Source organism: Lucilia sericata, unplaced genomic scaffold, assembly GCF_015586225.1.
Source record: "Lucilia sericata isolate MDLA Ls3-8-SP2 unplaced genomic scaffold, ASM1558622v1 Contig000336F_arrow, whole genome shotgun sequence".
Classification (NCBI taxonomy): Eukaryota; Metazoa; Arthropoda; class Insecta; order Diptera; family Calliphoridae; genus Lucilia; species Lucilia sericata.
The window spans coordinates 47,571-119,659 of NW_023994356.1; the positions used below are offsets into that span (position 1 = coordinate 47,571).

Below are 72,089 nucleotides of genomic sequence, written 5' to 3' on the forward strand. Positions count from 1 at the left end.
TCCAATTTAGTGGGTTTGGTTGTATAAGGACGAGATGAAATAATAGCTAGATTTCAATAATATTCAATACTCGTGCGAAAGGTAAAACCATAATGCCCTTCCAACTATAGTGGTGTAGGGTAGAATCATATGCCTTTCTATTACATAATTACATATGTTTTTAGACTCCAATCTTTATAAATTTCCCTACAAGTTGGGCACCTTATTTTTGTGTAAATTTAATGACACTAACATACCTACACATGTATATAACCAGCAGGTAAAAATGGAACAACAGAATGAAAAACAAACACACATAAATCACTGCAGCTTTTCGAAATCATAGTAGTAATCATATATTGACACTGCAGCACAAATAACGCACAAATGCATGTATAAATTTTATGAATTTTTTATTAACAAAATAGCATGATATGGTTTTTGAATTAGAATTTTGTGAATAACCGATAGAACATATAAAATAATATCTAGTGACAAATAAAACTTTTCAGAGTAGACCTACGAATAAATCTTAAAATTATTGTAAATATATTTTAAGATGAATTTTTAGTTACAGAAGTTGAATACTCACCACTGTGCATACATACCTTTTGAATAATGCAAGTTAATGTCATATTAAATGCTACACTAGCATGAAGAATTCGATAGCGAAACCATCTGGGAATTTCAAGAAAATCAATGTGATATATTACTGCATTTTCATGAACATATAACAAATATTCCTGGCTCAAGGGGGCTGGTGAGAATAACACATACAAAAAATTAAAATTTCTTAATGTTTGTGTTCATATGACTTTTTCTTTAACTCAATACTAGTTGTAGTATAGATTTACATAACTTGGATAAAATCTATTTATTTTCTTCTAATATCCTCCCCTACCCTCAATATTGATGGAGGGTATATATAAGGTTGTAATTCCCTATGACAATTGTACTAAACATGATTTACGTTTTCCTCTTCATCGTCATTTTATCCACTTCTACAGAAGTAATTATAACCAAGGCTTATGTGCATTACATGGTTTCCAAATTTGCAATGACTCTTGATAACTGACTGATATAATAACATCTGACTGCAATACATGAATACCTAGAAGTTAGGCTATACATCCATAAAAGGCCGAAAAGTTCTAGTGATCGAGCAAATATACTCTTGTGACAAAATAGTTGCTAACGATATAATTTGGTGATATAAGTTCCTTTTAAAAAATGGCAAGTTCATAAATCTTCTCGGCTACAAAACCACATTGAATATTTATTTAATTATTTTCACAACATCTAAGTGTTTTGAGCATTTAATATCATCATCATTTCCGTCAGATTTCTCATGTTGAAAACAATAACACTGTAAATATTTGAAAATAACACAAAATCTAGTAGAGTACCGTGTTATGAAAGATTGGGTCAAAATAAGAAGATATCAAAAGTATTAAAATTAGTCTAATTATTTCAAAAACCTTTAACATTTACTTAAATTTTATCATATACATACATATGTATGTGTACATATAAGTGTGTCATCAACACCAGAAGGAGGTCTCATTTTGCTGCATATGTAGATTTATTTTATCTAATTTAAAAGAAGATAATGAGTAAAGAAGAGTAAAGTAGAACTCCAAAGGATAATTATTTACTTCTAGTAATACATATTTGCATACATGTGTATGTACTTCTATATATGTATTTATATCCTTTAATAGTAGTCTACTTTTTTCTCATATTAATTAAAATATTCCTCTTTAGAAGACAAATATACAGGTCTTGTTTATCTAGACACAAAATGTTAGATATAGTATGTGCTGCCTGCAATTAGCAAGGATTTTGTTTTTGCTTAAAAATAAGTCTTTAATCTGCAAAGTACATCACATTTTTCACTTTTATATTTTATCTGATTTTTTTATCACTTTGGATTTATATATGTGTTTTTTTCATATCTTATATACTAATAACTGGTACTGGTAACTTAGTTCGTCTTAAAATATATTTTTACCTTAATATTTAAAAAAAATATATATAAAAATAATATACTATAAACATTTCTAGTCTTTCTAAAAAGTTGGGAAAGGTTTCCTGGCGAGCTGGCTTAAGCAACCGGCGAAATGCGCATAGAAACTAGCTTATTCCCAATAATATATTTAATTTTATTCAAAATTTAATTAAATATTTAGCACGTTAAAAACTAAATTTACTCCAATTTATTTATATTGAAGAATTAATTAACTAAATTAAGTATTCTGTAAGAATTTTCTATAAATAAAAGAAATAAATAAATTTTATTTAATAATTCAAATAAATAATAAGTATTACATCTTCAATTTTAAGGTTTTGTATTTAGAATCTATTTTGTCTATTAAAAACTAAAACCGAATATTAATTTTTCCATCGTGATTCATTTTGAATTTATACAAAAAATGGTTATTCATATACCAAGTATGCAAATGTTTTATAGTCTACGGGTCGTATGAGTAATTTACACACACAATTTCAATGAGTATACGCTCCGTTGAAAGTAAATAAGAAAACAAAAACACACAATTAAAACAAATTTATAAAAATCGTAAAAAATACAAAATTACAACCTTTTCGAACAGTTGTTGATTATACTCATACAATGAATATGATAAAACTGAATATTGGCAATATGACTTTAGTTACATAACTATCTTGTAAACAAGTCAAAGGTGTACATACATATATATGTATGAATATATTTTCATTCATAAAATCACAAAATATTTGATTATGCGCAATAAACGAAAATCTCCAACTACAATGAGTGAAATTGAATTCATGTAAATTGTGTCTTCAAATGAAATATTAAGAAACAGTTGATGTAGGTGCATCAATAGCAACAGATCATGAAGCTTTGCACCAAACGAAATAATTAGATGAGACACACGTCTTGGATAAAAAATCCAAACATAAAATATAACAATATATTTTTTTACAATGACAAGGGATGCAAAATTTCAATAGCAACTTTCACATCAAAGTAATAAATTAAATTATAAGTTTAAAAATTTCAATTGTTGCCGTCTAGTTATTGGCGCAGTGACAATTTACAAGACAAATACTAGACAAAACAAATAAGTCAATATGGTCGGAAATGGTAAATCATAAAATGTGATGTTTTTACTAACCACGGTTATACCCTCTTCAAGAGCCTATATGAAAAGTAAATTGCTATAACTAACAGAACTAACAGTGTAATTAGCAATTGACCCACCTTAATTTAAATATTTGTTTATTATTTCTATATAAATGATATTTATTCATATTGAAAACAAACAATTGTCAATCATCAATTGTCATTGTTTATTCATTCTTGATTAACTTGTTGTATTTACATACATTTATCTTATATTTAGGTAAAAGATTTACATTCTTGTGCATGTTTGTTTTAAGTTACACTGGTCAGCACATTTTAAACGCTGTAATCAGAGTGTAGTTTGCTGAGATATCTGAAAAATCTGGGTTAATAGCAAATTAAGTAGTTAGTAGAATTTATCGCAGCTTAATCCTGTAGAAATGTATCACTGGGTTTTAAAATTTTGTTGGCCTGTGTTAATTAACATATCACACTATTATATAACACACACTGGTTAATAATCTGCTGAAATTTAAAACATAAATAAATTTTAAAAAGATCTACAAAAGAACATATCCATCAGGCCTATACAAATATACACATGTCTTATGTGATGCGAAAAGAGAACTTAATTCGTATTTATATATTGCAAACAAGTTGAGTCTCTATACATCTACAATCTCATTGAATAAGTTTTCTATTGATATATCCTTTCCATAAGTTTTGTAGTCATTTAACGATGTGTGTCACTTTAACGACAAACGAACAATGATCTTAACAAGTTTCTATACTTTATCAGCACCTATCGATGTTGTTTTCCTTATACAAAGTCAAGACACAAAACAACATAATGAATTAAGTTAAAATCTAAAGGAGAATATAAACAAACAATCCATGGAATTACAACCGAAATATAGAATTAGATAACATGTACTGCATGAACTATTCAATTACCCAGGAGACTGGACAATACATAATTTAATACCAAAACTAGTGTTACTCCAAAAGAACATGAACACGAAAATGAGTACAACTGCGAATACTAATTAACAAATGGAAATAATCAGTGACAACACAAGATGGATGGTATTTTTTTGTGAGGAAAGGACAAATGTTTATTAAGGTTAATTATGGAAAAACTAAATGATGAAAATCACAAAAATCGCAAGTGCTTTATTTATATTGATTTGTCAATAACTACACAGGACAACAAAATTTTAAAAAAGTCGAAACCCAAATACATTGCTATTTGCATTTTAGTTTTTTGGACACGATATATCAAAACCCTGATATGATGGAGAAGTTCTGAGGCCAGATTTGAATGTTTGTTCAATCCTTCAAAGAAGTATACTTTGCAAAGCATTGGTTTCTGGGTTAAACATTTGTTTGCCTGTGTTATAGGCAAAGATATATTTTAAATTCTTAAATTTTACTTTTATTTCTTCTACCAGCTTTTATATTTGGGACATGCATTATATGATAGTGAGACTACAATCATACATCATTTTGCATTTCTTGAAAATTCTAAATGGTTTAAGTACCCGCTGCTGCGGGCTGGAGTAGTTTTTAGGTTAGGTTACGTGGGTTGTTCGCTAGTAAGCTTGTTAACTCGGTGGCCTTGTGGCCTTATACCCTTAGAATTGCTATTCCCTAATATTGAGAGAATGATTTCCCTCCCTTCTTTCGTTGACTACTTGGTTCGTTTGGCCTCCGTGAAAACCAGACGGTTCTTCTAATAAAACCAATCATGTTTACTACTGACGTATCTCTGAGACAGTCCAGATCATGGAAAAGAGATCTACGAAGATAGATCATTTCTAGTATGTCACTATCCAAAAGGTAAGTTTATACAATCGGATCAAAAATATGAACTTACCGGGTTTTCTGAGTATCCATATTGTTTAAAATACTTTACTAATTCTTTTTAAACAAATTAAAACAGTATTGCCAATATCTACGAAAATCATAATAACAAAAAACAATTATAAATCTCGGAATTTAGTATTGATGCCGCCCATGAGTTGTCTCGATTCGTTTATGATAATTTACGAATTTCAACGACAACGAATAAATCACGTACCACAACTTCATCTAATGATTCCTACCTACCGCAATCTGACTTTCATACGACAACTATTAAAGCGAACCTATACAACTATAATCCTCGTATGAATAAACAGAAACAGAAAATAATTTTAAAGAAAGCTTTATACATTTGCCCTGAGGCCACATGGGAGACCGGAAGTATGAAGAACAACAAAAACAAGGACTATAATGATAATGAAACATATACCATGTATGGTGAACAAACAACAAATGCAGCATTATCAATGACATGTGTAAGTAGCCGTGAGAAGAATTGCAAAAACGTATAAAATACATATAAACTTCTTCATTTAAACCTAAAAATTTCAGTCAGGTATAGCAAAAGCGTTGCTTGCTTTTTCTCCAGCATTTGAGAACATATAATAAATATTTAATTAAATAAATTTTCCTTTAAGACTTCAATATATGAATGTCAAGTTGACCTTACAAAAATTACCTTTACAAAATGTGATAGATAATTAAAAACTTAAGTTTTGATATAAATACATTATTTTCACACCTTTACTAAATCGCTTCTATGACCTGATACAATGTGAAGACACAATAACAAAGTTAAACATTCTTCTTTTACAACTTTTAAATTAACAGTGAAGCAATTTATATCGCTGTTACAACATGTTTAAAGTATTATCAAGAACGTTTACTAATAATACATAACACCTGGGCACAATACGCCAAACATGTCAAATATTTTAGTGATTTATAAGATAAGATATGATATCAGTTCAAAGCCTTTACATCAACCTTTGGCCACGCAAACCAATAACCCTCTAATAGTGACAAATGGGTAGTTTAACCCTTCTGTCACTTACATTTAGCTCAAGGTTCGAATCTTGAGTTGCATGTTAGTCCGCTACATCATTACCCTGTACAGTGCAGTGTTCTGGTATCCAACACAGACTTATAGTAAACAGCCTCACAATATCACTTAGAACACATCTACATTCTGCGATTTGGTACAGGTGCACCGTATAACATATGTATATGTAAATATTCTAATTGCAGTTTGATATACATATAGTATATGTGTTCGTAACAGTTACGCCACCTTCCAGATCACTAGGATTGCCATTTGGAGAACGCAGCATTCATTAGGGATTCTCAAAGTTCTTTTTATGTCCACGTCATCAATTTAGACACCGGCACCATCTTGGATACTTCGCTGAATACTGCATACTCTTTAAACAGCTTATCGTATCTACTCCATTCTTCCCTATCGGATATCTAATATGTTTTGAAATTCTACTAGAAATGTTATCCTGATCTTATACATCCATTTCGTATAAGATTTTTGTGTGGTTACCACGCGAAGGATTTACCAATGTAACTCATAGAGCTTTAGCACAATCCTTACAGCTACACATCCCAAATAATAATCTATAGGGATCAGATATTGTTAGATATTCAAAGCATCCTGTGGTGTACTTTTTTCGGTGCCTGTGATGTCTTATTTTGTACCTGTGATGCTCACCTTTGTGATGCCTAGATAAGTACTTCTAAATCCAGTTTATCATATCAGGCCGCAGAACAAAATTTTTCGCCAATGAAATTCTTGCAAGTGTAGTAGATGTTGAGTCTCCTTCTTCAATCTTTAATGAGAATTTTTCTTCCATGATAATTTATTATTTAGAATGGTAGCTAAATACTTAGCTACACTAGATAAACTTTACTCAACACCATCTAACGTAGGAAGCCTAAAGTCATCTATCTTGTTCTGTCTGGTAAAGCATGCTAGTTCAGTTTACAGAAAGTCCTTTTTTATCACTGATTATGGATAAAAATGTTCTCTTAAACATTAACACTACATCATACGCATATACGACAATCTTTCTACATTTGGATTCAAACTGCCTTAGAATTGCGTTAATCGCTAATAACAATAGGATGGGAGATAGTACTCCTCCCTTTGATGTTCCTCTGATAACCTTACACCTAACAGTAATCTTCTAGGTTTCAATTGATCAGCGAATCTCTAATCACTCCAATCTCAATGTTATTGAAAGCTCCCTTGAAATAAATTTTTAGTATATTTTTATGATAACACAATACCAACAATAAACACTGGCATACCAAATGTAGAGATGGAACATTGTGCTAAAACAATACAAATTCTAGAATTAGCTCTGAGGAATATTGAAGACAATAACAAACAACACAGACTATATCATGTTAATCAAGCAAAACATGAGAATCATCAAATACAGTGATTATTCCTTACTGATGATGATACTTTATTAAGGTATGTAAGTGATAGTCAGTTGATTGTAAAGTATATATGGCAATGAAATCAAAAAGTTCAAATTAAATAAATTTTATTTAAATGTTTAGCTTGATTTTATACGTATTTGGCTCATTGATTTCAATATTAAACCAAATTGTGATAAAAAATATTTTGATGGCATTTTAATCTTCATTGTTTAGAGGATCTATATGATTTCCATTCTATACACAGTTTTCAAAAGAACGAATGTCTGTGGTTAACTAACAAAAATTTTCTTGAACTGCCATCAATATTTCAGCGATTGTCAGTCTTATTTCTTTATCACTTCTTTCAATGATATACAATTTTCACATACAAACATCATTAAACTTTAAAAATGTTTCGCCATCATTATGAATTTTTTTCTCTTTTCTGGTTTACGTTCGCGTTTCAGGTGTTTGCCAAGTACTTGGTTGCTTTATTTCAATGAATGAAATTTATTTGGGTGAACGCTACGGCTATCGTTTATATGCTGAAGATGGCTTCAATTATATTACGGGTGGTGGTGGCATTGCATTATCATTGCCAGTGGTTAAACTTATTTTGCAGCATTGTTCGTGTCCTTCAGCTACGGCGCCTGATGATATGATTTTGGGCTCTTGTTTGCATTCACTTCAATTGAAAGCTTTGCACTCGTCAAGGTTTCATCAGGTAAGTTTAAATTTGCATTCGTTCATTAATATTTTATTAAACTTTAAATTTTTTCATATAATAACTATACATGATATATTTTCTTTTCATTTTAGGCTCGCCCTAATGACTATCCCTTGGAGTTACTGCAGCAAGAGCCGCCAGTTTCGTTTCACAAATTTTGGCAACTTGATCCAATTGAAGTCTACAGTGAATGGTTTGCCGCTGAGGACCATCAGCTGATAGCTAAGGAAAATCATGTACATGAAAATCTTATTGATTTGGATTATAGTTCCAAGAATCGTAAACTGTTAGCCAAAACGGAACCCTTCAATTTAAATGAGATTCCTGTTACTTTAGATTCCTGTTGATCTTTAATCAAGTGTTTTTTTGTTATCTATGTAAATAAATAAGAAGCAATATATTTTTCTAAATAATACCTTTTTCTCAAAAATTATGAAAAAATGTCCCAAGGTGAGTTAGGATCTGAACAATAACTGGATTTTTGAAGTCACTTATGTGCCTTAGGGTATAGATGTTTAGTTTCAATAAAACTTATTTATGATGAAAGTCATTGCTATACTGGCATTTTGAAGCATGTTAGGAGTTTTTAAGTTATTTTATGAAGAGGACTTTATATGAGGAGTAGACCCAATTATGAACCAATTGTGTAGTTTCTTTAAAAACTTTTTATTTCCATAATTGCATCGTTGGGTACAAAAAGCTAGTTGTATATAATGATAAAAATTGCTTCCTTTAATAGTTAAGATTTTTTTACAATAATATTTTGAAACCTAAAACTAAAAATTTCTGTTTTAAACAGTTGTTTGTCACCGCATATTTACGTTCAAAACTTTCACCATTAGCCATTTACAAATATGGTGGTCATGTTTATGCAGCCATTTGGCCATTACTTTAATTTCGATATTATTTTTGTAAAGTAGAAAAAATATAAAACAGCAACTAGTGATTATTTAAATGGCTGTGACAAACAAGGTTTTAATAGAAAGTGCGTGCAGAGGAATGTTTTTGTGTGTGTTGGCAACATTTTTAAAATTTGAATTTTAAAGGAAATTATTTTTAAATATAAGTTTAGGAAACAATTTAAAATAACGTAATCAATCACTAACAGTACTTGCTATGAGTAAAACGCAAAAAATAATCGATATTTCTTTGAATTTGTCTAAATTAGATTTCTATATTCGGCTGTGCCGAATCTTATATACCTTTTAGCATAGTGTGTTAAACAAAAAACATCCCCATTCATATGTTCTCGCTTACTCCCGGATCTACATGCAAAATTTCATGTTACTAGGTTCAATATTATGAAGAACGAAAAAGTACCAAAAAATCACCTTTTACAGGTTATCACTAACTCCAGGCCCTACATGCTTATTTTATGTTTCAAGCCAACAACAACAAACAGTTTCCTCCGTAACATGTTGCTCTGTTTTGTCTTTATAAGAAAACCATTACAATAACAAAATTTACCGTATGCGTATGTCTGTTGTTGTTGCTTGTTATTATTATACCCTTAAACTTCGTAAGAAGGGTATGAATGCCGAAGTACTTTACGTACCCTTCAATCTTCAATAAAGAAATCAGGTGGCAATTTTTGTACATGGCTAAGCCGGTACATGTACAAGCACTTTGCTGAAGTACTCGAGCTATCCAATCTCTTACCAAAGTAGCCCCGTTGGGAAAGGACAGGTGTCATGAGCAAACTCAATCTAACCCCGACAAAGGAAAAGGCAATCACTTGTTAGAGTCAATAGAAGGGGCGTACCCAACATCAGGTGAAAGCACTCTATTGATGTTATGATGAATGCTCATGTCCCTATTAAACTTTCTCATCGTCTAAGGACTCATTCCTGGACCTTTTCAAGTCGCCTAACCACACCACTGAGATGGATTCTGTTGGTTTGGCAACAGCAACTAGATAAGTACATATTTGGTGGCCCGAAATACCCAAGATAATAAATCTTCATGAAACGATTTGTAACAAAGGATGTAGGAATTTCCAAAGTCAACTGAACCCAATAATTGCACCGACAAATAGTCGCGTAGCATGAATCAATATATTCTGTTGAGATGGCAACAGCACCGAGAAACTTCACCGAAGCTTAAAAAGACATACTAAATCAGTACTAGTCTCCAATATATGGAGACTTTCCCAATCTTTCACTAATTTTTGCATCAGTTCCATTTCCCATCATCATAAAGATATTTCTACGGAATGACAGGCAACTACTGAAAGCTAACCTGACAATTCTCCAGCATATACCGGCTCCCTACTACACGACCGGTAAAAAATACCGATCGGGAATCCAGCATATGCTGCTTTGTACATAGAAATATATCATTTGAATAGAGAATTAGCCAACGCATTATATATAGGGTATATCAGCCCTTCAACCAACAATCTCTTCCCGCGAATTTGGGTTTAAACCACAGCTACTACGTGGATCCCGAAGGAACCTCAACCAATTGACCAGTCAGGACAAGTCCTGTGGACAACTGGCCACTCGTAGTACCAGATTATGTGGTTCTCTGGTTAGATCTCATGTCAAATCATACCAAAGACTAGGCGAGGAGTGAAGTGACATCAACAGTTTATAGTCCCGGCAGACTAAAGGCACCTCTCTCCTCCCGGATTGCAATACATCATCGAGGAAACATGCCCGGGGTCCCCGTATGAAGGGTACAATGAATGTCGAGAGTTTAACGTGAACACCTGCCTAATTTCACGGTGGTCTTTTTCATCCACTGGGTAGACTAGAGACGGTCTACCCGCGCCCCTGAATTCTTCAATGAAGAACTCAGGTAGCAATTTTTGTACATGGCTGAGCCGGTCCATGTACAAGTCGTATGAAGGGTACATATAAGTTTGTCATTCCGTTTGAAATTTCGATAATATATGAAGTATATTTATTCTGGATCCTTATAGATAGCGAAGTCAATTTAGCCATGCCAATTTAGTCTGTCTGTTCGTATGTATGTTGAAATCAGATTTCAGAAGACACTAGACATCTACGAGATCCGAATCTTGAATAATTCTATCAGACATACGGTCGAATAGAACGCTACTTAAAATCAGCAAATTTGGTCCATAAATAACGAAGATATGGGCAAAAATCTGAGACTACCTCTGAAAATTTCATCAAAAATTGAGATTTTTCGTTCATGCACAGATAAAAATAGTAAACAAACAAAATGAAAACACATAACCTTACGGAAATTTAACATGTAGGGCCTTGATTATGTGATAACCTATAAAAGGGGACTTTTTGGTACCTTTTTGTTCTACAAAATTTACTTTTTTAATTTTCTGTCATATTGAAACATGTAATAAAGTGAGTGAGAGCATATAAAAGGGGACATATAAAGGGGACAAAAGTTACTTTTTAAATTTTCTGTCATACTGAAACATGAAATAAAGTGAGTGAGAACATATAAAAGGGGACTTTTTAGTACTTTTTCCTTCTTTATGAACCTAGCAACATAAAATGAAACACTACCCTTTAACTTTAAGATATATTGACAGTTCCATACACAAATTGTCTTAAATGGAAAAATAACTACCGGTTAAACGATAACTGGAGGTGGTGAAAATGTAGGCAAGAGTCCTATGTTAGTGAAAATCTGCAGGAAATGATTTTTGGTATTATTTCGTTCTATGGCTGGTATTTTTGGCTGCTATGCACACAGGTAGCACCCTGATTGATTGAAAAGCTTTCTGGTACTTTTTTGTTTAACGACTGGTATTTTTTGATTTTTTGTAATAAAATTCGTACTGACTGTTTTTGTTTAACACATCATGTTTAAGGGTATATAAGATTCGGCACAGCCGAATATACAGCTCTTCCTTGTTTTCATTATAAATGCCATCAAATACATGGTATGCGTATGTATTTATATGTATGTGGTCAACATGAATAATATTGTCAATTCGTTACTAGCACTACACGTCGTATGAGTTATTAATTTCTAAAATATATTATTTATCAAGTATACGTTGTGAAGTTCAATCACTGATTTTGCCACTTGGTAGTTTATTTCAATAGTGAATCCTATTCGTTTTCCTCTTTTTTATACACATTAACCGCAAATTTGAAAATTTTGGAAACAATGAAGAAATAGTTATCTAAACTCCTTTGGACAATTTTTGCTAGGACTAATAGGTGAAAAGTTACACTCATATGAATTAAAACCGGTATGACCAAGATGTCCAACTTTGACCCCCTCTAAGTAGGCAGTACTTAACCGATTTGAAAATTTGTGTCTGACCTACTATACAATAGTACTAATCATAGTGCAAATTTCGTCAAAATCTATTTTTTGAGTTGGGTTACTTGACATGAAATTGCCCATATAACAAAATATTTAATATTCTTTATGTACATGTTTTACAAATTACATGCTTAAAGTTCATGGTTTCTTGTTCACACACAAAAAAGGGGGAGTAAAATAAACAAATAAATGCTATTTATACTATCAGATCTTAACGAATTTAGTTCAAGTAAAAGTAAAAAATAGAGTCTGATAAGGTTAAATGCTTTTTAGCTTAATCGACTATTAATAAAAGTAATGACATTTTCTCTAGCAATAACAAAATCAGTAACATTTTTTTCTTGAGTATGGGAAAGTATTTGTGTACTTATTAAAGAAGTTAATACCTGTACCTCTCCTATCATAATCCTTAAACACACTTAATAAAGTCGTGTTATAAAAATTACAAGTGTTTAATCAATAATCAAGATAAATGCGGACATACAATATCTGATATATATCCAGCAAGAACTTACATTGAAAAGTACTTACCACGCTCGGTTACAAATGAATACTTAAATAAGTACTTACAAATGGAGACTTAAAACTTGTTTTGTTGCTCAACCCTGTTCCTCTTGTTCGTTAGTTCGCTATCTTTCCCACGACACCACTGCTTTGTTAATTTCATCGTTCGTGAAATAATGTTTGTCACATAAATAAATATTTTCTTTTTGTGTGTGTGTGTGTGTAGCCATTGCTAGCGCGCGATCAAAGAAAAGCGGCAAAACTTACAATAAAGTGCTTGCTTATCCGATTATCAGCTTCAGGCAACAAACTAAATCATTCGAGTTATTGATATCAACACATCAGTTAGTACAGATCATAGAACTCTGTAGCGAATAAAAGAACGAAAGAAATATGTATAAAAGTATAGTAATCCCATCCCAGTATATTAATATAGAGTATAATGAGATCATAGCGCAAAATTTAAAATATTATTTGTGATACAGAGTGTAGAACTTCAATATTATTAGTTTGCTGCAAAATAATAATTTTACGATATTTGTATCATTCACTAATCAATAAATTTATCAATTTTAATTGCAATTCTTATAGTTTATAAAGTAAAATATATAAATGTGTTAAAAATAGAATAAAATATAATTATTTATATTTACTTTGATACATTGCAGTTTAGATCTTAAAATAAAAATATCTTCTATATATTTTATTCATCTCCAATTAAGTAAATTTGTTTATTTTGCATTTAATTAAGTTTATATTTTATTTATTCGTGTTATCGATGATTTACTGCAGTGATAATTGAATACAAGTCAAGGAAAATCAAAGTGTTCTAGTGCTTTTGTATAATATTCAATATTTATACAATAAATATATAAAAATAAATATGAAGTCCAATTGCTCAGTACCTGTAGAATTAAATATATGTCTAGTATCTGTCTAATCTATAAAAATATGACCACGCATTGGAAAGCATTGATCTCAGTTATGATGATTTATATAAGCTAAGGTGGACTGAAGATTTTATTATGTTACAAAGAATGCATTTAATTTACAAAATGGTAAATTTGTGCTTAATTTACAATTGATTCACTGAATATGTACATTTCCACAAACAGACAATAGAAGTGAGCAATTGCAATTGTTTATCTATTCTTAATTAAGTTTATTGTTTTCTGTGCAAATATAGAAAAATAACAATGTAATACATATATATGTATAAATGTATGTATGTATAAAATGAATACGTCAATAAAATTGCCAAAGAAAAACCAACTTTGTTTTGGTATTAAAATAAAATTTGTTACCTTTCTATATATTTGTAAATAACTGTAACCAAACAACGACAGGTTGCTCAAAATTAATTTACTATATTTTATCATGGTGTTTATTCTAACTACGTTCACTTTAAAGGACAACTAGTTATTGATAAATAACTTAAATATTTCGGAATTAAATAAAAAACTCACTTAATAAATTGCATTTTATTCTTCATTCATTCTTTCATTTCAATCGTGTTAAAACAATATTGCTGATATCTACATACATTTATCAATAACAATACATCAATAATATCAAAAAGTTAAAAAGAAAAACAAAATAAAACATCCTTACAACATGTTCTTCTAATGGTTCGAACTTTAAACTTTTCCACTGCAACTACTAATGCAATTCCGGAGATAAAACAAAAATATGATATAACAAGTAAGAAATTTTAGTCGGGCGAGGCCGACTATATAATACCCTACACCTGTTACAAAAATAAAATGTGATTTAGTTTTCATAATAAAGCATTTAGTTGAATTGCACCTTGCCTTGAATTGTGGACATTTAAGTCAAATTTTGAAGGGGGATTTGTATAGGAGCTATGGTCAAATGAGACCCTATCATTATAAAATTCATGAGAGTCATCAAGGCTAGTATAGAACTTGGTTTTGCAGCGTTTTGTCGAGATACGAGTATATTAAATATAATTATAAACTTAAAATCCCTATTCGTCGGGTTCAGTTGTATGGGGACTAGGTGAAATAATAGACCGATGTTAACCATCTTCAATAGGCTTCGTCCCTGGAACAATAGAAGATCATGTGCCAAATTTCATTGAATTGTCTTCAAAATTGCGACCTGTAGTTTGATTACAAAGTTTACAAGCCCTATTCGGGGGTTCAGTTGTATGGAGGCTAGGTGAAATAATGGACCTATATTAACCATTTTCAATAAGCTTCGTTTCTGGGACAATAGAAGATCATGTGCCAAATTTTATTGAATTATCTTCAAAATTGCGACCTGTAGTTTGATTACAAGGATTACATGGATGGACAGACGGACGGACGGACATAGCTAAATCAACTCAGAAAATGATTCTAAGCCGATTGGTATACTTAAAGGTAGGTATAGGACCAATATTATTGTGCGTTACAAACATCAGCACAAATCCAATATACCCTCCCCACTAAAGTGAAGTAGGGTATAAATACATATGCATGTGCCTTGCGGCCACCGTAACACAGTGGGGCAGAATGGAAATTTTTTGGAAATAAATCTGGCATTTCTAAACGGCTGATCCGATCGGGATAAAATTTGGCGTGAGCGTAGCCAAGGAGTATTCGAGTTTAAGTTTTGAAGATGAACCCTGCAGATGCCCCAGGGACGGCGCTGTGGCGGCTCAAAGTAGGGTACCTACGACATGTAAAATTTTTAAACTCGTGCCATTTTTTTGTTTTTCACCAAAATACAAAGATTTTTATATTTTGTCAAAGCGCTCGACGAGATCTTGAAAAAACATGCTTGGACATACTGCTTATCTCTTATAATATCCGAGTTATAGGCATTTAAAAATTTAGTGATACAAAATTTACCATACCTTAGTCCGCCTTTTTTTGAATACCGGGCGTAATTTTGGACCAAATGGTCTTGTTAGTTAGACAACAAAATTTCCAATAATATACAAAAAATTTCAGATCAATATTGTTTACAGATCCAAAAATATACGTTTTTTAATTTAAAAATTCAAAAAATTTTAGATTTTTGGCGTTTTTTTGCCAAAAATATGTCTTAACTCTTTTATTAATAAAATAAAATTTTTATTAAGAACATATAATAATTTTATAGTTTTCTAAAAGGTATCTTTACGCAGAAGGCTTTGGCGTAAAAAACTTGTCCTATTTTTTGAAAATGTTGCCACTGCGTCCTTCCGAATATGACCTATTTTTTATCAAAACTTCAACTTTGGGCGACATGTTCTAAAATCCCAAAGCTGGGATCAGAAAACTGAAAGCAGTTTTGGAAACCTCAATATGTTTTCTATTTACTCCAAAAGTATTTTCCCAGCCCTGAAAGAAATGTGGATCCTATGGGCAAAAAAGTAAAAAATCCCATTTTTGGGATTTTCATTCCTATTTTTGGGAATTGCGGGATGCCCTTTGACCTTTTCAATTTTTTTTTTGCATATTCTTATTTGAAGTGTCAAATTTAACAAGCGTTTCATTGAGTTTTGTTCATAAATAAAGATTTTGTCATATATTACATATTTGTTTAATTTCTAAAACTATGATTTATATCAAAATTTTAATAGGATCGCAGATAGCTACAACAATTTAGTCCATATTTATCCCTTAATATCATTTTTTAGTTAGATATGGAAATTCTCGACCCTTTACAAAAAATTTCAAGCCAATACTCAATTACATTCAAAAATATGTTCATTTAAACCTGTGTCCTTTAATTTCATCTTTTTCATATTTTAGTATTAAGTATGACAGCACATATTTAAATCTTATATTTACCTATTTTTCTATTTGTTATAATTGAAAGGTCCTATTATGCTTAAATTTTCAAAAATTTATAACTATTTTTTACCTAAATTTTTTCGACAGATCATTTCGTTCTGTTTCGTTTATGATCATGTAGGTAAAAATGTACAGGTAATGATAATTTCGATTCATTCACTAATAAGAAATATCAATGACTGAATTACAGGTTATAGTAATATAGTCCTAAATGTTAATAGGTAGACAATTCGTAATTTTTTACTTTGGAATACCTGTATCGGAAATGACAAGAATTGGTATATAAGTAAACTTCTCAGATTTTAAGTACCATATTTAATAAATCTACAATGAAGATTACATTAAAGTACGAAGAGTTGTGTTCCGTTTTATGGAGTATATCTTCAAAAGGGCCAGAAAGAATTGAAGACATTTCAAATTATATAAAAACTACATATAGTAGAAAAGTAGACAAAACAGGCATATCAAAAATTGAAAACTTTTTGAAACTTTTTGATGTAAAAAGTAAGTCTGTGGATGGAAATCAAAAGAAATTTCGATTAAAATTTTGTAGTTGGATGGAAACTACTACGGAAATCTCAACTTACAACACATCAATAGGAGCGCCTTGCAAGTCATACGAAGACTTATGTTCAAGGTAAAAAAAAGAGGGTCACACAAAAACTTTTTTCAATCTCAAATGAGGAAATTGCTGATACATTTAACGAAATGCTGAAAAAGGAAAACCAACATATGGATGTCGTACATATTGCAACTAATCTTCCTAATGCATCACCAAGACGACTTAAGCGAATTGTGGAAAGTATACCAACTCCAACATCATAATCAAGTTTTACTGAAGAGGAAGCAATAGCGCTTATGTTGGAACTGGGTCTCAGTCGAAATAAGTACCAAATATTAAGGAAAGCTCTGCATGAAAAAGGACACAATATATTACCATCATACAAGGCGATCCAGGAAAAAAAAAACAAACTATCCTACTAAATCAACAAAAAATAATGAAGAATTGAAAGAACTGAGAGCTGCGGAAAAAAGCGGAATCCAAGAAGAATTTAAAGTTCAGATGGGATTAAACATCGACAAACCACTTTCAAGTTGCGGTAGTACAAATGACGGTAATACGGCGAGAAGGTTTTTTCGTGATTTTGAAATTACTTCAAAAATAACTGACAAGGAGTTGCTTCGAAGAGTTAACACTATTTTAATGGCACTGAATAGTAAACATAAAATTAATGGAAATCGATTTGGGGAATATACATCTGAAATTTCTAAATTACTTGTATCTCTGTATCCATGGAGGGAACTAACTAATCGAGTTTTTAAGCATGTTCAACTAGTCAGCTCAAGAAAATGCTCCAGGCAATCACAGAATGAAGATATTTTTAATAGTTTACTTTTATCTTCTGATCCTGTTTTTTCAACTATGCGAAAAAGATGGATTTGTTATGAAACTCTATCATCTCAAAACAAGGAAGATTTAAAGGACTTATATTACCTTCTGGATATGTATACCGATATGACAGATTATTTTATAGAAAATAAGTAGTGTTAGGAATTAACAATATAAGTAGGTTGTAAGAATTAATTGTATTATGTTTAAGATAAACAGTTCAAATAAAAAAAGCTATTATACTAACTGATGATATTGTATTAAATTGTGTTTTATATTTCGGTGGGCGGGAAAGGTAATTTGTGTGGGGTGATTTAGGTGTTGTTGTGCGTGGCTCATAATAAAATTATAATTTTTTTTATTTTATATACAATATTATAATAAAATAATTAACTAAATAATTTTTAAAAATTGTCCAAATATTTTATTCAACACCAAATGTATGTTCTGTCATACTTAATACTAAAATATGAAAAAGATGAAATTAAAGGACACAGGTTTAAATGAACATATTTTTGAATGTAATTGAGATATTGGCTTGAAATTTTTTGTAAAGGGTCGAGAATTTCCATATCTAACTAAAAAATGATATTAAGGGATAAATATGGACTAAATTGTTGTAGCTATCTGCGATCCTATTAAAATTTTGATATAAATCATAGTTTTAGAAATTAAACAAATATGTAATATATGACAAAATCTTTATTTATGAACAAAACTCAATGAAATTTTCAACGCTTGTTAAATTTGACATTTCAAATAAGAATATGCAAAAAAAAAATTGAAAAGGTCAAAGGGCATCCCGCAATTCCCAAAAATAGGAATGAAAATCCCAAAAATGGGATTTTTTACTTTTTTGCCCATAGGATCCACATTTCTTTCAGGGCTGGGAAAATACTTTTGGAGTAAATAGAAAACATATTGAGGTTTCCAAAACTGCTTTCAGTTTTCTGATCCCAGCTTTGGGATTTTAGAACATGTCGCCCAAAGTTGAAGTTTTGATAAAAAATAGGTCATATTCGGAAGGACGCAGTGGCAACATTTTCAAAAAATAGGACAAGTTTTTTACGCCAAAGCCTTCTGCGTAAAGATACCTTTTAGAAAACTATAAAATTATTATATGTTCTTAATAAAAATTTTATTTTATTAATAAAAGAGTTAAGACATATTTTTGGCAAAAAAACGCCAAAAATCTAAAATTTTTTGAATTTTTAAATTAAAAAACGTATATTTTTGGATCTGTAAACAATATTGATCTGAAATTTTTTGTATATTATTGGAAATTTTGTTGTCTAACTAACAAGAAAAAACTGAGTCCATTTGGTCCAAAATTACGCCCGGTATTCAAAAAAAGGCGGACCAAGGTATGGTAAATTTTGTATCACTAAATTTTTAAATGCCTATAACTCGGATATTATAAGAGATAAGTAGTATGTCCAAGCATGTTTTTTCAAGATCTCGTCGAGCGCTTTGACAAAATATAAAAATCTTTGTATTTGGGTGAAAAACAAATAAATGGCACGAGTTTAAAAATTTTACATGTCGTAGGTACCCTACTTTGAGCCGCCACAGCGCCGTCCCTGGGGCATCTGCATGGTTCATCTTCAAAACTTAAACTCGAATACTCCTTGGCTACGCTCACGCCAAATTTTATCCCGATCGGATCAGCCGTTTAGAAATGCCAGATTTATTTCCAAAAAATTTCCATTCTGCCCCACTGTGCGTAAGCACAAACAACAAAAACAAGAAAAACGTGAGATGCATGTGACATACATATGTATTTTGAACAACTAAGAAATGCAGTTTTATCAATGACATATACATCGCTCATTTACTACAAGACTGTTATAAGCCAAAATTCAGGTTTTTTCTTGTAGTAAATGACCAAACTCAGAAACAAGTAAAAACAAGTAAGAAAGTATAGTCGGGCGTGGCCGACCATATGATACCCTACACCAGTTATGAATATTAAATGTGATTTATTTTTCATAATAAAGCATTTATCTTCAATATTCCCTTGTTCCGATACATTTAAGCAATTTATGGATGAAAATCTAATTTTCTGAAAGAGGCTTTATATGGGGGCTAGGGGCAAATATGGACCAAGCCCGATAAAATTTTGTGAATATATTTATATTTACATAATATTTTATTGTGCTAAATTTCATCGCGATATTTGTGTTTATAAGTTAATTTGGGACATTCAAGTAATTTTCTGAAGGGGACTTTGTATGGGAGCTAGGGTCAAATGGGGCCCGATCTTTATGAAATTTGGCAGGGTCATCCAGACTTCTATAGAACTTAGTTGTGCCGCATTTTATCGATATATCTGTAAATTTAACAAAATTATGAGCTCAAAAGCCCTTTTCGGGGGGTTCTGTTCTATGGGGGCTAGGTGAAATAATGGACCGATTTCAACCATTTTCAATAGGCTTCGTCCTTGGGTCAAATAAAACGTGCGTGCCAAATTTCATCCAATTATCTTGAAAATTGCGACCTGTACCTTGCGCACAAGGTTTACATGGACAGCCAGCCAGCCAGCCTGCCAGACGGACGGACGGACGGACATAGCTTAATCGACTCAGAAAACGATTCTAAGCCGATTGGTATACTTTAAGGTGGGTCTAGGACGAATATTTTTGTATCTTACAAACATCAGCACAAATCCAATATACCCTCCCCACTAAAGTGGTGTAGGGTATAAAAACTCAGAAACAAGTAAAAACCCGACCATATGATACCCTACACCAGTTATGAGTATATGTTTCTAAAATGTGTATTATTTTAAATAATAAAGCATTTATGTTGAATTTTTCTTAATTTCGATATATTTTTGATGAACAAAATGATTTTCTGATGTAGGAAATATACGGGGGATAAGGTCAATTATGAACCGATCCTAACAAAATTTGGTGGAGGAATTTTTGTTGACATTAAAGTTAAATAAGGGAATTACGTTCAAGCATTTTCAGAGGGGGCTAGCAAGGGCGCTAGGGTTAAATAAGGGCCGCTCATTACGAAATTTTGCAGTATTATTTATGCTTGTATATATGCTTGTATTTTTTGTAAGGATATTAGGATAGTTGGCATAATTATGAGCTCCAAATCCCAATTTAGGGGGTCCGGTTATATGGGGGATAGGTGAAATAATCGACCGATATCAACCAAAATCAATAGAGTTCGTCCTTGGGTAAAAAGTGATGTGTGTAACAAATTCTCTCCAATTATCTTCAAAATTACGACTTGTAGTTTGATTGTAAGGTTTAAATGGACAAACAGACAGAGAGACGGACGGACATGGCTTAATCGACTCAGAAAATGATTCTGAGCCGATTGATATACTTCAAGGAGGGTATAGGACCATTAATTAGCTCTGAGCAACATTTAAAACTTCAACAAACAACGCAAACTAAAACAAGTAAGAAACTATAGTCGGGCGAGCCGACCATATGATACCCTACACCTGTTACAAAAATAAAATGTGATTTACTTTTCATAATAAACTAAATTTATAATTGTACCTTGCCTCAGATAATTAAGCCATTTATTGTTGAATAAAATTGTGGACATTTAAGTCAAATTTTGAAGGGGACTATGTATAGGTGCTATGGTCAAATGAGACCCTATAATTATAAAATTCATGAGAGTCATCAAGGCTAGTATAGCACTTGGTTTTGCAGCTTTTTGTTAAGATACGAGTATATTAAACATAATTATGAATTTAAAAGCCCTATTCGTCGGGTTGGGGGCTAGGTGAAATAATGGACCGATGTTAACCATTTTCAATAGGCTTTATCTCCGGTACTATAGAAGATCATGTGCCAAATTTCATTGAATTATCATCAAAATTGCGACCTGTAGTTTGATTACAAGGTTTATAAGCCCTATTCCGGGGTTCAGTTGTATGGGGGTTAGGTGAAATAATGGACCGATCTTAACCATTTTCAATTTCATTTTCGATCTTAACCAATTATCATCAAAATTGCGACCTGTAGTTTGATTACAAGGTTTACAAGCCCTATTGCGGGGTTCAGTTGTATGGGGGCTAGGTGAAATAATGGACCGATGTTAACCATTTTCAATAGGCTTTGTCTCCAGTACCATAGAAGATCATGTGTCAAATTTCATTGAATTATCATCAAAATTGCGACCTGTAGTTTGATTACAAGGTTTATAAACCCTATTTCGGGGTTCAGTTGTATGGGGGCTAGGTAAAATAATGGACCGATCTTAACCATTTTCACTAAGCTTCGTCCCTGGGACAATAGAAGACCATGTGCCAAATTTCATTGAATTATCTTCAATATTGCGACCTGTAGTTTGAATACAAGGTTTACATGGACGGACGGACATAGCTAAATCGACTCAGAAAATGATTTTAAGCCGATTGGTATACTTTAAGGTGGGTATAGGATCAATATTATTGTGCTTTACAAACATCAGCACAAACCCAATATACCCTCCCCATTAAGTGGTGTAGGGTATAACAATACCAGACAATGATTATTTCTTACAGATGATGGTACATGTAAGTCAATTGATGATAATGTATGTATATATGGTAATGCTTATTACTCAAATATATAAATTTTTAAGCCGATTGTTTCCAATATGTTTTTAGAATAACTAAATAATTTTTATACCCTCCACCACCATCAGTGGTGATAGAGGGTATATATAAGTTTGTCGTTCCGTGTGTAACACCAAGAAATATTCATCTAAGACCCAACAAAGTATATATATTCTGGGTCCTTATCAAATTCTGAGTCGATTTAACTATGTCCGTCTGTCCGTCTGTCTGTCTTTCTGTCTGTGTAAAACACGCTCACGTTAAAACTAAGCAAAGGAAATAAACCAAATTCATCCACAATATTTATTATTATCCTAAGCAGTTTGGTATTGAAAATCAGCGAAATCGGTTCACAACGTAAAAAGTTATGAGTAAAAATTTCAGACTACCTCGAAAAAAATTACGTTTTTTCATAATTCTTTTGAAGTTTTCTCAGAAACTACCAAAGATATTTCGATGAATTTTGTCATACATTATTTTTTCAGAGTAGTGATTAATTATATTCAAAATCTTTACAATCGATCCAATATTTCCCATAGCCCCCATACAAAGGTATATATTCCCGGAAATTAGTTTATCGTTAATAACTCCCACAAATGTATCGGTATTAACACGAAATTTTGTACATGTAAACATAATATGAACAGAAATCATACTGTGAACGTAGATCTTAGTCGGTCCACAATTGCTCATAGCTCCCATATAAGGTCCTATTCCGAAAATCACCTAAACGCACATATTTCATTGATGAATAAAGCTATTGTGATAAAATTCGAGTTGAATATGTTTTGTGTACATGCAAATCATTCTACCAAATTTTTTACGGATCGGTCCCTTATTGGTCATAGCTCCCATATAAGGCCCTCTTCCGAAAATAACTTAAAAGCACATATTTCAATGTCAAGTAAAGCTATCTTGACAAAATTCGACACAAATATGTTTTGCCTAAACATGAATAACTCTACGAAATTTTTTCCGGATAGGCCTATAATTGGTCATAACTCCCATATAAGGTCCACTTGTGAAAATCACTTAAACGCATATATTTCATTGAATCTAAAGCTATTGGGATAATATTCGACTTGAATATGTTTTGAGTACGTACAAATCATTTTATAAATTTTTTACCTGTCGGTCCATTATTGGTCATAACTCCCATATAAGGTCCACTTACGAAAATCACTTAAAAGCACATATTTCATTATCAAATAAAGCTATCTTGATAAAATTCGACAAAAACATGTTTTATATAAATCATTCTACCACTTTTTACCCGGATCGGTTCATTATTGGTCATAGCTCCCATATAAGTCCCACTTCAGAAAATTACTTATACGCAAATATTTCATTGTCAAATAAAGTTATCTTGATAAAATTCGACACAAATATGTTTTGTCTTAACATAAATCACTCTACGAAATTTTTTGCGGATAGGCATATAAAACATTGTACCAACTTTTTTCTGGATCGGTCCATATTTGGTAATAGGTCCACTGAAAAAAATCCCTTAAACGCACATATTTAATTATCAAATAAAGATATCTTGATAAAATATGATTTGTGCACATATGAATCACTCTGCGAAATTTTTCCGGATAGGCCCTTAATTGCATATAAAGTCCACTTCCTAAAGTCACCTAAACGCACATATTTCATTGATTAATAAAGCTATTGGAGTAAAATCAGACCTGATCTTTTTCTGCATATAAATCATTATACGAAATTGTTTCCTGATCAGTCCATAATTGGTCACAACTCCCATATTCTGTGTATAGATATATCACTCTATTAAAATGTTTTCGAACTGGCGTATTAATATACATTTTTCTGGACCTAATCAAAATTAGTTCGACAAAAATTTTGGCAAGTTATCTAAAAATTAGTTAGATGGGTTTCAATAAAAAGTAGTTTGCTGGTGGAGGGTATTTAAGATTCGGCATAGCCGAATATAGCACTCTAACTTGTTTTAAATTCACATTTCTTGCATTCAGTGTTTAGACTTTAATTGTATTTAAATTTTACCTTTTATTTCAATTACAATTTTAATTTCTTTTTTTTAACGGGATTGAGTGTATTCACCTCATCGATTTCAATATTCAATTAAATTGCAATATAGAATATTTTCGTATAGTTGTATTTGTATACATATGTCATACAGTTCATTCGTTTTATATATTTTCAATTTTCCATTCCCATCTCATTATTGAAGGGTTCCAATTTTTGATGGTCCTGTGGTAACAAATTTGTTGGTTAACCACTCGTCAATATTTCTACGGGCACTGATTGTCAGCCTTATTTGTATCACTATTTTCAATGGCGTAAAATTTGCATATACAAACATCACATTTCCCCTAAATTTCTTTGTAAAATATTCTTTTGTTTGTATAGGTAGAAGTTTGCCCAGAAAATGTTGGATAAATATACTTACTTTTTTAATGCTGCGATAATACTTTAATACTGAAGATGGTTTGTTTTATAAGAAGTTAGAAGTTAAATATTTAATACATAAATAAACATGAATTTCTTATTTTAATTTTACCATTTAGATTAAAAAATATATATTTCCTCTTTCTCTTGTCAACACAAATATTCATATTACAGCTGTTAATGTTGTTGTTAATACAAACATTTGCGGCATTACGGACCAGAATCACAATAAAAATAGGTTTTGTTGTTTTGTGTTATATATTAAGGTTTGCACAATGCTGCAGCAGTAACCACAATACAAAATAACTTATATTTTTTGTAGGTCTGTATATGGTATTAGTTACTTAAAAAAAGTTTGTCATTTAAAACAACACGTATTGTTAATATATTTTTTATATTTTTTACTATTAACTGAGTGTTTTACATGAATGTTTTATTACTGCGTTTCCTTTAAAAGATGAAAATCTAATCATATAATGAGCAAAAAATTACAATTGTACAATTTGTAGAAAACACCTGTATATGTTTTTTCAAAAGAAATAGTAAAACATTTTAAGAATTTTTTCAATTCTTCTTCATTTTCATTAAAATATTACACACTAAAAGATAAATATAAAGGTCTATTTATTTTGAGTAATTAAAAGATTACACATTAAATATACAAGGTTGAAGAAGGTGTAGAAATGCTTATGCATGTTGTTTTAATATTATGTTTTAAGTCTTCTAATTAGTTAGTAAATTATATAACAGTTCCATCTAAAGTAAGACTGAATGGATCTTAAATGTTAGTTTGTTTTAATTTTAAAAGTCCTGGAGGTTTTTTAAAATATGGCGAGAAAATACATAAAAGCAAAGAAAGTTTGATACTTTCTTCCTTTTTTACTATTGGTTGGGAAAGTGAAATTAGCAAATATTTTCGTCAAGTCATTTAGGAGAAGTAGATAATCTTCAAAAAAAAACTAACATATTTTAAATTGTACTTATACAAATAACAATGTCACTTGAAGTACACCAGAGATATGGATATTCTTTATGTTAATTTGGCTAAATATATGTTAATCTTAGAGGAATAATTTCATGTACACTGGGAGTCTTTAGCAGCAATCTAATGATTGCGAACTGTGGATTATTTTACTAAAAGTTAAAAGTTTTACTAAAAGTTAAACTTGAGAACCCCTCATTGTCCCATACGGAAATTTTTAGATTTTCATGTAAACTGGCAGTCTTCAGCAGCAATCTAATGATTGCGAACTTTTATATTCGTGGATGCAATCCTTAGTTAAAGTATTAAATTAGAAATGTTAAGAGTTTTACAAGGTATCAATTATTGCAATAAGCCTCTCTCTATCGCAATTTGAAGTTATGTTCTTATTGACTCTCTAGTGACCTAAACGATTGCAATCTCTTTTGCTTTGTTAAATGCTTCTTAAAATTTAAGCATTAACTAAAATATTTATATTTTGCTGTATATTTTTCATGGTTCATGGTTATTTGGTCAAAACAAAAAATAGTAAAAGAAAAATAAATCGAAAAATCGCATTAACACTTCTTATCAGATTTTATCGTATTTAGAACAAATAATACACTCTGTAAAGATTAAATACTTTTTGAACTAGTAGACTGTTATTAAAAGGTAGGTGTTTTTTCTTTAACAATAACAAAATAAAGAAAATATTTCCTTTTTGAACGACAAAACTTTTGCTTATGTTATTGAACACTTTAATATGTACTTATTCTTCGCCTACCACAATCATTAATCACCGTTAATAATAGAAGTTAAAAATTACATGTATTTATACTAGAATAAAGGTAAGAGCCAACACGTATTTCTTAAAAAAGTTTTAAATTTTAATGTGTATATCCTTCCAACCATTCATTCGTCAACACTCTGAGTACAGAGAATATACATATTCACAAAGTTCTTAATGACTCTAATAAACTATTAATATTTATATTAATCGTTTGTAAATTTGTATGTCAACACGGCGTATGAGTTATTTAAACGAAATTTATTTAGTATTCGTTGTAAACCATAGTACGTATGTACATACGTACATGGTATATCAAGACTTTAACTTTGATTAATGTAAATTCTTATTTTCTGAAGCCATTCGGGATACAACTGTTACACATTTTAAGCAAAAATCACGTTTGAGCATTTATAATTTAAAACATTTTTAATGATGTGTATATCAAAAAGTACCTTGAAATAAACAATATATTTACAAGTTCATTATAAAAAGGGGACATTAAAATAAAAGGATTAAATGTTTTTTTTAATGGAATCACCTACTTATATAACTGTATTATACCTCCAGAAAATGACAACATTTATTAATTTGTACACAGATCACGTAGTTTAAAACACAAAAAAACTTTTAACTCTCCTTCTATTTGTTTCCATTTAAAATACACAAAAAACTTCCATCGAAAAAGAAATCTGCCAAAAATAAAAATGAGAAACATTTAAACTTTATTCCCAAAGTTTATAATAAATTCTAAACGTTTCACCAATTGCTGCAAATGTTGTTTGTATTTTGCCAACAAGTGACAAAAACAATAACAACGGGCACAGACTTAGAATCAGTATATTGCTGTATGTGCTGTAACATGTAATAAAGATGATTTTTCACATATTGACCAAATAATGTACATTTCTTGTGTTATGTAGGTACGAATATTATTTGGAGGTTTTATATTTTATTTTTACCCTATAGGTATCAGACAAGATACCCTTATGAAACCAAAAACTGAGTAGAATTTCTGAAATATGAATATGTTTAAACTGTGAACAAAACTATATATGTCTTCTTTATCGAGAATCTTAGAAAACGGTATACATTTTTTCACCCTATATACATCGACAATTTATAGATAACTATTAAGCGTTAATGGTAAATAATAACCTCCAACGATATCATTGCTTAAAACTTTCCACACCACACTTGGGATTCATTGCACATGAACCATAAACAAATTCTTGAGGAATATGAGTTTTCATTTTGAAGAGGAAAACAGAGATAATGACTAAAAATACAAACGAGAAAGCAATTTTTTAATTTCAGCTTCTGTTCTTACAATAAAAGTTTTTTGCAGGATGAGTAAAATGTGAGAAGACTGAAATATAAATTCTAGAAAAAGCTTATACAACCTCTTGACCTCATGAAGAGTACTTTTTAATTTTGCCCTAAGAAGTGATTATTTGGTCTACTATCTTGAATAAATCTCCTAACTACACAGAACTGATCTAGGAGAATTTTGATTTCGGTGACTTCTATTGATGAATTTAGCGTAAAATTGAGGCAGATTCTAATCATATTTGGGCATTTTAGTGTGCATATAGCGATAATTGTTTTGAGCGTTACAAACATCATCACAAATTCATAATACTGTCTTCTCTATAGTGTGGTGTAATAAAAAGATGTATTATTGTGGTTGTATAAAAGTAAAATAAAATGGCAATTTAAAGTTCGCAGGCTAAACTATAAGTAAAACTATAAGTTATGACAAATGAGTTGTACACGTGCATCTTGTGCCGAATGTAATTTATAGAAATTTCACAAAAAAACTTGTGTTAATGAACACAGAATTTGTCTACCCACATTCAACATATTCAAATTTAAGTTCATTTTCCGTTCATTTAAATTATTTAAATAAAGATTTAAAATTATAATAAAAATAGTTATTCTTAGAAATTTTTTTCCGACTAGTATTTCCTCCTTTCGATACCTGCTTTCTTTTTCAAACCATTTTTATATATTTCTATTTTTTGTACATAAAGTTTAAAAAATAGCACATAACACTTGGGATTCATTGCTGAAAAACACGAAATATATCTTTGGGGTATATGTGTTTTCATTTTAGAATTCGTCATCTCTTTGAAGAGAAATACAGAGATGATTAAAGTGTAAGAAATAGGAAATGTGCAAAGTGTAAGATTTAAATAATATAGAATTTTGGAAAAAAAACGCAAGGAAACGAACTGCTCTTCTTGAATATTTGTCTAGCGGATTCTAGGAATGAAAATATTATAACTTTTCAAGACATTTGAATTGTTCTATTTACTTACGTTTCTCTCCTGGATAATGATTGAAGGTGCTAGAGGGTAAACATGGCTTTTTTATAAAATACACAACATTTGGAAGAAATTATTAAACCACTAAAGTTTTCTTTGGTTTTATTTTCTCTGCTTTTCTGTTTCATGTTGTGTTTAATGATTGTGTCTTTTATAAATGTAAATCCTTCCAATCTTGAAAATTTAATCATATAATAAGTAAAACTCGTGATTAAATAGACAAGCTAGTAAATAACCACCTCTATATAACTTCAATAGCAGACATAAAACATTTTTATTTACTTGAAACAAATATAACAGAGGTTCTAAACATGTTCATTCTGTATACTATCCACCAGCATTGTTGGTGATAGAGTTTGTAACACTAAGAAATATTCATCCATAATTTAAGGAAGATTGACTCGTAAGTGTTGGCATGTTTTGACCTTTGTCTGTTTTTATTTCAAATGGCCTGAAGCTTTCTAGAAAATTAACAGAGTTATGCCAGCAAGAAAATTAAACATAAAACTTTTTTTCTTTTTTGTTTCTGTTAATAAAGTGCAATTTGCAAACTTTTTCATCAAGTCGTCTACGAAAAGAAAAGCAGCAATTTTATTCTATTTCAAAATTTTCTTTTAAGTATTAATGTTTGAGCCTTGAAATTGAAAATGGTGGTTAAATGATGGACCTTTAAACAATTTTGATAATAATTTTCATAAATTTGATTTGTTTTAAGTGACACTACAAAAAAATAGCTATTTTCAACTAATTGTTTTTACAAATTGTTCGATTCAATACAATCTGCAATAAGATTTTCTGAAGCTAAAAAAAATTATCAAAATTTTTTGTTATTCGCTAAAAAAAAGTAAAATGCCATATGTACTTCTTGATAATTGAAAATAAATTAATTTGAAGGACAGAGAAATAAATTTCTTCACGTGTGAAACACAAAAAATTATCCTATGAATTCCTGATATACATAAGTAAAAATGTAAGAGGCATAAGATTCCATAACATACTTGAAAAACTTTTCAACAATTCCTTTTGATGTTTTTCATCATAAGATAATGAATATAAATGAAATGTATGTTTTAAAGGTTTCAGGAAATCATTGCGTCATTTCATGACTGTTGTTAAAATATTTTTTACTTTATTTTGTTTTACATGTAAAGGAAAAAATTCTAAATAAATTTAATAAAAAATCCGTCTTTGATATATTCGAAAATTGCAAGATTTGCAATATCATAAGAAAATATGAAGAATACTTGAATCTTAGAGAAAATAAAATAATATTAATTTTATCTACAGTTTTGGGCTGTGTATAAAAGAGAAAGACCTGATATCAGTGTAAATCATAAGTCTAACGTCACAAAGAAAGCATCTACTACCTACCACTTTTTGGTATATTAATCAACTTATAATGTGTGCCCTATATAGTGGGTTTGCTTTTATAAGGACGAGGTGAAATAATAGAATCCATAATACCCTTAAAATTATAGTGGTGTAGGTGAGAGTCATATGCCTTTCTATTCCATACTTACATATGTTTTTATATCTACACTCCAATTCTTAAACATTTTCCTAAGTTCGGCAACTCGTTTTTGTGTAAAATTAATGGCAGCAACATCCCTACAAACATTTGGAAGCAATATTTTTTTGATATCGCAATGTTAATATTTAAAAGTAAAATCGGCAATAAACAATACAAATATTTAAATTGATATTTTTTTGATTTTGTAAAGTATTTTTTGTTGCCAAATTGTTGTATTTATTTCTGTAAGAGGATTTTCATCCTACGCAATACGTTTAGGATATCGTTATGTTATCGCATAGATGATATTATAGCAATAAAAATATTTTTTTTAAACTTCAAAATATTTTCAAAATAAGAAAAAAACAAATTTTTTTAAATAAATCTTACTACAATAAGTTAATACGCGATAAATCAAGACGACATCATTACAATGGTAATTAATGCTTGGAAAAATGTAAGTTTCTCTTTATTTTCACATAAAAAATGGATAGTCATGATGTTTTGGTTTTCAGAGTACTTAAAAGAAATCAATATTAAAAGAATCTTCCTGTGGGTAAAACAAAATTGTGCTAGGGAAACGTTAATTTGGCATATCTATATTAACTAGAGTTCGCCCAGCGGTCGAAATTCGACCAGAACCAATGCTGGAAAAATTGCATAAATAAGCTAAAATAAAACCCTATTTTTGTAGTTCAAATCTGTGGTAAAAAATTAACTTTATTGATATTATCAAAGTGTATAATTTGCTTTGAATAATGTTTTCTTTTAGAAAATGTGATGGGTTTTAGTAAAAGTCCCATCAGAAGTTTAAAAACTCAATTGTCAAAATTAGTTATACAACTTATTTTACAAAAGTATTTCAACTATTTTAAAAATAAAAAATAACGAACATTTCTTCTATCGAATTATTATCCCCTACATATTTACGCATCGTTCACAATGCTGGAGTACTCTACTGTACAGTGTACACACCAGTAAAGAAATGTTAGCTGTTCAAAATACAGATTTGAAATGTTCTAAAGAATTTGTCAAAACAATAAAAATATTTAAAATAAATAATGTCTAATCTAATTATAAATAAATTTTATTTGGATGTCATTAGTAGTCCATCCATCAGGTATATGCTGTATAAATTCCCCCTTATAACACTATTTTTTTAACTACAACATTTTGTCATTAAATAGTAAAAATTCTTAAGTTAACAATAATTGTCGTTGTGTGGTATGTATTCTGAATTTCATTTCACCGATTTTTCTTCGTTAAACATAATCGAAAAAATAAAAAATTAATAAAAAGTTCACGTTAATAATTTTATATTTTAAAAATATTTCAATACATAACTTTTGACATTCTTGTATTTTTCCGATATTTGCCTTTAAAATATTCTACGGTCGTTAAAAAGTTAGGGAATTGAAAATTCGTTAATGTAACTGATATTTGTCATTACTATACGATATCAATACTTAAAATTCCAAAAAAAATTACTGAATTCCGGTACTGATGTCCTACCAATAATTTTCCAGGTCAAACACCAATATCAGTACATTGTTTGGCATATCTTTAGGTGTCCCCAAGCATTATTTACACATGTTTTTATATTCCCAGTTCGTTGTTTCCTCGGGAATGTCCTTCAATTTAACTATTTTGAAAAGTTTAATTAACGAAAAACTTCCAATCGAAAAATAAAACTGAAGTCTTATAAACATATTTCTTTCGATTTGGTAACAATCGTAACGATATTATAACAAAATAGATCATTATCTCATTCATAATTTAGCACTTTACACAAAAATATAAAACAACTAGCTATACCCAGTGTGCTTCGCTACCCTCATCGTAATGGAATAAAATAAATATCATTATTGTAAATGTATATATATCTGCAATATCAAAAATTCCCCTTTTAGAGAACTCTTTAAGTTTGATTTTATGATTCTAGTCTCAATATTACAGAAAATTAAAAAAAACAGTTGAAGAACGAAAAGTACCAGACAGTTCCTTTTATATATTTTCATTAAATCAGGATGACGCATGTTTAATTTTCAACCAGAAACCAAAAAAATCGCATAAAGATTTTTATACGATCAGGAAGCTACATGTCCAATTTTATGTTTTTAGGTTCAATATTATAGAAAATTCGAAAAGTATTAGTAAAAGAACAAAAAAGTACCAGAGTATCCTTTTTCAATTTTCGTTCAATTGGGATACTGCGTGTTTAATTTTATGTTTATATATTCTATATTTTAGAAAACTCTAAAAGTACCAGTACCAGTGAAGTACGAAAAAGTACCAAAAGACCTATTTTATTTAATTTCATGTTCCTAAGTTCAATATTATAGAAAATTCAAAAAGTACCAGAAAATATTCCAGTTTAAATTTTCATTCACTCAAGTCCCTGATTGCTTTTATAGATTCTAATTAACACCGGGCTCCACATGCTTAATTTCATGTTTCTAGGATGAATATTATTAAAAACACAAAAAGTACCTTTTGAAGAACGAAAAAGTGCCCATTTATAGGTTCTCACTTAATCCAGGCTCTAAACGCTTAATTTCATGTTTCTAGGTTCAATATAATACAAAAATTCAAAAAGTACCTTTTGATGAACGAAAAGTCCTCTTTTATAGATTCTCATTTACTCCGGGCTCTACATTCTAATTTCATGTTTCTAGGTTAAATTTTATAGAAAACTCAAAAAGTACCTTTTGTAGAACGAAACAGTACCAAAAAGTCTCCTTTTATAGATTCTCATTTAATCCGGGCTCTACATGCTTAATTTCATGTTTCTAGGTTCAATATTATACAAAAATCCAAAAAGTACCTTTTGAAGAACGAAAAAGTACCAAAAGTCCCCTTTTATAGGTTCTCACTTAATCCATCCTCTACATAATTAATTTCATGTTTCTAGGTTCAATATTATAGGAAATTCAAAAAGTAACTTTTGAAGAACGAAAAAGTACCAAAAAGTTCCCTTTTATAGATTCTCATTTACTCCGGGCTCTACATGCTTAATTTCATTTTTCCAGGTTAAATTTTATAGAAAACTCAAAAAGTACCTTTTGTAGAACGAAAAAGTACCAAAAAGTCCGCTTTTATAGATTCTCCTTTACTACGGGCTCTACATGCTTAATTTCATTTTTCTAGGTTAAATTTTATAGAAAACTCAAAAAATACCTTTTGCAGAACGAAAAAGTACTAAAAAGTCCGCTTTTATAGATTCTCATTTACTCCGGGCTCTACATGCTTAATTTCATGTTTCTAGGTTAAATTTTATAGAAAACTCAAAAAGTACCTTTTGAAGAACGAAAAAGTACCAAAAAGTCCCCTTTTATAGATTCTCATTTACTCCGAGCTCTACATGCTTAATTTCATTTTTCTAGTTTAAATTCTATAGAAAACTCAAAAAGTACCTTTTGTAGAACGAAAAAGTACCAAAAAGTCAGCTTTTATAGATTCTCATTTACTACGTGCTCTACATGCTTAATTTCATGTTTCTAGGTTCAATATTATAGAAAATTCAAAAAGTACCAGTCGAAGTACGAAAAAGTACCAAAAAGTCCCCTTTTATAGATTCTCACTTACTCCGGGCTCTACATGCTTAATTTCATGCTTCTAGGTTTAATTTTAAAGAAAACTCAACAAAATACCTGTGTAGATCGAAAAAGTACCAAAAAGTCTCTTTATTATTAATTTCATGTTTCGATTTCAATATCAAAGAAAACTCAAAAAGTACCAGATGGAGAATGAAAAAGTACCAAAAAATATCACTTGGTACCGGGGTTCCATATTTAGTGTTTCTAAATCTAAAAATTTTATCTAAATTGGATCATTGTGTTTGAATAAAATCAAATTTCCCGTTTTTACCCCTTTTGGTACTTTTTTTCTACCCAATAACGAAATAAAAATTATATTCCAAAATGTTGCAACATCGTAGTGGGAGCCCGTTATTATGTATTTATAAGTTATAAGTTAATAAACCAAAATCAATGTTTTATGAAAAAAGTACCAAAAATAGGTACAATTTTCACCCCTTAAACATCCGAATAACAAAAAAGTACTAAATTTATATTTTTATTTTTTCGTCAAGTTATGAAGGAGTCAAAAATATTGTTTGAATGTTCACTGGTTTAAAAGATACATGGGGTGCAAAAAAAGTACCAAAATGCAGTTTTTACCCGTTTATTTCCTAAAGGGGCCGAAATTGAAAAAAGTACCAGACACCTGTCTGCTTATTTTTTAAATGAACGACGATAAGCTTTAAACTATTTTTGTATCTTTTCTAGTTTAGGAGATATGAGGTTACCGATTTTACCCATTTTTACCCTTTTTTACCCCCTAAACATTCGAATTTCCAAAAATCCCGTCTTAGTGGATCTATTTGGTGGGAGACCAACCCCCTGTCCAAATTTCAGCTCTTTAGCTTTAACCGTTTAGGCTGTGCGATGATGAATCAGTCAATCAGTCAGTCAGTCAGTCAGTCAGTCAGTAACGTTAGAATTTTATATATATAGATAAAATCCTATTTTCGCATTGTCTAAGCCTGTTTACATACTTATTTGTTTACAAAAATCTTATTAAAACAAACAACAAAAACAAATATCATGCAAAATACAAAAAGAAAACAGAGAAATTAAACGTTTCTGCACTCTCCTCTCTTTTTTCAAAAAGCCGTGTTGTTTACTTTTTTTGTTTTGTTTCTTGCTTTGTTTGTTTGTTTTTAATTTCAAGAATACGTACGTGTGACTATTGTTTTTATGTATTAGTAACAACTTTAAACGTTTATAGCTCCTAAAATTCTGAACCGATCTCATTAATATATATATTGTGCACATCTGTGAACAAATACCTTTAAAATGATATATTTTTTGCCAAGATCAGATGTATACTGTAAGAGTAAAAGGGGTCACAAAAATCGTCTTGCCTATTAATTATATAGATTTGCATACATGTGTATATGTATACTTCTATATATGTATTTATATCATTTTATAGTAGTTTACTTCTTTCTCATATTAATTAAAATATTCCCCATCAGAAGACAAATATACAGGTCTTGTTTATTTAGATACAAAATGTTGTGTATAGTATGTGCTGCCTGCAATTAGAAAAGATTTTGTTTTTGCTTAAAAATAAGTCTTTAATTTGCAAAGTACATCACATCATTCACTTTTATATTTTATCTGGTTTTTTATCACTTTGGATTTACATATATGTGTATCTTTTTTCTTATCTAACATACTAATTACTCTTCTATTTGGTAACTAAGTTCATCTTTAAATTTATTTTTACCTTAATATTTTAAAAGATACCTAAAATTATATAATAGAAGTTGTCCTATAATAAATTTTAATGTCAGTTTTAATTTATATAAATTAAACTTATTTGTATTGTATAATTAATTGATTAAATTAAGTATTCTGTAAGAATCTTCTATAGATGCAGGAAATAAATAAATTTTATTTAATAATTCAAATAAATAATAAGTATTATTTCTTCAGTTTTATGGTTTTGTATTTGGCATCTATTTTGTCTATTAAAAACTAAAACCGAATATTCAATTTTCCATCGTGATTCATTTTGAATTTATACAAAAAAAGGTTATTTATATACCAAGTATGCAAATGGTTTGCAGTCCACGGGTCGTATGAGTAATTTACACACACAATTTCAATGAGCATACGCTCCGTTGAAAGTTAAAAAGAAAACAAAATCACACAATTAAGACAAATTTATAAAAATCTTCAAAAACTACAAAATTACAACCTTTTGTAACATTTGTTGATGATACTCATACAATGAATATGATAAAACTGAATATTGGCAATATGACTTTAGTCACATAACTTTCTTGTGAACAAGTCAAAGTTATACTTACATGTGCATGTATATATTTTCATTCATAAAATCACAAAATATTTGATTATGCGCAATAAACGAAAAACTCCAACTACAATGAGTGAAATTGAATTCATGTAAATAGTGTCTTCAAATAAAATATTAAGAAACAGTTGATGTAGGAGCATCAATAGCAACGGATCATAAACCTGTGCACCAAACGAAATAATTAGAGAGAAACACGTGTTGAATAATAAAAAAATTCGAACATAAAATATAACAATATATTTTTACAATGACAAAGGATGCAAAATTTCAATGTCAACTTGCATATCAAAGTAATAAATAATATGATAAATTTATAAATTTCAACTGATTCCGTCTAGTTATTGGCGCAGTGACAATTTACAAGACAAATACTAGACAAAACAAATAAGTCAATATAGTCGGACATGGTAGATCGATCATATAATGTGATGATTTTATTAACCACATTTATAGCCTCTTTTAGAGCCTACATGAAAAGTAAATTGCAAAAACTAACAGAAATAACTGTGTAATTGTCAATTGACCCACCTTAATTTAAATATTTGTTTATAATTTCTAAATGATATTTATTCATATTGAAAACATACAATTGTCAAACATCAATTGTAATTGTTTATTTATTCTTGATTAACTTTATTGTTCTATTCACACACACTCATCTTACATTTAGTTAAATGATTTGCATTCTTGTACAAGTTTGTTTTAAATTACACAGATCAGCACATTTTTAACGCTGTGATCAGAGTATAGTTTGCTGAGATATCTGAAAAATCGGGACTAATAGCAAATTTTGTAGTTAGTAGAAATTTAGCGCAGCTTAATCCTGTAGAAATGTATCACTGGGTTTTAAAATTTTGTTGGCCTGTGTTAATTAAAATATCAGACTATCATATAACACACAGTGGTTAAGAATCTGATGAAATTTAAAATATAAATATGAAGATCTTTAGAAGATGTACCAAAGGAGGATCGAAAAAATTCCATCAGGACTATATATACACATGTCTTATGTGATCGGTAAGGAGAACTGAATTCATATTTATATATTCCAAACAAATTGAGTGTCCATATTTCTACAACCTAATTGAATGAGTTCTCTATTGATCTATCCTTTCCATAAGTTTTGTAGTAAACGACAACCGAGCAAGGATCTTAACAATTTTCTATACTTTTGCAGCATCACCTATCGATGTTGTCTTCTTTATACAAAGCCAAGACACAAAACATAATAATGAATTAAGTAAAAATCTAAAGAAGATTATAAACAAACAATCAAAGGAATTACAACCAAAATATAGAATTAAAGCACATGTACTGGATGAACTATTCAATTACCCAGGAGACTGGACAATACATATTTTAATACCAAAACTATTGTAACTTCAAAAGAACATGAAAACGAGTACAACTGCGAATACTAATTAACAAATGGAAATAATCAGTGACAACACAAGATGGGTGGTATTTTGTGAAGAAAGGACAAATGTTTATTAAGGTTAATTATGGAAAAACTAAATGATGAAAATCACAAAAATCGCAGATGCTTTATTTATATTGATTTGCCAATAACTACACAGAACAAAAAAATTTAAAAAATTTCGAAACCCAGATAGCAAAGTATGAATACATTTTTGTTTTTAGGATACGATATTTCAAAAACCTGTTATGAAGGAGAAATTCTGAGGCCAGATTTGAATGCTTTTCTCAATCATTTAGAGAAGTATACTTTGCAAAGCTTTGGTGTCTTGGTTAAACATTTGTTTGCCTGGGTTATAGGCAAAGATATATTTTAAATTCTTAAATTTTACTTTTATTTCTTCTACCAGCTTTTATATTTGGGACATGCATTATATGATAGTGAGACTACAATCATACATCATTTTGCATTTCTTGAAAATTCTAAATGGTTTAAGTACCCGCTGCTGCGGGCTGGAGTAGTTTTTAGGTTAGGTTACGTGGGTTGGTCGCTAGTAAGCTTGTTTACTCGGAGGCCTTGTGGCCTTATGCCCTTAGAATTGCTATTCCCTAATATTGAGAGAATGATTTCCCTCCCTTCTTTCGTTGACTACTTGGTTCGTTTGGCCTCCGTGAAAACCAGCCGGTTCTTCTAATAAAACCAATCATGTTTACTACTGACGTATCTCTGAGACAGTCCAGATCATGGAAAAGAGATCTACGAAGATAGATCATTTCTAGTATGTCACTATTCAAAAGGTAAGTTTATACAATCGGATCAAAAATATGAACTTACCGGGTTTTCTGAGTATCCATATTGTTTAAAATACTTTACTAATTCTTTTTAAACAAATTAAAACAGTATTGCCAATATCTACGAAAATCATAATAACAAAAAACAATTACAAATCTCGGAATTTAGTATTGATGCCGCCCATGAGTTGTTTCGTTTCGTTTATGATAATTTACGAATTTCAACGACAACGAATAAATCACGTACCATTACTTCATCTAATGATTCCGACCTGCCGCATACTGACTTTCATACGACAACTATTAAAGCGAACCTAGACAACTATAATCCTCGTATGAATAAACAGAAAATAATTTTAAAGAAAGCTTTATACATTTGCCCTACGGACACATGGGAGACCGGAAGCATGAAGAACAACAAAAACAAGGACTATAATGATAATGAAACATGTGTCATGTATGGTGAACAAATAACAAATGCAGCATTATCAATGACATGTGTAAGTAGTAGGGTGATCGACTCGATTTTTCAACCGGTTTTTTCTGCTTTACCAGTGTCGGTTTTTTCTTAACGTTGATTTTTCAAATATCGAATAACCCGGTTTTTTCACTTTTTAAAAACCGGGTTTGAATACTTTTATTTGCTTTGTATTCAAAGATTATTTAAATGAAATTTTTAAGTAAATAATAATACAGCTAAATTTTAAAAATATTTGAATCGAGGAACTAGTGTATATTTTTCTAAAGCTCCTTTTTTGATTTTCCTAATGAATTAAAAAAATTTATTTGATAACTGTTTGATAAAATTTTATCAATCTTAAGATTATATTCCAATTACAATAATTAATTTACGGCTGAAATTTTATGGAAGTGTTGGAATGCCTATGCAAATTTCATAAACAGGGCTTTTAAAATAAGCTAGGATTACATAGTACCTTATGTTTAACAGAAGTGTCCCACTGTTTTCCTAATTTTTTTATATTAATGAAATAATGTAAATCAGACGACTAGATCTATAGTTATAATCTTTTAAACTGTTAAAAATCATTTCGGGCCATGTTTTATTAATCAAATTTAAACATAAACATTAAGTTTTTCAAATTAAAATATATTTTTTTATTTATAATGAAAAACCGGTTAACCGGTTTTTTCTGAATTTGAAAAATATCAACCGGTTTTTTTTAAATGTCAACTATTCGAACTATTCGAAAACCGGTTTTTGGAAAATGTCGAATAATCGATCACCCTAGTAAGTAGCCGTGAGAAGAATTGCAAAAACGTATAAAATACATATAAACTTCTTCGTTTAACCCTAAAAATTTGATTTAGATATAGCAAAAGCGTTGCTTGCATTTTTCTTCAGTAATTGAGAACATATAATAAATATTCAATTAAATAAATTATCCTTTAAGACTTCAATATATGAATGTCAAGTTGACCTTACAAAAATTACCTTTACAAAATGTGATAGATAATTAAAAACTAAAGTTTTGATATAAATACATTATCTTCACACCTTTACTAAATCGCTTCTATGACCTGATACAATGTGAAGACACAATAACAAAGTTAAACATTCTTCTTTTAGAACTTTTAAATTAACAGTGAAGAAATTTATATCGCTGTTACAACATGTTTAAAGTATCACCAAGAAAGTTTGCCAATAATACACAACTCCCGAGCACAATACGCCAAAAATGTCAAATATTTTAGTGCTTTATAAGATAAAAGATGATACCAGTTCAAAGCCTTTACATCATCCTTTGGCCACACAAACCAATAACCCGCTAATAGTGACAAATGGGTAACTAAACCCTTCTGTCACTTCCATTTAGCTCAAGGTTCGAACCTTGCGTTGCATGTTCGTCCGCTACATCATTACCCTGTACATTGCTGTGTTCTGGCACCCAACACAGACTTATATTAAACAGCCTCACAATATCACTTAGAACACATCTACATTCAACGATTAGGCACAGGTGCACCGTATAACATATGTGTATTAGGGAGTCTCTAAGTTCTCTTTATGTCCCAGTCAGCCAGCAATGTAGACACCGGCACCATCTTGGATACGTCGCTAAATACTGCATACCCTTTAAACAGTTGAAGGCTCCATTCTTCCGTAATATCATTATCCTATGTTTTGAAATTCTACTAGAAATGTTATCCTGATCTTATAGATCCATTTCATATAAGATTTTTGTGTGCTTAACATGCGAAGGTTTTACCAATGTAACTCATAGCGCTTAAGCACAATCCTGACAGCTATACACACTACATAATATTCTATAGGGATCAGATATTGCAAGATATTCAAAGCATCCTGTGGTGTACATTTTACGGTGCCTGTGATGTCTTACTTTATGCCTGTGATGCACACCTTTGTGATGCCTAGATAAGTACTTCTAAATCCAGTTTATCATATCAGGCCGCAGACCGCAATTTCACGCCAATGTAATTCTTGCAAGTGTAGTAGGCGTTGAGTCTCCTTCTTAAATCTTTCCTGAGTATTTTTCTTCCATGATAATTTATTATTTAGGATGGTCGCTAAATACTTAGCTCACCTAGGCAAACTTCACTCGACACCATCTAACGTAGGAAGCCTAAAGTCATCTATATTGTTCCATCTGGTAAGGCATGCTAGTTCAGTTTACAGAAAATCCTTTTACCTACACCCACCATTACAGTTCATCCAATGCTATCTGCATGATAACACTGATTACTGATAAACATTTTTCGTTAACCAGTAATACTACATCATCCGCATAAACGACAATATTTCTACATTTGGATTCAAACTGCCTTAAAATAGCGTTAATCGCTAATAACCATAGGATGGGAGATAGTACTCCTGCCTTTGCTGTCCCTCTGATAACATTTCTCCTAACATAGTAATCCCTTAGGATTCAATTGATAATTCTAAGCATGTAGACTATCTAATTCACCAGTAAGTCTTGGATTCCAAGCTCTATCACTTCAATCGCAATGTTATTGAAAGCTCCCTTTAAATTAATTTTTGTATATTTTTATGTTAACACAATACCAACAATTAAAACTAACATACCAAATGTTGAGGAACATTGTGCTAATACAATACCAATTCTAAAATTAGCTCTGAGGAAAATTGAAAACTACAATAACAAACAACTCAAACTGCATTAAGTTAATCAAGCAAAACATGAGAATCATCAAATACAGTGGTTATTCCTTATTGATTAAGATGATACTTAATTAAGGTATTTAAGTGATAGTCAGTTGATTGTAAAGTGTATATGGCAATGAAATCAAAAGAGACTATACTATTTAAGAAAATGTATGTTGAGTGTTAAATAAATTAAATTTAAATTTTTAACTTGATTTTATACGTATTTGCCTCATTGATTTCAATATTAAATCAAATTGTGATAAAAATATCTTGATTGCATTTTAATCTTCATTGGTTAGAGGATCTTGTATAAATATTTTATGATTTCCATTCTATACACAGTTTTCAAAAGAACCAATATCTGCGGTTAGGTAAGACAAATTTTCTTCAACTAACATCAATATTTCAGCGATTGTCAGTCTTATTTCTTTATCACTTCTCTCAATCATATACAATTATCATATACGAACATCATTAAACTTTAAAAATGTTTCGCTATCATAATGAATTTTCTTCTCTTTTGTGGTTTTCGTTAGCGTTTCAGGTGTTTGCCAAGTACTTCGGTGTTACAATTCAATGGAAGACATTTATTTAGGTGAACGCTACGGCTATCGTTTATATGCTGAAGATGTTTTTAATTATATTACAGGTGGTGGTGGCATTGCATTCTCATTGCCAGTGGTTAAACTTATTTTGCAACATTATTCGTGTCCTTCAGCTACGGCGCCTGATGATATGATTTTGGGCTCTTGTTTGCATTCACTTCAATTGAAAGCTTTGCACTCGTCACAGTTTCATCAGGTAAGTTTAAATTTGCATTCGTTCATTAATATTTTATTAAACTTTAAATTTCCTTTTCATTTTAGGCTCGACCTAATGACTATCCCTTGGAGTTACTGCAGCAAGAGCCGCCAGTTTTGTTTCACAAATTTTGGCAACTTGATTCAATTGAAGTCTATAATCAATGGCTTGCCGCTGAGGACCATCAGCTGTTAGCTAAGGAAAAATATGTACATGAAAATCTCATTGATTTGGATTACAGTTCCAAAAATCGTAAACTGTTAGCCAAAACGGAACTATTGAATTTAAATGAGATTTCTGTTATTTTAGAAACTTAATTTTATCATTCCAAAGAACACCATGTTGATCTTTAATCAAGTGTTATTTGTTATCTATGTAAAGAAATAAAAAGCAAGATATTTTTCTAAATAAAAACTTTTTCTCAAAAATTATGAAAAAATGTCCCAAGGTGAGTTAAGATCTGAACAACAACTGGTATTTCTAAGACAATTATGGGCGTTAGAGTATGGGTGTTTAGTTTCAATGAAACTTATTTATGACGAATTGCATTGCTTTACTGGCATTTTGAAGCAAGTTAGGAGTTTTGAAGTTATTTTATGAAAAGGACTTTATATGAGGAGTAGACCCAATTATGAACCAATTATATAGTTTCTTTAAAAACTTTTTATTTTCATAATGGCATCGTTGGATACAAAAATCTAGTTGTATATAATGATAGAAATTGCTTCCTTTAATAATTAAGATTTTTTCACAATAATATTTTGAAATCTAAAACTGAAAATTTCTGTTTTAAACATTTGTTTGTCACCGCATGTTTACATTTTTTCCATTAGCTTTCACCATTAGCCATTTACAAATATGGTGGTCATGTTTATGCAGCCATTTGGCCATTACTTTAATTTCGATATTATTTTTGTAAAGTAGACAAAATATAAAACTGCAACTAGTGATTATTTAAATGGCTGTGGCAAATAGAGTTTTGATGGAAAATACGTGCGGGGGAATGTTTATGTGTGTGTGAGCAAAATTTTTAGAATTTTAATTTTAAAGGAACTTATTTTTAAATAGAAGTTTAGGAAACAATTTAAAACAACTTTGCATTTAAATATATGTTTTTATCTTAATTTTGTATCAGTTTTAAATCTATTAATCACTAACAGTACTTGCTGTGAGTAAAAAGCAACAAATAATGGTTATTGCTTTTAATTTGTCAACATTAAAAATGGTTCTGTTCGGTTGCAACACTGGTTGCAGCAGCATACAACTTGCATTAAAAAATCAAGATTTATTGTTTTTATGTTTTTTCATTCTAAATTGCATGAAACACATACATACATACATACATTTCATACATGCTTATGGTCGGCATGAATAATATTGTTAATTTGTCTCTAGCACTACATGTCGTATGAGTTATTCATTTCTAAAATATATTATTTATCAAGTATACGTTGTGAAGTACAATTACTGCTTTCGCCATTTGGTATTTTTTGCCAATAGGTAAATCAATCTAATTGTAGTACTCTTTGTTATACAAGTTAACAAAAAAATTAAAATATACATTTTTAAAAATAATATTAAATAAACTAATTTTTACTCTTTTTTATAAATTTAACTCTTTAATATTGGAAGTCTAATTTCATGCCGTCTTTCGACTAAATAAAATCAGCAAGCTATTACCCCTTTCAGGCACAAAACCAAACCGCTGGACTTTTTATGGATATATGTTCACCACACACTTTATTTTGACGTATATCGATCATTTTTGATGAAAAATGGAAAAAGTGTTTCTAAAGGATATCGCTGGATATTATTCTTTTAAGCATGTAGTGACATTAAATTCTAAAAGATAACGTATTTTTCTGTTGAAATTACCATTTACTGTAGCTGTGAACTCAAAATTACGCTCTAAATCGAAAAAAATGTAAAAAATCTAGGGACACCGGTGTCCCGTATACGTGAAAGAGTTAAGGAAGAGATGTTTTGTCATTCTCAATTTAAGTCACGTATGGTCATTAATTTTTGATTAAAATTTTTATAGTGTTCACAAATTAAAAAGCACCTCAAATTTGTTTAAAAGTTCATTTCAAAAACCAGACATTTAAATAAAAAATATTGCGTTCGAATAAGAACTTTTGTCAATGAAACCAAAAATAACAAAATAAACATGTTTAATATTTTGTTTACAGATCACGTGCTTTTTTAGGTCTTATTACATTTGTTTCCTTTTTAACAAAAAACTTTGAACCAAAAAAAAAAAAATCTTCTATACATAACAAGTAAGAAATTATAGTCGGACGAGGACGACCATATAATACCCTACACCTGTTACAAAAAAAATGTGATTTAGTTTTCATAATAAAGAATTTAAGTTGAATTGTACCTTGCCTCAGATATACTTAAGCCATTAATTGTTGAATAAAATTGTGGACATTTAAGTCGAATTTTGAAGGGGGCTTTGGTCAAATGAGACTCTTAAATAATGGATCGATGTTAACCATTTTCAACAGACTTTGTCTCCAGTACCATAGAAGATCGTGTGCCAAATTTCATTGAATTATCTTTAAAATTGTGACCTGTAGTATGATTACAAGGTTTACATGGACGGACGGACGGACAGACGGACGGACATAGCTAAATCGACTCAGAAAATGATTCTAAGCCGATTGGTTTACTTTCAGGTGGGTATAGGACCAATATTATTGTGCGTTACAAACATCAGCACAAACCCAATATAGTGGTGTAGGGTTTAGGTTTACAAGCCCTATTCGGGGGTTCAGTTGTATGGGGGCCAGGTGAGATAATTGACCGATGTTAACCATTTACAATAGACTTCGTCTCTGGTACCATAGAAGATCATCTGCCAAATTTTATTGAATTATCTTCAAAATTGCGACCTGTAGTTTGATAACAAGGTTTACATAGACGGACGGACAGACGAACGGAAAGATTGAGCCGCGATGGATACGAATCAGATTTTCTCCATCATAACTGGGATTTGAAATACCGTGTCCTAATGTTTAAAAACTAAATTTTTGTGGGAGTTTTTAAGACGTTATAATAGCGCCAAGACAACTTCAAATCAATCCATTAGAAAAGTATACATTCGTCTCTGGATTAAAAATTACTCTGTCTGTACAATTTCTAATCAAAACTACCAAATCATGTATATGCAACGTAAAATAGCTTTCAGTTGATTCAAGTTTTACAATTTACCAAATTTGTCTATATCATTTGTCAATTCTTTCAACATGTTTAACACAAATGGACTTTTGGGTCTTGAAATAACTGTTTAAAGGTATACCTGATTAATAAAAATATCCTTTTTGGAAATATATAATTATTATTCTTACGAATAGAAAATAACGCTGTTTTTAAATGGAGGTATTAACTACAGTATTCCATTGACAATGCTTTTGTGTATGTTTTACCAAATAATGTGCTTTAAGTTCATGGTTTCTTGGCTACACACACCCAAAAAAGAGAGCGTAAAATAAACCAAAAAATCCTATTACAATAAATAATACAGTCTGTTAAGGTTAAATACTTTTTAACTTAAGTGACTATTAATAAAAGTATTGACATTTTTCTTTAACAATAACAAAAAAAGGACAGTTTTTCCTTTAGTATACAAAGTATTTATTTGTGTACTTATTGAACAAGTTAATACTTGTGCTTCTACTTTTCATCATCATTAATCACCGTTAATAAACTCGTGTAATAAGAATTACAAGTGTTTAAACAGGATTCAAGATAAGAGTCAACCTACAACATTTAATATATGTATGTAATGAGGTTTACCTTGGAAAAATAAGTGAAAATAAATATTTCATTACTTATAAAATATTTCAGAACAAAATTTGTCATTAATATACGATGGGTTTTTGTAGTTTTGAGCTTTATAGAAGAACGTTTGCTGCAAGAACCACAATACGAAATAACTTCATCTTTAGTAGGTCTGTTTTTGGGTTTACTCGATTAACATTTTGAATAACACATATACATTTAACTAAATATAAATAAATAAAAGATTAAACTGGATAAACTCGTATCTCATTGCAATCGTTTTAGTAGATAAAAATATTTCAAATGTAAAACATTTTCGAGCACGACGTATACGCGACGTTATAAATTAAGTATACGTGGTGGTGTATTACAGTAAGGTTCACTATAAAATAAAAACAATGTCATTTGTGGGTTTTAAAAATGTTAATTCTTCAAAAGATGAAGATTTAAACATATCAGCAAAATGTATACAAATAGAGACAATCGTACAACTTAAACTAAACACCTACATATCGTCACCTGAAATGCAAAAAATGCTACGAAAAGTAAAAGCTATAATTTCTCAAAAAATTGCTTGTGACAAGCCAAAAATTGGACTTTATTCGAAGCACTATAGTCGCGTACTATGTTTACATAAAGTTTCTTCTACATTTTGTTAAAATCTCCAGAAAGATCATATGTGTGTAAATTTGTGTGCCATCACCCACTGGTGAGTTATATGATGGAAAAGTCGTGAGGACGATTTTTTTGAACTTTAAAAAAATTTTTTTTTCCCTGGAAATCGACGTACCATCGTTTTAATAAAAGTATTATACACCAGATCAAAACTGAAGTAAATGCGCGTAGTTTGAGATATGTCTCGATGATGTGCTTGAAATAGAATGGATATAGGAGGATGACAAAACGTGAAACTTTTGAAATGAAACGAGAGCTAACGTTCGGCGTATTAGTACACTTCGACCTAATTACTCTGGTTTCCTAAACCGAACCACTTTGTCGCACGAATATAGGAATCTATCTTTCGGACTTCGACCTCCGAGAGATCCAAGTCAGGCAAGAAGTAGCTATCTAGCGGACTCATTCTATGATCTGCTAGGGCGGGACAATAACAGAGGAAGTGAGTTATACTCTTGCTCTTCATCCTGGCAGCTCCTGCAGAAATCATTACTGGATAAGTTAAGTCTTCTTGCATGGAGACCAAAGGGCCAGTTACCACTGCCGTTAAATTCCGTAGATTAACTCTCGGAATATGAAGAAGGGCTTGGGATCTTTGTGGGTTGAATGATGGCCACCACATGACCTTCACCTGTCTGCAGTTGGCCTCAGTCGACCATCTGCATTGCGCAAGCTCATATAGTTTTTCAGGTATAGAGCATTTGCAGGTTGAAAGCGGTATGCCGACGAAAGGTTCGATGTGCTCTCTTGCAAGTAAGGAAACCAACTTGGCAAAAGAATTCGCAATGGTATTACCAGGAATTTGTTGTTGTTGGAATGTTTCGCCATCTCATTAAGGGATGCCCGGCATTCTAGGATTAAGTTTGATGTTGTGTAGACACCACTTAGAACCTCGAAGGCTGCCTGGCTATCGGTATATATTCAAATATTAACACCGTATATTCGGTAAAACCACAGGCAGTATGCTGCCCATTTTATATCTGACAGTTTATCCTGAAGAACGCTACATTGGTCAGGAAGCCAATTGAGAATGGTAGAGTGACCTGACTGAATCATATGCCACATACGAGTTGTGTTGAGTCTAATAGCCGCGTTAAGGGCAACCTCTTGGGTCTTTAGACCAAAAGGTAGCCATCCCATCATGACAAAGGGAGCCCTTGATGGGGTGGTGTTATCAGCAGAGCTGATGTACGAAGGATTCCTTCAAAGCTTTTACGGTATCAGTTTTTTGAACAAACTTCCACCAGACTAGTGCAACACATAATAATATGGGCTTAACTTCCATGTCAAAGAGCCATTTGGTATTATTGGGGTTTATTTCTCATGACTTACCTATTGCTCTCTTACACGAGTATAAGGACGCAGCCGCTTTTGACACCGTAGATTGATTGAGTGTTCAAATGCCATGATAGTTTTGAATCCAGGATTACTCCCAGATATTTGGCCTTATCAGATAACTTCAATTCTATCCCATTTAATCGTGAAAGAGCGAAGATGGGTACCTTGTACTTCTTAGTAAAGAGAACAAGTTCCGTTTTCGATGGATTTACACCAAGGCCACTACTTGTGCTACATATACTGAGTGACTTGAGTGCAATCTCCATCCTTTGCGATATAGTATCCAGGTATTTGACAGATACTACTATAGACACATCGTCCGCATGAGAAGTGGGTTCAACGCTGGGTCAACAATCTCTTGATGAAAGATGTAATTGGTTGGTTTGTACCTAAACGATTTAGAGCCATTATTATCGACTCGGGGTGAACATTGTTAAAAGTCCTCACGAAGTCCAAATGTAAAACATTTGGACTTCGACAAGTGTATATTCCACTTGCGCTAGGGTATTTTGAATATGACATACTAGGGAGTGTAGTGCAGTCACAACAGATTTCCCCTTCATATAGGCATGCTGAGACGCTGGTAGAAGGTCAGGTTTGATATGCATTCTGAGATGTAGATCAATTATTCTTTCCAGCGTTTTAAGAAGAAAGGAAGATATACTAATTGGTCTAAAATCCTTTGGCTTCGTGTGAGAGGTCTTTCCTCCCTTGGAAATGAAGACCACTGTGCACTTGGTCTTAGGTTCGGGTATATAAGACCATGTTAGCCAAGGCATGAGATGAACACCGTTAGAACCCGTTGATTTGTAGGGGTCGAACTGTTTATCGCTTAGTTGATCCTATCTTCACTTATGTATTAACTGGGAGATTTATAAAATGCATATCAGTCCCGTTTTCCGGGGATTGACAGCTTGGATAGTGAGTGGCCATTAAAAGCTTTCTCGGCTACCAATAGTACTAACCTTGGTACAAATCCAAATCGGAAGACACCGATATTGGTCATATATAAGTCGTAGTGTTGTGAGTACGACAGCGAACTAACGAACAAAAATAAGGTATTAGGCGTAAAAGTAAAAGTTTAAATGCTAATGAAAAAGCGTTTTTTTTATTTTTAGTCTTTTAATCTCTCAGAAAAGACCTGTATATTTGTCTTCTAGAGAAGAATATTTTAATTAAAATGAGACTAGCAGAAAATAATACAAAAAGATATATACGAAGATATAACCAAAGGCACTACTTACTTATATACATATGTTCTTATTATAACCTACACCACTTTAGTGGGGAGGGTATTGGGTTTGTACTGATGTTTGTAACGCACAATAATATTGGTCCTATACCTTAAAGTATACCAACCGGCTTAGAATCATTTTCTGAGTCGATTATTATTTCACCTAGCCCTCATGCAACTGAACCCCTGGCTTGTAAACCTTGTAATCAAACTACAGGTCGCAATTTTGAATATAATTCAATGAAATTTGGCACACGATCTTTTATGGTACCAGAGACGAAGTCTATTGAAAATAGTTAACATCGGTCTATTATCTCACCTAGCCCCCATACAACTAAACCTCCGAATAGGGCTTGTAAACTTTGTAATCAAACTACAGGTCGCAATTTTGAAGATATTTCAATGAAATTTGGCACACGATCTTCTATGGTACCGGAGACGAAGCCTGTTGAAAATGGTTAATATCGGTCCATTATTTCACCTAGCCCCTATACAACTGAACCTGACGAATAGGTCTTTTAAGTTCATAATTATGTTTAATATACTCGTATCTCGACAAAAAGCTGCAAAAACAAGTTCTATATTAGCCTTGATGGCCCTCATGAATTTTTTAATTATAAGGTCTCATTTGACCATAGCCCCTATTCAAAGCCCCCTTCAAAATTCGACTTAAATGTCCACAATTTTATTCGACAATAAATGGCTTAAGTATATCTGATGCAAGGTACAATTCAACTTAAATGCTTTATTATGAAAACTAAATCACATTTTTTTTGTAACAGGTGTAGGGTATTATATGGTCGGCATCGCCCGACTATAATTTCTTACATGTCTATGTAAGTGCTTGTTTGCAGATACAAAACAAACACTTCCAATACAAAAAGATATATACGAAGATATAACCAAATGCACTATTTACTCATATACATATGTACTTATCTATGTAAGTGTTTGTTTGCAGATGTGCTAAAATTCTAGAACAGGTGTTTATTTGTCAGTTTGTCTCTTTTAATGTAATTTTTACTCACTATAGGATAAGAATTTCAAATGTAAGAAGAGGAAAAAGAATTAGATATAACAAGAAGAGTAGATAAACATGAAGAAAACTTCTGCGGTTGTTTGTACACAGAAAAAATTATCGGTAGTTTATTTTCAATTAACATGTTTTTCTCTTTATTTAACTTTTATTTAAACAATTTTTTAATTGTCATAATTATCTCATTGTTTTGATCCTAAGTATACAAATTTGATTAAACTTTTAATTGAATCAATAAATTTTTTAATTGGCTGAAAAAGTTTTTCCAGCCTACTTTTTTATTTTGGTTTGATATTTTATTTAAATAATTTCATTATTTATAATGTTTATAATTATTTATAATGTTTATAATTCTCGAATAGTCCATAATATTTTAGGCATAAGAAGTTAAAATTTCATAAATATTTTAAAATTTATAAATCACTTTATTTGCTCAAATGTGACAATAAAGAGATATTTTTGATAGTGCTTAACGCATTGTTAAAGGTAAAGTAATCCTTTAATGTTGTAAGCATTCAATTAATGCTTTGATTGTTTCAATCATCGACTTAATTGATTTTTAATACATTTTTAACCAAACTGTTCAATTCATTTGATTAATAAACTAATTAAAATGTAAGTTTTATTTCATTAAATATTTAAATTATCCAATTAATGAATTAACTAATTTTAAAATTTGAATTTAATTACTGATGTTAATTGTTTTGATTATTTCTTTAATTGGAAAAAAAATATTTTTTTACAAATTTCATAATTGATATCATCATTTTGTTGATAGGTGCAAAACTTGCTTGATACAATAAATTTGATAATTAAAACACATTTTCAGTTTTTTCTGTGTATATCTACTTATTTACGATTTTGTTGATTATTCCCTTCAACATATAGTTGCTGAATGTCTGCTTTACTTTAATGCGGATTTTTTTCAAATTAATGTTTTATTTTAACAAATTTAAATTAAACTTAGCATCGTTTGTGTCATGTAAACTAGTTTTTGAGGTTTTATTTAACTGAATTTACAATCTGTTAAATAAACTTTGAAATAAGAATAAATAAAATTACTTAAATCCTTATGTTGCTTATTAATGTTATCTTTGTATTGACAATTTTATTCGGTTATAACTTAATCATAATGAATTTTTGTATTAAATATAGTTTCAAAATATTATATAATTAAACACCATAAAAACCTTAATACTAAAAGCTTTTCATTACTAAATCATTAAAAGTAAAACGAGAACGTATGAAGCGTATACTTAATTTATTTATCTATATTAACACGTATGTATACGTCGTGTCAGTCAGATAGAATATCAATAATTAAGAAAATACGATAACCTGCTAATGTTGACAATCAGTTAATAATTAAGCAGTAATTTACACATATAAACATAAACTCACGTACTACTATTGTAGGGTACAATAACAAACTTTATGTGTAAAACCATAAACAAACCAACAAAATTTAAACTAATTTGTCATTCTAATTCCTGCAGCAAGTGTCGTTCGACACCACAGCAATAAAAAAAAAACAAATAAATAAGTTTTCATGGCGGATGTAATTCGTTGCAAAAACTGTTTGTATTGACAGCAATATTAACAACTATAATTTATTAATGCGAAACTTTTGCTTAATACTTTATAAAAAAGTTGGAGGAATAATAGAAAATATGATTAAAATTTTGTCAAGGCTGCACTACTGCATTTATGCGGAATTACAAATATTTAGCTCTTATAAATTTTATAAAAATGTCTACTAATATTGTATTTTTTATTAGTCCAATATGGAAAAACCATGAACAATTTAACTAGACTCGTCTAATTTCAATGTATTTAAAAAAGTTGTTGAATTGTTAAGAATTCCTCCACAACAATGTTGCTAAAATTCGAATCTGGTTTTTGAGTTATAATTTTAATTTTTGTGTACTTACAGTGCAGAAATAGCAATAAATTTTGCAGTCGAAACGTTATCCTTTAAGTTCAGGCCCTAACAAGGTCTGAAACGAAAAGACGACCACCTCCGCAACAACGTCGATGAAATTGAATTTACTCATTCAGTGTGTAACATTAAAAAATGCTTATCTGAAACTGAGCAAAGTATATATACACTTATATTCCGGATACTTATCAAATTCTTAGTCGATTTAGCTATGTCCATCTGTTTGTCTGCTAAAATACGCTCACGTTAGAACTAAAAAAAATCAACCAAATTCACCGAAAATATTCATTGTTGGTATCGAAAATCAGCCAAGTTTGTTTACAACGGAAAAAGGTAGTTAGTTAGTTAGTTAGTAGTTAGTTGTAGTTAGTTAGTTAGTTAGTTAGTTAGTTAGTAGTTAGTTAGTTAGTTAGTTAGTTAGTTAGTTAGTTAGTTAGTTAGTTAGTTAGTTAGTTAGTTAGTTAGTTAGTTAGTTAGTTAGTTAGTTAGTTAGTTAGTTAGTTAGTTAGTTAGTTAGTTAGTTAGTTAGTTAGTTAGTTAGTTAGTTAGTTAGTTAGTTAGTTAGTTAGTTAGTTAGTTAGTTAGTTAGTTAGTTAGTTAGTTAGTAGTTAGTTAGTTAGTTAGTTAGTTAGTTAGTTAGTTAGTTAGTTAGTTAGTTAGTTAGTTAGTTAGTTAGTTAGTTAGTTAGTTAGTTAGTTAGTTAGTTAGTTAGTTAGTTAGTTAGTTAGTTAGTTAGTTAGTTAGTTAGTTAGTTAGTTAGTTAGTTAGTTAGTTAGTTAGTTAGTTAGTTAGTTAGTTAGTTAGTTAGTTAGTTAGTTAGTTAGTTAGTTAGTTAGTTAGTTAGTTAGTTAGTTAGTTAGTTAGTTAGTTAGTTAGTTAGTTAGTTAGTTAGTTAGTTAGTTAGTTAGTTAGTTAGTTAGTTAGTTAGTTAGTTAGTTAGTAGTTAGTTAGTTAGTTAGTTAGTTAGTTAGTTAGTTAGTTAGTTAGTTAGTTAGTTAGTTAGTTAGTTAGTTAGTTAGTAGTTAGTTAGTTAGTTAGTTAGTTAGTTAGTTAGTTAGTTAGTTAGTTAGTTAGTTAGTTAGTTAGTTAGTTAGTTAGTTAGTTAGTTAGTTAGTTAGTTAGTTAGTTAGTAGTTAGTTAGTTAGTTAGTTAGTTAGTTAGTTAGTTAGTTAGTTAGTTAGTTAGTTAGTTAGTTAGTTAGTTAGTTAGTTAGTTAGTTAGTTAGTTAGTTAGTTAGTTAGTTAGTTAGTTAGTTAGTTAGTAGTTAGTTAGTTAGTTAGTTAGTTAGTTAGTTAGTAGTTAGTTAGTTAGTTAGTTAGTTAGTTAGTTAGTTAGTAGTTAGTTAGTTAGTTAGTTAGTTAGTTAGTTAGTTAGTTAGTTAGTTAGTAGTTAGTTAGTTAGTTAGTTAGTTAGTTAGTTAGTTAGTTAGTTAGTTAGTTAGTTAGTTAGTTAGTTAGTTAGTTAGTTAGTTAGTAGTTAGTTAGTTAGTTAGTTAGTTAGTTAGTTAGTTAGTTAGTTAGTTAGTTAGTTAGTTAGTTAGTTAGTTAGTTAGTTAGTTAGTTAGTTAGTTAGTTAGTTAGTTAGTTAGTTAGTTAGTAGTTAGTTAGTTAGTTAGTTAGTTAGTTAGTTAGTTAGTTAGTTAGTTAGTTAGTTAGTTAGTTAGTTAGTTAGTTAGTTAGTTAGTTAGTTAGTTAGTAGTTAGTTAGTTAGTTAGTTAGTTAGTTAGTAGTTAGTTAGTTAGTTAGTTAGTTAGTTAGTTAGTTAGTTAGTTAGTTAGTTAGTTAGTTAGTTAGTTAGTTAGTTAGTTAGTTAGTTAGTTAGTTAGTTAGTTAGTTAGTTAGTTAGTTAGTTAGTTAGTTAGTTAGTTAGTTAGTTAGTTAGTTAGTTAGTTAGTTAGTTAGTTAGTTAGTTAGTAGTTAGTTAGTTAGTTAGTTAGTTAGTTAGTTAGTTAGTTAGTTAGTTAGTTAGTTAGTTAGTTAGTTAGTTAGTTAGTTAGTTAGTTAGTTAGTTAGTTAGTCAGGCTAGAATAACACATATCAGATAAGAACTTGTGAACTACATCATGTGATTTCCATTATACTCCAATGATTTGTATCCTTTGTAAACGTGAAATATTGTTTTGCTGCACAATAAAAATTTTCAACGAATAAAAACAATTTTCAAAAGGAGAACATAATCCCCAAGGATTATGTATAAAAATTCTTAAAGAATATTTTTTATTTTTTCGCGACGCATTTTAAAAACAAATAAAATGTGAGAGAATATCCATTGGCTAACAAACTTAATACCATTGTGTTGTAGGCTATAATGTAAAAAGTTCTCTATTATTTTGGTTAACTTTTTATATTGCACATTTTCACTGTAGCTACTTTAGCATTTAAGAAACAAACTAAATTAAAAAAGACAAAATTATAAGGAAATAACATTTTGTTGGTTTCTTTTTGATTAATAAGATATACTTTTTTAAGTTACTGATAAGAAGAGGAAGAAAGTGGTATTACAAACAACTGCATTTTAATCTTTCAGGACTTAGCTTAACGTGACATATTTTTTTTTGTAGTTGGTCGTGCCTACAATATATTTCCCTAAAGATACAGCAACATATAAATGTACCCAGCAAAAAAAATTTGAAGTTGTTAAAGAAGAAGGAATATTTTCATGATTTCTTTTGTACGTATTCTATTTAATGCGTTTTAAATACATGCCTAAATTCTAATAAATTTGTCATCAGTGAAGGCATGAAAAATGCACCCAAATTCACTCATGTAACTCCACTATAGGAATTGTAATATTTTACTATAATTTGGTATTCACTTAGGAGATTTAACGAAAACGTGCATTTCATACAATAAATATTAAAAATTACATTAATTTTTTTATTAGATTTTTGTTTTTGTAGGTACCTACCTACCTAGTAATATTAAGTCCATTTTAACATTAATAAGAGAAGGAAAAAAACAAGACTGTTTAACGGATTTTAAAACACAATGGGTATTTTTCCTCTGCATGAATTTAAATCCAATAAAAATCAGTTAGTTATGTTTTATCTTATTTTATTTTTATCAATATTGTAATGTACATTGCCTGCTCTGCACCGAAGTGACTATGAGATTTAAAAAAAACCTGTTAGTATGTTATTGTAAAATACAAAACAACAAAACAGATTTTAAGTTTGGCCAAGTAAAGGATTAGATCAGGTCGATGGGAGCCTATGATTGCTAACTAACAGTCGGTTGGGGGGGGTTCTTGACCAATCTGCTCCTAACTCATGGTTTTACATAACACTTTTATAAGACTCCCGATTGTAAAATAAATTCACTATTGACTTTACTTTAAATGGACTAGATAAACATAGCTAAATCAACTAAAAGCCCCTACTATGTTCTGAAATGAAAAGAAAAATAACAAAAGATATTGATCAAAAGCTAAGAATAAGGTTTTCCCGGTGGAGATGAAAAACCCGTGCCTCATAACCCGCCCTTACCATGATTCTAATAGCAATCATCGTTTGTTGATAGAATCCCGCCTTCATTCACCCTAACACTTCAATTCACAAGAAAACTGTTAAATTTCTTTAGCAATTCATTTTGCTTTCATTAGTTTATTTTCAAAATAAAAAAAAAAGAACTTAGAACAGAAATATTTGTTGCAAGTTGTACAAGAAACAATATTTAACTCGTGGGCTAAAGATATTTTTATAAACTTTAACGATTTGCAAATAAAATTTCTTGTTGTATAATTGAATAAGAAATATTGAAAAATAAATGCCAAATATAAAATTTATAAATGAATACATTTTGTATTGTAACACCTTCAAAACAAAATAATATAGATATAAATAAAAATGGTAATAATAAACTTTTAAAAATTATAATTTTGTTTAATTTTCATATGCTGTTGGTTTATAAGTAATCTGATTTTTTTTTAAATATTTTCCGATTTCATATTAAATTCAAAAAATTATCAACATGCAAAAAAAAAAAAATTAACAATAAACGGTTACGGTAACGTTTTCACTTTGCTCATCACAATTAAGTTACACTTTAAACAAACGTGAGCTTAGTGTTGTAATTAAAAGTATTAAAATAAGAAAAGTACAAAGAGAAATGCAAAGTAATTCATGTGGGTGCTTCTTCTTGTTATTGTTCTTTTTGTTTACATCAGTTTTACAAATTTTATAAGAAGATTTGGTGATTTTTTTAATTTGTTTGTTATAATTTCTAGATTGTTTAGTTTTTATGATTTAAATTTGTTACCATTTTAATTGTTATGATTTAATAAACAGTAGTGAGAATTGTGTTTTTTTTTCTGTGCATGTTTATATTTTTTGGTATATCTTTTATTAATTTATAATTTTTTTTTTTCTTTTTGTAAATTTTTGTAAATATATGTAATTGTAAATTTATGTAAATATTTCGAAATTTTTGTAAATTTGTATTAATATTCCGTGAAAAAGTAATAAAAATGAGAAATGATCATTTTATATATGTATATAAATTTTAAAATTTTAATAATATTAATAACAAGTTTGATAAATATGAAACAAAATTATAAATAAATAATATTTTAACAAATTAATAACAAATTCAATAAATTGTCTATAAAATGATCATTAGAAATGTTTTACTTTTGATTTTGTTATTGTTTTCTTTTGATTCTTGAGTTGAAATAAAGATTTAAATATTCAACATTTTAATGGTTTTTGTTTTGATGGATGTGTTTTGGTTTTTATATTGTGGATTTTAACAAAAAAAAGAAAAAAGATAAACAAAACAACACAACTTAATGAATGAACATTAGTATAATCTGGACCATTGGTAGTATTTCATTGATAAAAAAAAATGTTGGATTCTATTCATTGATTAATTGTGTGGTCTTGTTTTGAGCGCAAGAGTATTTCATAATTCAAAAAAATTCATTTTTCACTCACCCAATAGTACAACGATGGACGATGAGGCCTCTCCGTTCTCGATGTTGGTGCTGTTTTTGATGTTGGGAAAAAAAAGTAATTTATAAAAGACTCTTGCTAGCTATTTAAGTAGTTAGGATCCACTTGATTCTAAAATTATTAACAATTTATGATGCCAATAGAATAAAATTATGCTTTCTGATTTGAGAATCTGATTTTCTTCAGATGTTTCTCTTAGTATAGGTTTTGGTGTTTATACATAGATGTAGATAAATCAATTTTGAAAATTTTGAAAGAAATTAGTTTGGTGTTCGAAAATGTTGATGATTGAAAAATTATGTTTTTGATGGTTTCTCTATAATATTTGTTGAGTAGGTTGTAGAGCAGCTTGATTGAAAAACAAACGTTCAATATTCACATCAATTCGTGGTAGTTGTTACAAGTTGTAATGTAATTTATAAAATGTTGTTTAGTTTCCCTTTTCTACTGATAGGTTTTGGTGGAATCTTGACAGGGGTTTGCGGATTAGATTAGATGCTCAATCCAGACTTTTAGGCAAGTTATCCTGCAGCTGGTTTTACACCTTTGGTGAGTTGTGTGGTGGATTTTTCTGAATAAGCAAGACAATGGAATATTGAATTGAGAATTGTTGGTTAGGGATTGACACTGCAATCCTTATATTCGGACCAGATCACGTCGCAGAGATCTCAAAGCAGTCTTTTGCACTTTCTGGCGATTTATATTTAATTTGGTTTCAAATGGTGATTTGGGAAGTTGGTTCATACGAACGCATGCGCAGATGCAAATTTGCCAATTTTTGATCTTGCACAGATTCTCACTAAAACAATATGAAATCTTTATATTACACGGAATTAACGCACTTTAAACCAACGGAAATGCTTACCAATTCTCTAGATTTAGCAACGAATAGATAAATTTAAAAAAATTCAAACTTTTATCTCCAACAAGATAAATTTAGAAATAACTAAATTATCACTGCCAGATATTCTTTTCTGGTTTATAAGAACTGGAATATGACTATATAGCAGAAATTAATTTGGGGAAAAGGAAATAAAATCTTTTGAAACTATGCCAATTCAACTTTTTGAGAATAAGTTTTAGGGTAAAAGCATTTTGGTTTAGTTGCCAAAATTGACAATTGACAATACTAACATTATTATCGACTCAAAACCTCAAAATTTTTGTCAACAAAAGATGACCTGCCGAATAATGTACTCTATATCTAAGAAATTTTTGTTGAATAATAATTTTTCTAGAAAATTATCTTTTTTCCTAAAGTCTGAAATTTATTCAGTCGATTTTAATTGGAAATATTAACAATTTTAAAATTATTCGGGGATACCATGTAATGTGTGCGTTTACTTTGGTGGTTTTAATCATATGCAAATGAGGCAACGTGTAAATGTTTATATACATTTTATGTTGATGATATGCATATACACATTTATTGATCATCACAACTTACAATCCACAACAGCTGATAACACTGATACATGTTATATTAGGTGTAATACAAAATTGCGGCCTATTTTAATCAATATAAAATGTTTCTAAAAATTAAATGTTTATTAAATAGAAAAGAAAAAATTAAAACATTTGTTGTATATACAAATTTAAACTTGTAATGGAAAAATATTTCGTTTTACAATTAAATGGTAGAAACGTTCACCACAAACTGCATAACATTTACTCTATGAGTAAAAATGTTAGGAAGAAAAAGGACGTTTTATATATTTGGCATATTTTGGAGTGTGTCGTTATATTGAAATTAGCTTTGTTATAGAAAAATTATATATAGCAATTAAAAAAGAAATGTTCGTTGTAAGAAAATCTGTTCAGATTCAAAATACGAGAACTGTTACAATTAGACCGGAAATTAAAAATAAATTCAAAGCTATAAATATGTCATAATGAAAGTATGTGGTTTTATGTACGAATATCTTTGGCGTGATAAGTACCTACGATTTTGCCATCAGAATCAGTTAATACATAATAATGATTTCCTAGTGTTTCTTTAACAATTGCTTTCACAAACACCGGTGCAAATTTTGCATTAAAACGCTTTTCCATGCTACTTTGTACAAAGTTTCTACGTAGCACTTCCTGTCCAATATGAAATTTTCCTGGTCTTGTTCGCAGATTATACGTTTTCTGGTTTTGTTTGTAAGCTTGTTTCAAGTACTTTTGTATATCCTTTCTAATTAATTGCAAATGATCATCTCTGCATAAAGAAGCTATCGGTTCGTCTAAAGCTTTTAAGTTTTTCAACAAAGAATATGAGGAGCCATGAGTTATCATATTAAAACCAAACAGCACATGATATGGTGACATACTTATCGATTGATGATAACCGTTTCGTAGCGCACAATTAATTGCACTTAAGTTTTCATCCCATTTTGTATGATCCTGTTTTAGAAAAGCTCTAATGGCGGCTACAATCGAACGATTTACGCGTTCTGACGCGTTTGATTGCGGGGAGTAAACAGCTGTATAGACATGTTGAATTCCTAAAGAAGTAAGATAGGCGTTTAGGTCATTTGCCTTGAATTGGGACCCATTGTCGCTAACAATGGTTTCAGGTATTCCATAAACATGAAATATATGAGTTTCTAAAAAGTCTTTTATTGCCGTAGAAGTGAACTTTTTGAGAGGCTGTAACCACTGGAATTTCGAAAGATGGTCCAAGACTATAAGTATTCCAATGTTTCCCTTTTTACTGCGCGGATAAGGGCCTAATAGGTCTATGTATAATCTTTGAAAAGGTCTTATGGTTATGGTTTGCTTACCCATTTCCGGTTTTAATACACAATTAGGATGTTTGGTACTTTTACATAGTTCGCAATTTCTAACAAAATTTCTTACATCTATTACCATTCCTGGCCAGTAAAATTGTCTTCGGAGGAGTTCCAAGGTTTTGGACATACCACCGTGAGCTACTGTAGGTGGATCATGGAAACGTTTTATGAGGGTTGTTCGAAGACCGTATGGAATCCATAGCTTCCAAGCTTCGTTTTCATTGAATTCTATTCCATCATAATGCTCAGTTCGTATGTAGACATATTTCTCGACGATTTTTATGTCAGGGAACTGAGGTTGGTTTTCAATTATCTTCTTCTTCAAATCACAATAATCTGGATCGTCAAAACATGGGGAATTTAAATCTATTTCTGGCTCGGATAAATCTATTGAACTAACTTCCTCTAACTCGATTCGTGACAAAGCATCTGGGACAATGTTCTCTTTACCCTTTCGATGACTTATTGTAAAGTTGTAGGCTTGAAGCTTCAACGCCCATCTGGCTAACCTTCCACTTAAATTCGGTTGCTTCATCAGCCAAACAAGACTGGAGTGGTCAGTTATAACTTCAAATTCTTGGAGTTCTAGGTAGCATCGGAATCGTTGAATAGCTTCTATCGCCGCCAAACATTCACGCTCTGTCACGCTATAATTTCTTTGAGCGGAATTAAGTTTTTTGCTCATAAACGCAATGGGCTTTTCCTCATTATTATTGTCCAGTTGAACAAGCACAGCCCCGATTCCAAAATCGCTGGCATCACAATGAACGAAAAACTTTTTCTTAAAATCTGGATTACTAAGAACTGGAGCAGAAGATAACAAATCCTTGATGTGTTCAAAAGCTTGCTGAGCTTCGGAAGTCCAGACAAACTTCTTCTTAGTCGACAAGGTTTCTGATATAGGATAAACTACACTAGAAAAGTTTGCAATAAACCTCCGATACCAGCCAGCAAGGCCTAAGAAGCCTCGAACTTGTTTTAGGTTCTTTGGGGTTGGCCAGTTTCGAATTGCGCTTACTTTCTCCGGGTCTGTAACAATACCACCATCTCCAATGATATAACCTAAGTATTTAACTTTGGTTACACAGAATTTGCTTTTAGAAACGTTAAGGGTCAAATTAGCTTTACGAAACTGTCCTGCTATACGAATAAGAATACCAATATGTTCTTCAAAACTCTCGGAAACAATAATTAAATCGTCAAGATAACCAAATACGCTGTTCTTTAAATCCGGTGGAATTAACTCATCCATAAGCCTACTCATTGTTTGGGGTGCATTGCACAACCCGAAGGGCATTACAGTGAACTGGTATAAGGGTCTACCAGGCACTGTAAAAGCAGTTATGGGTTTCGATTCATCATCCAAGGCTATTTGCCAATACGCGTCTTTCAAATCTAACTTGGAGATTATATTGGCTTTTGGAAGCCGCGCAAAGATTCCCTCAATATATGGTAATGGATATGCATCCTTTTTCGTGACAGAATTCACTTTTCTCGCATCTAAACAAAGGCGGACTTTATTCGGTTTTATAACCAATCTCATCGGGGAACTCCAGGGTGAATTCGATGGTTCAATAACACCCAATGTCAACATTCGGTCAATTTCGGTGAACATTAGTTTTTCCACTGCTGGTGATACGGGGTAGAACCTTTGCTTGATCGGTCTGGCTTCGCCAACATCGATCCAGTGCTTTATTAAGCCCGTTCTTCCCAACCCTTGTTTCTCAAAGTTTGGAAAAAGAGAAATGACAGCGTTTAGTTGCTGTTGTTGACTAGAAGTTAGAATAAAGTTATCATCTGATTTCTCACAATCAGATTTACAACAAACCTCGGACAGACTTTCGGACTTATCGGACGAAACAGACGGATTTGCGCTAATCGATGACTTATCAAATAAATCCGCGGATTCAATGACATTCGGTACTAATTTAAATTTCTTCCAAAAGTCAATTCCAAGTATAAGGCGTTGGGAAATTGATGGTATTATAAAAAGATTCATTTGGCAAGAGATTTCTTTAAAAGTAATGTTTACATTGAGCCAACCTATAACTCGTTGTTGTGCACCATCAGCGGTTTTAACGTAGTTTCTACAGCTTGTAAAATTGGGAAATTTAGAAAAATCTTCTTGAGCTAAAGTAGATCCAATGCAGCTAATGCTAGCACCAGTATCTAACAGGCCATACTCTACATAGTCTAAAAAGGACACTTTGGCATAAAAACGGTTATCTTTCGGGTCGCTAAGAATAGCATAAAGTAATAATTTTGAACATATTTTACGTTTTCTATAATAATTTTTCAGGCGTATTGTAGAACGTTTAGATTTAGTTGGTTTGATAGAAGCTAATTGCAAATCCTTAAAGATTTCGTTACGTTTAGACATATAACGTTCCCATCTTGTGTGGTAAGGTAAAATAGGGTGAATAAGTTTATCACAATCAGTGTTATCTTTCACAGGGCTTGCGTCTGGTCCTTTCAACAGTTTATACACACAATCATTATTTTCATTTTTAACTGAGCTTTCTACAAAGTTGTTTTGCGGACGCCAAGGAATGGTAGTTTCCAAAGTGGGTAGTTTCCGGTTGAAAGTAAATAGAGGTATATCAGTTTGACTACATATGGGATTGTTTATTGGGGATTCTTGTTTGGGGGAGGAGGATTGAAGTTTTTTGAATATTTTCTATCCTTGCATTTGGGACACTGGGGTCTATAAGTGTTTTTTTCCCCACAACCATAACAAAAAATCGTTCTTTCGTACAGACAATCTTCCCAAACATGACCTGTACGGTCGCAATTCCAGCAACGTGGAATGGAAGAAGGTTTTTGTATCGCATCTATTGATGGTTCAGGACTTTCCGGGATATCATCTTCGCAACTTATATCAACTTCGGCAATATGTCTTCGGGGTATATGAGCATTAGTAGTGCGGTTATGCAAGGTTCTCTTAACGTGTTCATCTTCAAGAAAAGATTCTCGCATTTGAACTAATTTCCGCAAGTGGGGTATGGAATGTATCGGAATATACAGTAAATCTTGCCTTATTTCCGGTCTTAAGTTACGTGTTATAATTTCAATTAACTCCATCTCCGAAAAAGCGGAAGGCAATCTGTCCATTATAGCGGATATTGAATCATAAAAGGCATCAAAGGATTCTCCAGGTTTCTGTCTTCTGTTTCTAATTTCTTCCCGAAGGTCAAAAGAAGATTTAAAATCTTTATACTGGGATCTAATTGCGTTACAAAAATCGTTCCAATCTATTATACCTCTTTCCTGCTTGTGATAGCGCCAGAACCAATCTCGCGCTTTTCCTGATAAGAGGATATGAAGATTTTTGCAGATGATTGTATAATCTCCATTGAAATTATCATTAGTCAATGAGGTAAGCCTATACAAAAATTCTTCCACAGTTAAACCAGTACTTGAGCCGTCAAACTTTAGACACCAATTTTGGATAATGACGGTTACTTTGTCTGTATTTACCGTCGAAACTTGAGAATGTGTTGGTGGTGTTCTTACAACATTTGGTTGTCGATTGAATTGGGTCTGATTTGGATAAGAACTATAAATATTCTGGGGACGATTTTGATTATTTACAATGGGATTATTTCCAGCATTGTTCCCGTCAGAATTGGGTAATTGAAATTGATTATTGTTAGCAGAGTTTGCAGAATTATTTGAATTTAAATTGCGGAAAACCTGCTGTATATCGGTTTCCATTACTTGACCTATTAAATTTGAGTTTCCAGAAGGATTTTGTTGTTGATTCAAAGGGTTTTGCAAGGAGAAATTCAGATTTTGTAAAGCTCGGGAAATTCCGGATTCTATCATTTGGTTTATCCGATTATAGTCAATCAAAATGGGTGAATTGGACTGTGGCATTACTTGGGTATTGTTTGGTTCATTGAAATACATGCCAGAAGGAATAGTGTTTTGAAGAGGTGATGTTCTGGTGTTACTAAAATCTCCACCTGACGTATTATCGTGAGGAGTTAACGGAGCTTGAAATAGAGTTTTACTCACACTTCTAGTGTGATAAGTTTTCGAAATAGCACCACGAGGTTTGCCTCTTGGTCTGTTAGCATTCTGTTTAATAGGAAATGAATATTTCCGAACATCTTCTAATTCACAGGTTAGGAAACAGACAGGACATTCTTTAGCATTAGATAAGGAAGTTTCAATACAATATCTATGAAAGATATGATTGCAACGATTTATTATCATACAAGGATTTTTTTCATCCAATCTTTCATTACAAATGCTGCATATCTGTTCAGGGTTTGGAACTGGGATGTTAGCTTGATCAATTTGAACATGAGCTTGATCAGCAGAAGGTGCAACTGCAGCAGTTGATGCTGAAGGATGAGTTGGGGTTCTTGGCAAAGACATTTTGGAATGAAAAAATGTAAAATCAAAGATAATTTCGAAAAATTTGGAAAAATTATTTAAACAAAACTTTTTCTTTTTTCTTTCCTTTAAACTTGAATTGAAATACAAGTTTAAACAAAAGTAAACGCAATAAAAGTGGCGAAAACTATAAAGGGTTTCAAATAGTTTTAGAAAATAACAAAGTATTGATGTTATAAAGTTGCAATATACAACCGGATATAAAACTTTGTTAGTAAATATGTATGCATTTAATATGTACAGTATTTTCTTCTTTTCAGATAGGTAAATCATAAAAGTTGTTTTCTATATGAAATGTTAATGTTAGGGTATATTAATATAGCGAAGTTTGATCAATATAGGATTACACTACTAGACTATGGATTTTTAAAGTAAATTATGATAACTCGTTCCTACAACATAAGTTTCAGTGACTAATAAAAAGGATGTTAATCCGCACATAGCAAATGTAACATAAATCCAAATTTTATCAGTTAAGAGAACAATTTGCTATAAAAAGAAGATATTATAATCCACTGTAAAAATTTACTAAGTTATATCTATTGAATAAAAAATAAACGATTATATCTTGAAAGCCATATGTAGAGGTTATCGGTTAGGTCACTCGAACCCATCGAATGCCTAAAAATCCAGGAAACATGCATATGTATTCAAGAATATAGAGGTTGATATTTTATGCTATAGGTAAACTTATATAAAAATGAAATCTACTAAATTACTATAAAGTTCGGAACCGAAATACATGTGGTGTTAGCGTACTTCGGCCCCACGTTGGGCGCCATTTTCTGTAATGTACATTGCCTGCTCTGCACCGAAGTGACTATGAGATTTAAAAAAAACCTGTTAGTATGTTATTGTAAAATACAAAACAACAAAACAGATTTTAAGTTTGGCCAAGTAAAGGATTAGATCAGGTCGATGGGAGCCTATGATTGCTAACTAACAGTCGGTTGGGGGGGTTCTTGACCAATCTGCTCCTAACTCATGGTTTTACATAACACTTTTATAAGACTCCCGATTGTAAAATAAATTCACTATTGACTTTACTTTAAATGGACTAGATAAACATAGCTAAATCAACTAAAAGCCCCTACTATGTTCTGAAATGAAAAGAAAAATAACAAAAGATATTGATCAAAAGCTAAGAATAAGGTTTTCCCGGTGGAGATGAAAAACCCGTGCCTCATAACCCGCCCTTACCATGATTCTAATAGCAATCATCGTTTGTTGATAGAATCCCGCCTTCATTCACCCTAACACTTCAATTCACAAGAAAACTGTTAAATTTCTTTAGCAATTCATTTTGCTTTCATTAGTTTATTTTCAAAATAAAAAAAAAAGAACTTAGAACAGAAATATTTGTTGCAAGTTGTACAAGAAACAATATTTAACTCGTGGGCTAAAGATATTTTTATAAACTTTAACGATTTGCAAATAAAATTTCTTGTTGTATAATTGAATAAGAAATATTGAAAAATAAATGCCAAATATAAAATTTATAAATGAATACATTTTGTATTGTAACACCTTCAAAACAAAATAATATAGATATAAATAAAAATGGTAATAATAAACTTTTAAAAATTATAATTTTGTTTAATTTTCATATGCTGTTGGTTTATAAGTAATCTGATTTTTTTTAAATATTTTCCGATTTCATATTAAATTCAAAAAATTATCAACATGCAAAAAAAAAAAAAATTAACAATAAACGGTTACGGTAACGTTTTCACTTTGCTCATCACAATTAAGTTACACTTTAAACAAACGTGAGCTTAGTGTTGTAATTAAAAGTATTAAAATAAGAAAAGTACAAAGAGAAATGCAAAGTAATTCATGTGGGTGCTTCTTCTTGTTATTGTTCTTTTTGTTTACATCAGTTTTACAAATTTTATAAGAAGATTTGGTGATTTTTTTAATTTGTTTGTTATAATTTCTAGATTGTTTAGTTTTTATGATTTAAATTTGTTACCATTTTAATTGTTATGATTTAATAAACAGTAGTGAGAATTGTGTTTTTTTTTCTGTGCATGTTTATATTTTTTGGTATATCTTTTATTAATTTATAATTTTTTTTTTTTTTTTTAAATTTTTGTAAATATATGTAATTGTAAATTTATGTAAATATTTCGAAATTTTTGTAAATTTGTATTAATATTCCGTGAAAAAGTAATAAAAATGAGAAATGATCATTTTATATATGTATATAAATTTTAAAATTTTAATAATATTAATAACAAGTTTGATAAATATGAAACAAAATTATAAATAAATAATATTTTAACAAATTAATAACAAATTCAATAAATTGTCTATAAAATGATCATTAGAAATGTTTTACTTTTGATTTTGTTATTGTTTTCTTTTGATTCTTGAGTTGAAATAAAGATTTAAATATTCAACATTTTAATGGTTTTTGTTTTGATGGATGTGTTTTGGTTTTTATATTGTGGATTTTAACAAAAAAAAGAAAAAAGATAAACAAAACAACACAACTTAATGAATGAACATTAGTATAATCTGGACCATTGGTAGTATTTCATTGATAAAAAAAAATGTTGGATTCTATTCATTGATTAATTGTGTGGTCTTGTTTTGAGCGCAAGAGTATTTCATAATTCAAAAAAATTCATTTTTCACTCACCCAATAGTACAACGATGGACGATGAGGCCTCTCCGTTCTCGATGTTGGTGCTGTTTTTGATGTTGGGAAAAAAAAGTAATTTATAAAAGACTCTTGCTAGCTATTTAAGTAGTTAGGATCCACTTGATTCTAAAATTATTAACAATTTATGATGCCAATAGAATAAAATTATGCTTTCTGATTTGAGAATCTGATTTTCTTCAGATGTTTCTCTTAGTATAGGTTTTGGTGTTTATACATAGATGTAGATAAATCAATTTTGAAAATTTTGAAAGAAATTAGTTTGGTGTTCGAAAATGTTGATGATTGAAAAATTATGTTTTTGATGGTTTCTCTATAATATTTGTTGAGTAGGTTGTAGAGCAGCTTGATTGAAAAACAAACGTTCAATATTCACATCAATTCGTGGTAGTTGTTACAAGTTGTAATGTAATTTATAAAATGTTGTTTAGTTTCCCTTTTCTACTGATAGGTTTTGGTGGAATCTTGACAGGGGTTTGCGGATTAGATTAGATGCTCAATCCAGACTTTTAGGCAAGTTATCCTGCAGCTGGTTTTACACCTTTGGTGAGTTGTGTGGTGGATTTTTCTGAATAAGCAAGGCAATGGAATATTGAATTGAGAATTGTTGGTTAGGGATTGACACTGCAATCCTTATATTCGGACCAGATCACGTCGCAGAGATCTCAAAGCAGTCTTTTGCACTTTCTGGCGATTTATATTTAATTTGGTTTCAAATGGTGATTTGGGAAGTTGGTTCATACGAACGCATGCGCAGATGCAAATTTGCCAATTTTTGATCTTGCACAGATTCTCACTAAAACAATATGAAATCTTTATATTACACGGAATTAACGCACTTTAAACCAACGGAAATGCTTACCAATTCTCTAGATTTAGCAACGAATAGATAAATTTAAAAAAATTCAAACTTTTATCTCCAACAAGATAAATTTAGAAATAACTAAATTATCACTGCCAGATATTCTTTTCTGGTTTATAAGAACTGGAATATGACTATATAGCAGAAATTAATTTGGGGAAAAGGAAATAAAATCTTTTGAAACTATGCCAATTCAACTTTTTGAGAATAAGTTTTAGGGTAAAAGCATTTTGGTTTAGTTGCCAAAATTGACAATTGACAATACTAACATTATTATCGACTCAAAACCTCAAAATTTTTGTCAACAAAAGATGACCTGCCGAATAATGTACTCTATATCTAAGAAATTTTTGTTGAATAATAATTTTTCTAGAAAATTATCTTTTTTCCTAAAGTCTGAAATTTATTCAGTCGATTTTAATTGGAAATATTAACAATTTTAAAATTATTCGGGGATACCATGTAATGTGTGCGTTTACTTTGGTGGTTTTAATCATATGCAAATGAGGCAACGTGTAAATGTTTATATACATTTTATGTTGATGATATGCATATACACATTTATTGATCATCACAACTTACAATCCACAACAGCTGATAACACTGATACATGTTATATTAGGTGTAATACAAAATTGCGGCCTATTTTAATCAATATAAAATGTTTCTAAAAATTAAATGTTTATTAAATAGAAAAGAAAAAATTAAAACATTTGTTGTATATACAAATTTAAACTTGTAATGGAAAAATATTTCGTTTTACAATTAAATGGTAGAAACGTTCACCACAATATCACACAAAAAAAATTATTTAAATATTGATAATTAAATCGAAATACCATTATTAATGCATTTTTAAATAAATATAGTGCACCAATGAAAATTCGCTTGAGAATCATCGAATATTCATTGGTTATAAGAACTCATTTAAATGGCGAAATATTTTTCCAAATACGAACACATGCATGCCAATGACACGCTAATGTTAAAATCATGCATGTTTCCCCTAAATATGAACCAGTTCATTATCAGTTCAACCCATGCATTTACTACTTTTTTTGCACGCCTTTTTTTGCTGGGTATGTATGTGCTTTTAGTTAAAATTAATGGCTGCAACATGTTGCTAGTTGCGAAACAAATGTTTTGAAAAAGTTACAATGGAATGAAAAACAAACACAAATAAATCACGACAGCTTTAGGCTTATGCTACAGTATTGCCAGACAGTGCATATTAACAGTGCAACTACAACAAATGTATTTACTCTAATTATAAGCTTGATTACACCCGTATATTCTGATATACTTTTGTTGGTTGACGATACGATCAATTATTAACGAACAAACTACTAGTTCGTTTGCTGTTATGAATAAATCGTTCTTTCTATTGAGAAATCTAAATTATTCAAATTCTCACGTTGCAAATATACCTTTTAAGTAATGGCATAATAAATGAGACACCAGCTCACACTATTGGATATGAAAACCAATAAGTATTTTTATATCCATCTTATAAATCGTGGGAGTATGGATGCCTAAGGGCTTTACGTGAAAACCTGTCATGTTGGCCTTATTTTGCGGTGGCATTTTTTAACCTTTGGGTGAGCTTCTTTGACGACTCACCACCGCCCTATTGTGTATCTTACATGCAGGTGACAATTTTTGTACATGGCTGTGCAGGTCCATGTACAAGAACTTTGCTCAGGTACTCAAGCTATCCAACTTCTGCCCCGTTGCTTAACTTCCAAGATGTAAAAACATCACTTCCGTTTACAACCACGCTAATAGGATGGCTTCTGTTGAGTCAGCAACAGCATCTATAGACGTAGTCGGTAGTCCGAATCTTACTCACAGAGAACACACTGTGCTAAACCTGATATGGACAGAGTTTTCCCTGAACATACCTGGACAAGGAAGAAAAATTCACTTGTATAAGATACCTTTCATCAATCATTATTCAATCCAGCACACTTTTCATTCATCCGACACACTCATAGAGAACAACATCCAACACACTCACTCAACATCCAACAATATCAACATTTGATCATCACCAGTTTATAGTCCCGGCTGACTAGTGGTACTGGTAGCACCTCTATACCCCGGGATTAATCAAATAAACGTGCCCCAGGGAGGAACATGGGGGTATATTGATTCTGTCATCCCGTTTAGCCATGTCTGTCTATTCGCCTTTTTGTCTGTCTGTCTGTCTGTCTGTTGAATCACAGTATAGCGATGAAATTCGACACAAATTAGTGTTTTTGAACCTTTCTGTTCAGACCTAAAAGATCCGTTTGTATTGATACAATGATATAAACTGTTGATAAATATTTATTTCATTTATAAATGCATTTTTATCTCAAATAGTTTATAATTTCTATCATTGATAACGTTAGTTTGAGTTTTTTATTCATCGCGCAAAAGGAAATATTTTGAGTTTTTATGAATGAAAACTGTAGTATACTTTTCAATGTTTACCTCAATGTGGAATAATGTCAAATTGTTTGGAATAATGTCAAACAGTTTTATGAAATTCTTTGTAAGAATATCATCGATAAGTGCTATAAACTATTTTAATTCATTTTAAACATTTTAGTTCATCAGAGCGTATAAGTACTCATAGAAATTATCAATATATATTTAAATCACTCATACGACTTGTAGGCTTCAAACCATTTAAATACTTGTACATTTTTGTATATATTGAAAATAAATGAATACGGTTAAGAGATTAAGTCGGACATGTACGACCATATTATACCCTACATTCTAAAATTGATCTCAAACGTTTAAATATCTAATTCATAGACACATCATTCCATTAACTTTCATGCCATTAACTTTGAGTTGAATCATTTAAGTAAACTTTTACACAAACTTTATATTAAGTATTTGAATATGACGCTAAAGATTTTTATCTTTCGTTAACATAAACATATTTTCATCTCATTTAAAAAGCAATTTTAAAGAATATTTTAAATAAATGTTAAAATAAAAACACATTCCAGCCAAAGATTTACTTACTGTTTTAGTGTAACAAGAATTCTATATAAGAAATCACCAAAAAATTGCCAAGAATTAACCACTTATGTAAAGATATTTTCCCCCAAAAATATTTTATAACTTTTATTACTACAAACTTTGTTTAAAGATATGGGAAATGATTATCTTTTCGCATAGTAAGTTCATAAGAGTGCCAGTAAGAATGACTCTATCCATTTTGTCGCCTTCTCATTTTGTTCATGTTCAACTTAAATGTCCTTAAGCTATTTAAGAGTTTAAGAGACTTGCAATAGAATTAAAAACAAACAAAATACAGCTGTGGTCAACTAATAGGAAACGGTCTCTTTATATTACAGCTTGAAGTGATTCATATACAAATATTTTCAGTTGAAAATACATACTTGTAAATGAAATGCATTTTGTTGTTGAGAACTTTATATTCCCTTTTACATTATGTATTTGCTGAAACTTCAATATAAAAAGTACACATGGTATTAGGAGTGATAGAAGGTCCAATGAAATATAAACAATTCTATGAATATTAGTTGGAAAAGACTTCTTGCTTGATGGTCTCCCATGATGGCCCGATTCCACTTTTTGAATTTTCTATAATATTGAACCAAGAAACACAAAAACATTCAGAACATTAAGTTAATAAAAATCTGAAGGAAAAGATTTTTGGTACTTTTTCGTTCCAGTGGGGAGTTTGTCTTTCAAAAAATAAAATCAGAGTAAACACATTTTGGATAAAAA

General features: G+C 30.5%; 2 pseudogenes; both read left to right on the plus strand.

Moving 5' to 3' along the window:
• Positions 1–3,856: 3,856 nt before the first annotated feature.
• On the plus strand, positions 3,857–8,455 carry LOC119603783 (annotated as a pseudogene).
• A 93-nt stretch (positions 8,456–8,548) lies between these two features.
• LOC119603784 lies at positions 8,549–42,992 on the plus strand (annotated as a pseudogene).
• Positions 42,993–72,089: the final 29,097 nt, after the last annotated feature.